The sequence below is a fragment of the Martes martes genome (assembly GCF_963455335.1).
Source record: "Martes martes genome assembly, chromosome: 4".
Taxonomy (NCBI): Eukaryota; Metazoa; Chordata; class Mammalia; order Carnivora; family Mustelidae; genus Martes; species Martes martes.
In genome coordinates, this window is record NC_137891.1 from 9,071,741 (window position 1) to 9,132,688 (window position 60,948).

The 60,948-nt window shown below is 39.7% G+C and overlaps 2 protein-coding genes across 11 annotated transcripts in view; one reads left to right on the forward strand and one right to left on the reverse strand.

The window, feature by feature from the left end:
- The window catches only part of PHF20L1 (PHD finger protein 20 like 1), a gene marked incomplete at its 3' end in the record, with an annotated part of 75,675 nt that extends 58,217 nt beyond the window's left edge, over positions 1-17,458 (reverse strand). For all 7 annotated transcript variants that reach the window (XM_080800994.1, XM_080800993.1, XM_080800992.1 and 4 more), the window contains exons 1-2: positions 17,142-17,458; positions 14,884-15,003 (exon numbers count right to left, since the gene is read on the reverse strand). In XM_080800994.1, coding sequence (XP_080657120.1) covers positions 14,884-14,966 — 83 coding nt within the window. In that variant the 5' untranslated portion in view covers positions 14,967-15,003; positions 17,142-17,458. The remainder of the gene's footprint in view (positions 1-14,883; positions 15,004-17,141) is intronic.
- A 12,047-nt stretch (positions 17,459-29,505) lies between these two features.
- Positions 29,506-60,624, forward strand: TMEM71 (transmembrane protein 71). 4 transcript variants are annotated; one of them, XM_080802147.1, is made up of 11 exons: positions 29,506-29,821; positions 30,951-31,075; positions 31,176-31,257; positions 32,470-32,530; positions 34,288-34,500; positions 36,000-36,172; positions 48,607-48,780; positions 52,656-52,731; positions 56,294-56,355; positions 56,457-56,517; positions 59,556-60,624. In XM_080802147.1, the coding sequence occupies exons 3-11, from the start codon at positions 31,212-31,214 to the stop codon at positions 59,569-59,571; spliced, it is 882 nt and encodes a 293-aa protein (XP_080658273.1). In that variant the 5' UTR covers positions 29,506-29,821; positions 30,951-31,075; positions 31,176-31,211; the 3' UTR covers positions 59,572-60,624. The 4 variants fall into 4 exon arrangements, 3 of the variants coding, with proteins under 3 accessions (XP_080658273.1, XP_080658275.1, XP_080658274.1); XR_013966741.1 differs by lacking the exon at positions 29,506-29,821 and adding an exon at positions 57,459-57,601 and having other exon boundaries at positions 31,006-31,075; positions 59,556-60,619; XM_080802149.1 differs by lacking the exon at positions 48,607-48,780 and having other exon boundaries at positions 29,508-29,821.
- Positions 60,625-60,948: the final 324 nt, after the last annotated feature.

Genomic DNA, 60,948 nt, shown 5'->3' on the forward strand with positions numbered 1-60,948 from the left:
ATCACATCTTTTTATTTTTGAACAAACATTAGGGGTTTAATCTCTAGGTTCCTTCAATTCTAAATGTAAACAATTCCAAATATTTAAAACATTTCTCCAAATAAGAATGGTCCACAGTAACAGAGTTAAACACAACTTTATTTCCATAACTTGACTGAATTTGGCAAAAAGTTAGAATCCAAGTAAGTTCAAATCATTCAAATCTGGGTTGCATTTTTAAGTGACTTAGAGTTTTCCTAAAATATTTCAAATTCCATTCACTGTCAGGATGCCTGATGTAACAACCAGACTAAAAACTGTATTTTGGGGAACTGCTTCAGGATAATTTATAGCAATTATATACTCTTTACATAAATATCTAGAGAATGACAGGTAAACTTCAGATGAAGGCCAAGAATTAAGTAACACAAATACCCAAGATTATCTCTTTTCTTACAACATTTACTAATGAAATTTTGAATCTTAAATAAAAATGCCATAAATATCACCATTATCAAGAATGACTAAGTTTCTGTTCATTCATTCCATATATATTTGGGCATCTAATAAGACTAAGGCATTTGCTAGGTACTGCTGCTGTAGAAAAGGAAACATAATTAACTCCTACCTACCTTCAAGGAGTTTAGCTTAAAGTCAGATAAGGAGAGAACAAATTCAGAACATTTACATGTATGTTAGTTCAGCTCTATGTTCTTTCCTTACTCAGTGTCAACTGCTCTTTATATACCTTATCTCCTTGGATCCTGGTAACCATCCAAGGTATAGATAACACAATCCAAGAATACACATGGTAGGGTATTCACAGCCAAAAACAACTGGCACAAAAGCCTACAGGAGAAATGGGATAATGCCTATATCAAAGTAATTATATCATATATGGTACACTGGTAAGTATATACAAAAATTTTACATAAGATGCTATTAATAATAATTCAGAGAAAATTGGCAAATTCACCGAATGCTCCTGGGAGACATTATCTATGTTGATCTTGGTTAGGGACTTCTTGGATTTAATGAACAAGGTACCAAAAAAGGTAAAGTGTACACACTTTCAGTTAGTCAATCAATGTTCATTTACTTAAAACCAATGTTAGGCAATCAGCCATATAATGAGGATTCAGACAGAAGCAGAAAGAGTTAAGAAACTCTTGATTAAAGATTGGAGGGGCAGTTCGAGGAAACCATTCTCTTTGGCTACACAATCGGCAGTAGTGTGAATAAAGGAGAACAGTGCGACATCAGACAGGACTCATTAGCTAGGTTCAAACTGAAGGGCTTTGCAATCACAAACTGATGAAATGCCCTGTCATTGTACAAATAGGAAATCCCTTACTTTGGTCTTCACTGACACCTCAGGGAAAAAAAAAAAAAAACCCTAACATCAAAATCTTTGCTATTACATGTAAAATGCACAAAATGGCAACTTTTAACTTTTAACTTTTAACATATAATCTCATTTAGTGAAAGGATTTCCCTGTTCTAGCAAATGGTCCATAGTAACAATGCCTTGATACACACAATGAATGACAATACTACTGAATGAATGTATTCACAAATGCCTCTCTATCGTGCCCTACAGCAGCATTATTTTGATGCACAATTTATATTTTATTATAATTGAGTATAAATGGAATGTAAAATTTTTCTTACTGAATTTGGAAGATGTAGCAATAATGGTTTTTTGTCATCTTTCAACCTCTTCTTTTAAGGCTTTATTTATTTATTTGAGAAAGAGAGAGAATGAGAAAGAGAGAGAGAGAGAGCATGAGAAGGGGAAGGGTCAGAGGTAGTGAAGCAGACTTCCAGCAAGCAGGAAGCCTGATGCAAGACGAGATCCCAGGACTCGATCCCAGGACTCCAGGATCATGACCTAAGCTGAGGGCAGTTGCTTAGCCAACTGAGCCACCCAGGTGCCCCATTTTTGTCATCTTTTTAAAAGCTAAATCATGGAAAACTGTTAGAGTAAAGAAGAGTGATTAGGCTGAGTCCCAGACATTATGACTGATTTGGGAAAAGATCTGAGAAGTGGGAGACTGGGGTTTCAGTTAAAACAATGAGGGGTAAGAAGAAAAGGAAACACTGTGCTTGGCATTTCATAAGGGTTCAAAAGAAAGAGATGAAAAATATGATTCCTCAGTGTGAGAATTCTGCATGGAGCTTTCTTACCTCTTATCATCTCTTACTGCAAAATATCATAGTATGTTCACTATCAACCTTCCCTACTATAACCCCCATCTGCAACGCATGCGTTCCTTAACTGACACTCACTTGTGGGGAAAACAAGGGATTGCCTTCATTGCTCTAGGTCTGCCTCAGTCTACTGTCTTTTACACTTGATTCCAAGCAAGTTTAACAAGCAAACTTAACAGAAATATGATCCACGCTAAAACTGGTTATTAGACTTAATGGAAACAAAGAGCATTCAGAAATATTGAGAAGATTTTACAATGACTTTTGCTGAATTTCACGGAATTTTCATACATGCAACTCTACCATCATGACCTGTCAATTGATTCCTCAGGGTCTTTTCTGAATTAGTGTAGTCAAAGTCCTGTAATGTCAAGTTAAACTGTGGCTGTAATTACTGAGTAGAACAAATTCAATATAACAAGAATAAAAATTATTTTCATCCTCTCTGAACTCTTAATAATGCTTTATTGCCTTACCTGAGAATACCAGCATTTTAACACTGTTATTGGTTATCTCCCACTTGTAAAAGACTGTTCAGAGTAGTAATATCTATGGATTCTGGACCAAATCCACTAACCCACTGAGAACCAAATACTGACCAAAGAGGTTGGTTATACACTGAATATACTGTATTAGTTCCCTACAGCATCAACTCTTGAGTGTTGTCAAAACACAAAGAAGATATACGAAATCTAAGGTGAGAATTACCATTACAGATGAACTGCTGTACTAGCTCATCTATTTTACATGGGCAGGTCCTAATTCTCTGACTACATCAAAAAATCACAATGCCCTGATGTTGTATGCAAAATGCTATATTTCATGTAGCTGCGAACCAGTATTCTCTTGAAGTGGGAGATCCCAATTTTAATCAGATTTTTAAAGGGGTCCATGACTAAAAACAAAAATCTTTCTGGAAAGCAAAATTATCTATTAGCACTCATAATACAGGTGCTCCACTATCCTTGGAAGGAAAAAAAATAATGGGCATGCAGCTATTAAAAAAATTATATTCAATATATTAACAGTAAAGCAATTAAACATTATTTGAACTCATTCTGATCTGTCATCTAGTTTGATATATCCAGAGCTTTACCTGTATTGATAAAGAAAGTCAACCATGAGGAAATGACAAGAGAAATTCCTTAACACAGTTATGGCCTCCTGCACTTAAGCCACCAGATGGAGTTCTTAACTACTCATTGATAGGTAACAATCCACTGAACAGGCCAGACATTATTAATGTCCTAAAGACCACTGGAATTCACTCTAAGAAATAAATGCCACATTAATCAAAAAAGCAAAATACTTTACTTTTTTTTTTTTTTAAAGATCTATTTATTTGAGAGAGAGAACAAGCGGAGGTACGGGGTAGAGGAAGAGAGAAAATTATAAACAGACTCCCCACTGAGCACAGAGCCTGATGCAGGGCTCAATCTCACAATCCTGGCATCATGACCTAAGCCAAAATCAAGAGTCTGACGCTTAACCAACTGAGCCACCTTGGTGCCCCCCACCCCAACAAAAAGGCAGTGTATTTTAAAAACATGCCCCAACAGTTATTCAAATTGTGTATTTTAAATAATAGTCATTTGTTTATACTGATAGGATAATAAAATTTCTAAGATACATAAATTTAAAAATTGACAGTTCCTCATTCGTTTCATTTAACCCAATAAACACTGAGTCTCTAATTCACTATGTGCCAAACACTGAAGTAGGAATAAAGCTACAAATAAAAATATTATTCCAATCAACAAACTCAAATTCAGGAAGGAGGGGAGGGAAAAAGAGATCAAATAAGGGAACACAATCACCACACAATGTTAGTCAAATAGTAAAGCTATGTTACACTAAAATAGCAAAGATACATAGTACAAAGAATACCTAAATTAGATGTTCTCCTAACTAAAAAAAGTGAAACACACTTGAAATCTTATTTATACATAATCCAAATGTTAAGAGAAATTTAGGGAGTCAATATTAACAACTCAAAACAGTTCTGTGTATAAGGACTTCACAAGCAAGAAACTCTAATGTATGTCATAAAAAAATGACTAAAACACATTAGAAGAACTAGAAATACAGAACTCCCTCACATACAAATGTCAGGAGGAGGATTATTTGCCAAATAATAAAATTAATGTAGAATGTAATCCAAACATAATATTCTTATAACATAGTAACCTTTTAAAATTTTAGCTTCCTGGAAGCAATTTCAATTTATAGTATGCTTTGTAATTTTTTTTTTTTACGCTTTGTAATTTTCAAAAACATTCTCTTTAACCATTCAACTCACTGATTAAACTACAAGAACAATGTCACCTAGTATTATTATAGTATTTTTAGACGAAGTGCTTTTAGGTACTGCATGCTAAGTTGTTTCACACTTGAAGAACAACACATGAAAACAACTCTTATGATTAATTCAAATCTGACATTCCGAAATGGAAGTAAAAGAATCTAGACTTTCCAGAACATTCAGATAATAGCTTATATGTCAAAAATCACATCTTCTCCAACACTGAATTCTAAGCGTCCCATGACATCATCCCTCACATCCTCTTTTCAGAGACGTCCACCCCCAGGACACATGTCCAGTATAAGCTGCCAGACCACCCCGCTGCCTATCTGTCCACAACCTTTGCAGCAAAGAACAGGTAAGATCTGAGTTAGCCACGTTGACTTCCTTTAGAACCTTGATGCCACCACCTTTCAAATAAAGGTTTCATTTCAGATCCCTGGATTCAAACTCCTACTGCTGTCTACCTCCCTAGCACCTCAATCTCCTGCCATCCCTACATTCATTCAGTCAGTTCTAACCAATCAAAGTGACTACACCTACTTTCTACTCATTACCATCTCCCACCAAAAGACTCAATTAGACTATCAAGAATTCCTTTCCTACTCTACCCCAAAAAATGCCACCAAAAATACTTCTGGCATTGTACCAGAAGTTTGTGTATTTCACATACTTTGTTCAAATCAACAGGACCAAATTCTTCATTACTGAATTTTGTCACAAAACTCAAAACTCTTAGCAGGTTGACGCCCACTTAGTTCTTATTTCTTAATATTCAGCACTTAAAAATTATTTTACTACTACAGGTAGTTATAGGTGTTTATATACCTACTGATTCAAGTTTTAAGGATTTACATTCACTCCCCTCCCAAGTAGACTCCTCTCTACATAAAATAACCAATATTCATGCTATTTTTTTCATTAAGGCTAACATTTGTTAAGTGCCTCTGATGTGGCAAAAACCATGATTAAGATTTTAATAATCACTCATCTTGCTTAATCCTCAAAGAACCTTTCTGAGTTAGGTACTATTACTGCTTCCAGTTATTAAAGAGAGGTCACAGAGGCGCTGAACAGTTAAGTAACTTGCTCAAGTAAAAACAGATATTTAAGCAGATCTCTGAACTGAGGTTTGCCTGTCTTTAAAGACTGTGCAATATATATTCGGCATCGTGCCAACTGATGATTTTCAGCTCCTATCACACTTACTGCAGTGTTTCAAATATAGGGTGCTCTTACCAAGAGGTACTAAAAACAAAAATAAGATGAAAGTCACATTATATCATGTTTATTTTTTCTTGAAAATTCAATTTTATATAAGTGTTTTTTATATAAAATGTCTAAAGTTGGTTTTTGTTAACCCAAAGAGTACAGAAAACAGATATTATTATACAGAACAAAACAAAACCTCCCTATGCATAGAAAGGCTCATCTTATTACTAGAACTTCTCAAAACAAAAGGTGTACTATATCTCAACTGTGCCTAAGTATGAAACACCGCATTAAAATATAAGAGTCTGAGAAAAGAAAGTAGCTTAACTTTTAGGGTGTTTCAAAATTGCTATAAATTTTAGATGCTTTTTTTTTTATTGTGTTGTATCAGTCACCATACAGTACATCATTAGTTTCTGAGGTAGTGTTCCATGATTCATTGTTTGCATATAACACCCGGTGCTCCATGCAATCCATGCCCTCCTTAATACCTGTCACCAGGCTCACCCATCCCCCCAACCCCCATTTCCTCTAAAACCCTCAGTTTGTTTCTGGGAGTCCACAGTCTCTCATGGTTCGTCTCCCACTCCAATTTCTCTCCCTTCATTTTTCCCTTCTCCTAATGTCCTCTGTTCCACAAATAAGTGAGACCATATGATAACTGCCTTTCTCTGTTTGACTTATTTTACTCGGCATAATCTCCTCCAGTCCCATCCACGTTGATGCAAAAGCTGGGTATCTATCCTTTCTTACATTTGATGGAGATGTAATGTTCCATTGTGTATACAGATTGTTATAATATAAACTTAAAAATTAAGATAGGAATCCAGGGGCACCTGGGTGACTCAGTTGGTTAGGCATCCAACTCTCAGTTTTGGATCAGGTCAAGATCTTGCAGTTGTGAGATCAAGCCCTGTGTGGGGTGCCATGCTGAGTGTGGAACCTGCTTAAGATTCTTTCTCTCCTCTCCCTCTGCCCCTCCAAACCCCAAATACAGGAATCTATAGAGTATGATTTGCTATAGAACTAAGAAAAACACTAAGTGACTTTAAAAATAATATTTACTAGTCTGACAAATATAATCCTATACTTAGTTTTTGCCTCCTAAGTCATAATTCACTTGCCAAAATTACAGTAACCACATCTCATGATATCCCCAAAACTTTGGGTTCATTCTTTACCAACCTGCCAAAATTCAGTAAGCTCTGCTTGGTATCTTTAGGAATAAAATCACTTCATGTAAGCAGCTTATATTTTGTTACCTTACCTAACCATAATGAACTAGAACAGATTCATTTTTAATTGAAGAGGGTTAGCTTCTTGGCAATGAAAAAACAGACTTTTAAGACACATTGAATATTAAATATCCAAATTTTCTTCAAATTCACTGCAACAATTCTCTCAAAGTTGAATTAATTATAGTTACTGAAATAACATAATACTGGCATATCAATTTCTAATTTAATAAAAAGAAAAGTTCTTTTTGCTGAATAATGATCTATGGAAGGTGATAGTAGGGATAGTCAATAGTTCTTTGAAATAAAAAGTCAAATAAAAATACTAAAAACTGGGACCCTCATGAACAATAGCAAAACTAAGCTGTCTCTTCAATATCAAGTTAATTGCTTCTAAAAATATTATACTACTGATATTTAAAACTTAGTATTTTTTTCCTCACTTAAAGTATCAATTAAAAACTTTTCAGCATCTGTAGATACCAGTTCTGTCTACCCAGCAAAACTAGAATTGCTAAACATTTTTCAGAGTTGGAAGCATGTGATACATGACAGCCGACCTTCAACCAAATGTCAGATAAGCAAATAAAACCGTCTTCTCTTCTAATCCAAACCCTGCCATTATATAAGCATGCGTGTGCATGCACACGCACACACACACAGAGCACAGCACAATAAGACCGAGGTTCCTGGACTTTACATTACTATACATTTGTGAAGGAGGCTAGGAAATGATCAGCTTGAAGGCTCAATTCAAAGGTGAGCTTGAGAAGGAGGGTTTCTAGGACAAGACAGGCCAGAAATTAACCTGCCTTGCAAAAGCTAATTCCACGGAATAAGAATGACATGGGCATGCTGGACCTCAGGGCCCTTCTAAACACCAGACAAATACATATCACTAGAGAAAGTCAGGAATTAAGATAGCCTATGAACACTGAGCCAATTTACTCCCTGAAGCTGAGGCTCAAACTTCAGGGAGTCACTATGTGTGGCAACAGGTTATTGTAACGAGATCACCAGACTCACAGTCAAAAGAACCTGGCTATAAGACAATTTTTCTGACTTTTACTCCAGATGAACTGGAATAAAACAGTTAATATCTCCAAACCTCAGATCTGTCATTTCTAAACTGGTAAAGATCATTCCATACATTACAGGCTCCTTACAAAATTCAAGTGACATACTGAGTATTTCCTATATATTCTCAATCATTATAGAAGTTACAATCTCACAATAGCAATCCATTATTAATTAAAACCAGGGACAGTCTTTTTTCCCACCCACAGCAACAAGGACCTAAATCCCAACTATCCAGCCATGTAGTGGTAATTACAGAAATTGGAAGAGCAAGAAAACTGAAGCACATGAAATTCATGTAGATCAGTATGCTCTATTTTACTGAAAAACAGCAAAAAAAAAAAAAAAAAAGTTTTGAATCAGGCATCACTTTGCCAAGTATTTACATTTTACTTCTTCCAACTAACGTAAGTAAAAATAGACCATAAATTCAAAAATAATCCTGGATCTTTCCACTGCTATCCAACTCAAAAACTTTATCTTTGGGTTAATAATTCTGTATACTCTAGGCCAGTGGTTCTCATATGCTGTTCCCAGAGCAGCAGTATCAGCATCACCCAGAAACTTTTTAGAAAGGCAAATTACTGGGCCCCACTTCACACCTACTGAATCAGAAGTTTTGGATACTAGCTTAGTGATTATGTTTAACAAACCTTCTAGGTGAATCCCAGGAAGCTAAAGTTTGAGACACTCTTCTAGACTTCACCTGAATCACTTTCAAAACTACAGCATCAGTGAACTTTGCGAAAGAATCAATAATGAATTGTTACCACATGGAAAGTTAGGGCGTTAAAGCATCCGACTAGTTAAATATACTTTTCTAAGCCAATAGTTGTGACTATATAATTTCAAAATTACACAATGGAAGTATTTAAATGAGTGGGAGAGCAGGTTGGTGAAAGGATAACCACGTGCCCCAATACCACTATACTCTAACCTTCAAAATTATTATTTTTGTTCCAAACTAGATTCACCTTTCCCTACTTTTTCAACTCATTTTTTCTCAAAGTTCTTTTAGTGCCCAGCAGTTTTGAGCAAACTATGTATGACTACTACTTTTTGTCTATCTTACTTCTGCCTCAAGTCTATGTTATTTACCCATCCAAAAGTGAGATTTAAAAAATCCATCCTCCCTCAATACATGGAAAGTAGATAAGAGAAATCTGAGTTTCTAATTCAAGGGACCTGAAAGATTACCTAAGATGTCACACCCTCATTTTAAGGACATTAAAGCAGAGAACTAACTTTCCAGAGTCACACAGTTCACAGCAGAACAGCACTGAGAACCCGTATCTTCTGACTTCCAGTTAAACTTACTTTTCCCTATATTTGTTTTCTCTCACCTTCCAAGAAAACTAGGATAACCAAAAAACTTGAGCAGAGAAGAAAAAGCTCTATAGAAAATAAATCAATATAATGAAAAGAACAACAAAGTAAGAACAAGAACCAGGTGTGTTTTATAATGAATACATGTACTCTGACCCTTGTCTAACCTTGCTTTCAACATTTTTTTGGGGGAAGAGGAGGAGAAAGAGATCTTTAAAAGTTTATAGGGCTCTTACTGGTGAAAATTTTAACAAATTAAGTTAACTACAGTCTTTGTGCACTGATGCAGACCTGCTTGATGATTAAATGGAGCTCATTTAGATCTTAAGATTCAAAATGTGTGACTTTCAGAATGTAAAGATCTCAGAATTAAAAAAACACATCATAAAGATTTCAATTTGAAATTCTCTGCTAGAAGAGTCTTAATCTGGAGTCCATGGATAAGTTTTCTATGACCACCTATAATATATAACTCAGTATTTTTGGCATATAAATATGATTGTACATTTTTCTGAGTCTATAGCTCTAATTAGGTTTTAAAGGTAGGCAGTGACTCAAAAGAATCTTTTTCAAATATACAGTTAGGAAAACCCAATATACAAGAATTTTATTCATATTAGCAAGAGTTCCTATTTTAAAAGTGTTCACCTAAGATTTCTATAAGTTTCAAACTCACCTAATGTAAAATTTAAAAATGATACTGGTTTTTAAATCAACATACTACTTTTCAGGAGTACTCTTCTACTCCATATACAGAAAACACAACTTATTTATATTAATGTTTGCCTTTGAATAGTTAAATTCAATTAGAAAAAAGCAACCCTTTTTATTCAGAAAATAATGTACTTTTACTCAAATAGGAAAGCATTTATACTTGCTATAATCTAAATTTCCTCAATTTTTCACACTATAAAAATTCTGGTCAAGAACATTTTAAGAACTCACATTTGCAAATGTTCCATACAGTTCAAAAAACTCCCATGTGTGGAAACAGCATTTGTCAATTCAAATTTTACACTGTTCTATCAAACTCTGATACTTGGAGACATTTCCACAATTTTTTAAAAATTTTTCATTTTCCTTTCCTTTAGATCTATAAGAGAATTAAATAGAAATATTACCAAAAAAGGTCAGAAGAGCCTAACTCATCTGAATGTTTTAAATTAATTGTTATTTCAAATTTCATATTACTTGATTTTTTTTGTTTTCATAACTAAATCACTTGCTATAGAGTAACTACTTGAATTTCGTTCAAAAGACAAAAGTTCAATCAGTAGTCCAAACCAGTCTGATCTGATCACTTCTCACTGAACAGTATTCAGAGTGATTAGACAAAATATTTGAAAAGGTGCTTTGTAACCATAAAGCTATGCACAAACAAAAAGATTTTATCATCACCTGAAAAAGATGATTTATAGCAGGTTGCAACGACATGATTTTCCTTCTACATTCCAGGCCATTCTCATGTCAATACTAAAGCCACGTTTAAAAACATACACTTAAGTCTTCAAATCCTCAAAGATTTTTCACCTCTCCCTCTTCCCTTGCATTTACCTTAATGCTTAATAATTATGTACTATTTTATAGAATTTGAAGCAGGTTTAAATACATTATTTGATCCTTAAAATAATCCTCTTAAGTAAAAGCCATTAACACTGCTTCCACTTTATTGATAAGCCAACTGAGGTAAAGAGGTTGCCCATATTTACAGGACCAGCGAGTGACAGTCTTTGAACCTGCCTCTTTCGTCTTTAGAATCCACTTACAGTATCTCCAACAGAACCTCAACTCTAAACTTTCTTTTTCCCCAAATACACTACTGTATCAAAAACCTGTATCCTTTTTCAATCTTATGATGTCACTGCGTTCAAGAGATTATAAATCTGATATGGCACCATTTGAACGTCAGGAGTGTGACAGAAAATATGACAGAGGTTAAGACCAAAGACGGCTGATTACGTTATCTGTAAACAGGAACATATTAAGTCTTTTGAAAGACTTTTAAAAGACTGTTGAGAAAGAAATTAATCAGTATGTTTTAAATAAAACTACAATATTTTTAAAAATTAAGCAATCTCCCAAAAAAAGTAAATTAAAAAATAAAATAAAAATTAAGCAACCTACAATACCCAGCAGGAGTTAGGTGTAGTCACTACAGGAAACCCAAAAACCACATATTAGCCCTGAAGATGACTGGCCTTTTGTTAGCTTCTTAGGCCTGCATTCTATAGTTATTGGTAAATAATCAAACCATCAATGAGCTTTCTGATGTAGCTTTAAAGTGATTTAGAAAACAAAAAGTAATAAATCACTACTTTAAAAAATGTAAAGTGTATTTTTCTGAATATCTTTCTGAACTTTGAACTAGGATATGGTTTGCTCAAGCAGTAATAATATCCTTTCCATGAGAAAAATAGATTGCACCTTCAATTAAATCAAATCTACCCCAAACTTAAAAATGGAAGCTTAAATTCAGTTTATTTCTGCCCACTTAATTTAGAATTCACAGTTTTCTTTCCAGGGCACACAGTAAAAATTCTTTTCCTTTTTTTAATATAGGAAACATCTTTTACATACAGGACAAGTTGACATTTTGGGTTCTCCACTATCACAACTTTCCCTCTGCCCGTCTCTGTAAAAGGTAACCAACCAACATGTGATGCCGTTTCCTGCACAACAGATACATGGATACTGGCAACGTCTTGAGTGCAGAGACAGTATGCACTAACTGCTCTCTTGCTTCCTCCCTGTTCACTGCCTGTAATAGTTCAAAAGATACTCATGTCAAATAAGAACTCAAAACTTTTCCAAATGTACTGAATAAATGTGGAAGGTTAAGCATTCTTTATGGATGCAACAGAAGAGAATAGTAAAGAAAATAGGGAGGGAGGGGTGGAAGAGAGGGGGAATCATTTCAGAATATTTTCAGTGATAACTATTTTGCTCCTCACAAAAATAGTAAAGTTTCTCAACACTCGAATAATCCTTCTACACTTTTATCTAATAGTAAAGCAAAAATCTGCAGCATTTATACGAAATACAAAATGGGTCTTAACAAAGGTAATGATATGAAGAATAAAGTTTATTACCTTATTTAAAAGTAAAACCTATTAAGAGTACAGTGTCTCACAGAACTTCTCTTGTGCCCATATAAAATGAAATAAATCTTAGTAACTAATTAGTTGTCCTACAGAAAAGGACTTTAATACCAAATCAAAGGGACTGCCCAAGACTAACTAGTTCTTGAAACTACCGACACTAATAAAGTCACAATAAAAAAATTATTTCTTTCAACTACCTAGAATATTTTATATACATATTCTAGGTAGTTACATTATACATATAAAATAGACGTATCTTAATTCCTTAATTCCAACTGTAGCAGAATGCTAACATCTTCATATAAATGAGTTCATAAAGATCAAGTTGCTGACATGTTTCAGTGATTACCATATGTGATTATTTTGGTTGATGTTACTTATTTTAAGGAGACCATTACTACTAGGGTCATTAAAATCAAAGCTACACTTCATTAATGAGTAGAGATGCCTGTTACCACCCTACCTAAGCACTTAGAAATTTCCTTGGTGTGAAGCATAAGACAATGAAAAACACTTCAGCTACAACTATCATTTTTTTCTCTCAAATTCCAAATAATGTAAAAGCACATTCAGGCTTGATTTTTAAAGTAGTTCTCTCTCATAATCTTTTTATTTTAACTACTGGATCATCAAGTTGACAGCTGTTGAATCAGAAAACATTTCACCATTGAAAGCAAATTTCTTACTAATACCGAAATTATGTTAATTTCCCTAAAAACCTCTAAGAAAACTAGTAAAACCATGTGCTCCTCCAACATTGGAAGCTATTTCGATTGTAACTTTGTCAATTTGGAACCCTAAGAAAATATGTTAATATGAATTAACTAGTGATTCAAAAGCTGGTAATTAAAAAAAAGATTAATTAAGATCAGCATCAAAGAAGAAGTATCATTTCTCATACCACACAGAGGTTTAACAGTGTGCCTTCTGAGTGAAAAGCTTCTTTTGGTCAAATGAGAATCAAAGATGGCCAATTACTGACTAAACTGGCATCTTTTGTTATACGGCCTAATGCAGCACTTCTCAATCAGGAGCATGTGCGCTCCCCCAGTAAATACTCCACCATGTCTGGAAATAATTTTTAGCTTCAGGACTATGAGGGATGCTACTGCCTGGTCCCAAATGCTTCCCAAGCCCCACCTGAAGTACTATGTACACTCTCCACCTGATAAGACTAACAATTAAGTCCCCTAAAAAGAACTACCCTCTGAGATGCACCTTATAGGCATGGGGCCAAAAAACTGCCTTCCCACATCAAACCATAGTTTTAAAATGTCCCAGAGCAGTGCCCGAGACAGAGCCCATTAGCCTGGCTATCAGGGACATGTGCAGAATTCTAAAGCTGCATTCTAGGAGACAAAAACCCCAGACCGGTCTAAGTCAAATATCATGACTAAACAAGATTTCTCTGCCTGCCATTGCCAACTCAGGAGGTTGACTTAATGCAAATACATCAAGAGCAAATTTGCAAAATACCCACTGTGTTTTCAAGGGAGTCATAGTGACAGAAAATGTCAAAAAGCCTAGTGGATGAAGTCCTGGAGTTGCTAAGCCACCAGATCCCTCATCAAAATAAATGGGCTTCAAGAGAGCCAAGCCAACCCCACTCCCCAGAGAGGAATTCTCAAATGCCCCTCTCGGGCAGAGAGCTGAGAATGGCAACAAGAGACTTCCTCCCAGGGACAAGAACTAAGGGGCAGCTACGGGGAATGAGGAAAGCATTCCCCAGAAGGAAGAGGGAATCCTTGTCATTCCTACTGTGGCCTAGTGACCCATGTGTTGTTTCCTCTTCTCTCCTTTCCAGGTGGTGATTTTATCCTTATACCATTTACTAAGGGTATATTAGGAGCTTAAATTCACTACTTATCACACATGGCCAGAACAGAAGGAATTTTAAAAGGTCTGAAAACACTGCCCATTTAGTATGGGAAAGTAACAACCTGTCTTTAGTTCACTATTCCCGGGAGAAAGAGGAGGTAAACTGGTTTTTTATTTTAGATGGGATAGCGAATAATGACTGTGCTAACCATCAACATACTCTGTATTTTGAAAGATCACCTCTGACACAGGCCAAGAAAAAAGATTTACATCAAGTTTTATTCAAATCTTGGGAAGCTGGTTAGCTAAATGAATTCCCTCCCTCCCACCACCACTGAGCTCATATTAAGTACACAGGAGTACTGACACCTTCTCTATACTTCATATTCTAGATAATTATTTTCAGTTCTCAAACACCTTAAAATGATTCTGAAAAAACAGCTTTGAAATGCCAAACCTACACAGTTTGCTAAAGAGCAGGAAAACTAAAAAACAATGTCCATGTGTATTCAAAATGTGAATACATTAATGTTTCTGCCACTGTCAAAAGAACAGCAACTGACCAACGTGTGTAAGACTACAAAAGGCGTGCTTTCGGTCAAGAGCTCCATATTCTCCATACCATTTTTGTAAGTAGTCCAGTGCCTCCAAACGAGCACCAATCTCAAAAGTGATTCCAGGACGATTTGGGGGCTTTTTACTCATCTTGAAATCCTATTCTTCAGTATTTTCTTTTCACTACCTCAAGAGGGGGAAAAAAAAAAAAGAGGTTAGATTCTAATGCATAAAATGTATAGGGAATAAAACAGAATTTTAAAAGCATTGCATGAGAAGTTAAAGTAACTACCAAATTTTAAAGAAATCTGAATGACGATTACCAGTATCTGTAGATAAAGTACTATATACCTTACAAGCAATCTTGATCATGAATCAAGGAAAAAGAACATGAAAAAGAACTATTTAAAAAGAACAGCCAAGCATTTAACCTTGCTAATGGCTAAAATGCTTGAAATTTTAACTTGAAAATACCCAAAAAAATTCTCCACGCGTGCTGAAAACAGTTTTCCGTCTCTGCAAAAATCAAGACACCTGAGTGGTTCTGGAATATGACTACTGAAATTCTTAAGAGTACAAATTAATGAAGTTTTTCAATCAGTATTTGAGTGCCTCATAGTATACAACACTAGATAAGACACTAAAGAGCATGAAGGGACAGCAGACACTCCTCTGCCAGTGACAACATCAACAATAATTCTTGTAATTCTTGTAATGAATTCTTTTCATTAGCTATGATTTCCTGCTTTGGTAGCAAATGATTCAATAATTTTAATTTAACATATAAAGTTGCAACAGAAATGTCTTCCTTATACTTCATATTCAATAAGCAATAATGATGTGGATTTTTTAATGCACTTAATGCCTTTTTTAATGCAAATTTATTTCACTCTATTTCAATATTGTCAGTGTCCACACTGACAAAAGGGGTCATATATTCAAACAAAAAACCACAAGGAATATCCCTCTCTACATCACTGACACGCACACTCTTTACTCTCCTTTCGGCCACACTGGACACCCGGAACACCTGAGGTAACCTTTTTCACTCACTAGTACTTGAGCAATATGAAGCACTTTGCGACAAGCTAAATCAAAGTATAACAGGTAATCAGGAATGCAAACCTACTGTTACTGGGGGGAAAGAGAGATCCCTAAAATCTTTTTTTGAGATTTAGAATTACTAATAGGACCATGCTTTCTCTCAGGTTAAAAAAGAAAATACACAACTACAGCATTTTTTAAATGATTTGCTCACAATTCAAAAGGGACCAAATGTAGCAGGAAAAATAAAAACCAACTGTCTTTTCCTCTTGCAAAAAATCTAATACGTAAGGGGCAAAAATAACACCAATACTTCCCATAAAAATATGTAAAATCAAACCTAAATACTCATGGAGGGCGGGGGGAGACTATCCTCTGGCCATGTCAAGAACAAAGATTAGTTCATTAAAGTTAACGGGAAGCTAGGCCAGAGGATATTTGGTGTAAAAGAACAAAAGCATGGCATTTTCTTTTTTTAAGTCTGGTCAGCGTATAACACATAAGGCAGTTACTTAAATATCTGTGTAGAAATTTATCCAAACTTTTCTACTGTTCTTCACGAGAAGAACTTAGTAAGAGGTGTTTACCAGTTACACTATTCTCTATAGTCAAACATCAAACCCATAAACGTGGAGTTAAGACATACAAACTCTGTGATACTTTGGGTTGAGGCACAATTTCCTTTTCCCTGGGTGGAAAAAAGAGAATGACTAGGGATTTGAAATAAGGAAAAGGCAAAGTAAGACAGTCTATGGCGGCGGGGGGGGGGGAGGGGGAGACAGGAGGGGGAGACTTGAAGCAAAAAGAGAAAAAGGGACAGAGAGAACGCGGAGGAACATAAACAGAAAAGAACGCAAACAAGAATGGCAAAAATTTATCAGGACGGTTAACGTTGCACGAGATGACAACTAGGAGGGAAAAGAAAATTAGCAAGACACAACACCGAGAAAGTGAAGAAGCAAAGGTCAGAGAATGGCCGCGGGGCCAAAGAAGGTAGGGGGTTGATGCGGGGCGGGAGGGGTTGGCAGAGACACAGGAAGGGCTCAGACCAGCCTGGCGGGGAGCGCGAGAAGCCTCCAGGTTTGACAGCCGTCCGGCCCTCGGCAGGGGGGAAGGAAGGGAGGAGGAGAGGGAGAGGCGGCGTCCAGACAATAGAGGCGGCGAGTTAAGGGGAGGGACGCGAGAGGGGAGCGGGTCGGAGAGACACCAGCGCGGGGGCGTCCCGGCAGCCAGACGGGATCCAGGCGGCCTCCAGGCCCTGCCACCGCCGCCGCCTCTTACCGACTCGGCCTCCTCTCCGCACAGCAGCCGGACCGTCTGGGGCCGAGCCGGGGCACGAGCAGGGCGGCCAGCCCGGGCCTCCGCCTCCGCCTCCGCCCAGGCAGCGGCCGGGGAGGAAGCAGGAGGGGAGCGAGCTGGGGCCGCAGAGCTGAGTCGGGCCCGAAGTCGCGCGGAAGGTAGCAGGTCCGAGCCCTCAAGCCCGCTCAGCGTCCGCAGCCATCGCCGCCTCCGCCGCCGCCGCCGCCGCCGCCGCCGCCGCCACCGCCGGCCAGCCCTGACGCGACGCCGGGCCCAGCGACGTCAGCCGCCCGCGACGCGCCGGAAGCGGGCCTGGTAGCATCACGTGACTCGCGAGGGTTGGGCCCAGGCTGCGCAGCCGATTGGAGAGCCGCCCTGGGAGGCGGGGCTTTGCCGCAGTTGGCTGACGGCTAGCGGGAGTGGTCGTGATTAGCAAAAGAGAGAAAGGGAGCGCCCGGAGCCCATTAGTAGTTGTGAAGTATTTGACCTTTGAGAGATGAGGACACAGCCCGCTGAGTATTATTACCGTCAATTTGAGAGGAAACACGTTCCCAAAACAACTCAACCCCAGCACCTTGGGCAAACTTTTGTAAATGCACTGCACTCTTTCCACTCCACAATAGGAATAGAGCAAATGGTTATTGCCACAGTCAGCAAACAGCTATTGAGTGGATGCTGTGTGGAAGTTACTATGTTGTTAGTACATTACATGAAAACCACATTAGCACAATTGTATTGCTTTCTATTATATGAGATTCGTACAGTACAAAAGGCACATACTACTAAGATCTGCGTGTGTGTGTGTGTGTGTGTGTGTGTGTGTGTGTTCTGAAGCTAAGGAACCTGTGGGAAATGGACGTGACTTCCCCAAGAATACCCAGCCAGCTAAGGATAGCAGAGTTACTCTTCTTGTATATCTACCATGTACCAAACTCTGACTTAGGCACAGGAGAAAGTGTCCCCACAGGAGGGGAAACCAACAAGTGAACACATTCAAACCAATGTTGAGATGAAAGTCTTTTTTCTCTCTCTTTCCAATGTACCACTCTGGATCTCAAGCTTTCTAAATGCAACATTGCATACAAATAACACTTATATTTATCATGCTTTACAGTGTGGAGTTAAAATAGCAAAGTATCTCTCTTTAAGCTTTAATTATAGTGAGATTTGGTAATTTAAACAACTATATCCATATCCTTTTATTTCAGAGACATTCATTCAGCACTTACTATGTTACTAATAGCTACTGAACTAGACTGAGCATGGCGATATATAGAAAAGATATAAATAGGACAGTCTCTAGTGGACATTTGCCTTGTACTGGAGTTGCCCAGCATCTGAACCCTTTCCATGTTTGGAAAATTTACCATCATGATTGTCATTAGTGTAGTATACCATATATTTCCAGGGTCTCCTGGACACATGACAGGATTATACTTTCTGCCCTCCTTAGAATTGTATGTGGCCTTTTGATTTGCTTTGGGTAGTAAAATAAAATTGGAAATGAACTTTGTCATGGCCAGCTGTTAGTTTTAAAATGCAATTCATCCAGTTTTCTGTCTCTGGCACAGTGATAAGCAATATTTGAGATGGCAGCTGCTCTAGTCACCCAGATTCTAGACAGATCATGATGAACCCAGAACTCGCTGCTGATTTACAACTGATATGTAATATAAGGAGAAAAATAAATGTTCATTCTTTTAAGCTTTTGAGAGTTTGGAAGTTCTTTGTGATGCAGAATAACCAAATACAAACTGACCGATACACCTTATGACTCTTGAAGGCAGAGTCAAACTCACACTAAATAAGATGAAAATGTCAGAAGCTCCCATTCCCTGTCTCTCTTCCAGCAAAAGTGCTCTTCTCAGCTACACTTACGAGACTCTGTCCTTGAAGACTGTATGAGAAGCTGCTGGTGATGTTGAAAATAAGGAAAATTTTCTCCGACAGCAATGGCAGTACCAGGGACCAAATTTCTGACTTTCAGCCTAGAGCCACCTACCTGAACCCTGGTAGAACCCAAGCTCACTCATAAGCCAGTGAGAAAAAAATTAATATCTGTTGTTAACATCAATGAAAATTTGAGATTGCTTGCAATTTAAAATGTATACATAAAGGATAACATAGATTCTATCTACTCTACACCATTTGTTAAGAATTCACCAATCTACCCTGAAAATATAATTCTTCTATTTTAATTGGGACTTAATAAGGGACTCTGCCAATAATACAACTTGAAAGAAAAAAAAAAAAAGAAATGAGATCTTATGTAAATGAGTCCCAGCTTGTGAATTATACAGGTATGTATTTTCAATGGACTTAATACTATCAATTGAAGGACACTTTGGAAATGGGGAGGGGAACATTTTTAGTTGTCACATGATTGAGGTAAGGTACTGCCACAATTTAGTGGGGACAGAAGAGGGCTTCTAGATATCCTAAGGCACACAGTGAAGTCCCATATCTTGAAGAATTATCCCAGGTCATGCATGACTTTGAATGTCCCTCCAAACACTCATGTAGATCAAAACCTGTTTCATAATTGTCTAAGCCTAGAACTCAGTTTTGGACCAAAGCACAAAGTATTTTGCAAGGTTTTAATACACAAAACTTTTCAAGGAGTGAAGCAACCATGCAGTATGAGGGAAGATTGTTCTTTTTTTACAAACATGTCCAAGAGTTTATCCCATTTTTTTTGTTATGTTATGTCAGTCACCATACAGTACATCATTAGATTTTGATATAGTGTTCCACAATTCATTGTTTGTGTATTACTCCATTTTTAGAAATTATGCCGCCATTGGCAAAGCCACTCATAGTATTTTTTTTAAGATTTTATTTATTTATTCGACAGAGACAGAGATCACAAGTAAGCAGAGAGGCAGGCAGAGAGAGAGAGGAGGAAGCAGGCTCCCTGCTGAGCAGAGAGCCCGATGCGGGGCTCGATCCCAGGACCCTGGGACCACGACCCGAGCCAAAGGCAGAGGCTTCAACCCACTGAACCACCCAGGCACCCCTACTCATAGTATTTGAGGCACTGATACAATGTACCTGTATCACTCTGTATCTGTAGCTGTTACATTCAAGGTAAATCTAAATTTTGATGCAAGCACTTGACGACTTCATTATGTCTCTTTGTGAGTCATGGCTGAACACTTATGTATTGAAATACATGTTCTTTTTATTATAAATTTTCTCCATAAAGTTTGTTTTTATGTTATTGTTATGTCATTATATTAATTTTTAAAATGTGTGTAGCTTGATTATACCACCTATGAATTTAATTTTAGAAAAGTCCAGAGGATATTATGTAATATTAACTCACAAAGGGGGCATTAAATTTGATAAAACTGAAGAAAACTCATATACTCTATCTTTGCCTCTTTTGACCATATAGATGCAAAGTTCAGGATTGGGGCAGGGATATAAGAAGTAGAAAAGTCTAGAGATGACTTCCTAGTCATGCAGTGAAGCTATGCATTGCTATGTCCCCTCCCCTGTCTCCCACCCAATGCACCCCTCATCCAGATGGTTAATGTTAGCCATCAGTCACTTCATTGCCAAATATAGAAAGAAAGAACTTACAGCTGTGTTTGAGTGGAACCAAACAAGCAGTGAGCAAATTATCTTGAAACAACGGTCCCCAGGCAGAAATCACTGAACTAAATTCCTCCAACATTAAAAATATAAATATGGAACCATTCTATCTCCTGGAATATTTGACAATTCTATCTACCTATTTTAAGGGAGGAAAAAGTTACTACTAAATATCACATACTCTTTGTTACATATGACACACAAGAAAGCCATTATGTGTGTATTTTTCTCTAATCTTATAATCAGTACCAAAGAAGAAAAGCAAACAATTCAAAAAAATATTTAATATACTAGTTGAATAAAGACCTGAACAGTTGGAATAGACACCTGTGGCAACTCTCTATTCCAGGTGTTTAAAAATCTTTGAAAATGGCACAAACCTCACTTCCTTCCCCTGCCTATGAACCTGCTTGTCTTGTCTGTCATTCTATCCCCTTTACAACTGACCAGAAGTGATAATTTTTCCAGAATTAATCTCTTGCCGTTGGACCTCTCGGCCATGTATGAACAGAATGGAGAGATACAATATCTCCCATATGTCCACAGAGTATCCTGCTCACATTTCTAACATAATTCCCTTTGCGATGTATGGGTTTATATGCTGCTTTCTTAGAATGAGTCAACCCTAAAGACAATCAGACGGCATAAACAACTTTGTTTTATTTATTTACTTTTACTGGAAGTTTATATGTTACTCAGAAAATATCTGGTTTTCTGAGATTTTTAAGAATTTTTGACTTGGCAGTAGTGATTTTGAAATATCTGTCTGCTAGTAAAGGCCATACAATAGGAAAACAAATATGTTTCACTCAGCAAAAGCTTAAAAATGCAGCAAGAGATCTGAATGATAAAGAAGTCCTTTTTGTGCAGACTGTCCTGAAACAATGGAGTGACCATGAGTTTGTCATCCAAGCCAGGACACTTATGAGAGTTAAAAAAAATTGCTATTATAATTCTGGCAGAATAATGAGTGGATTCATGGGCAGTCCCAGACAAATTGAGACATACAATCACGCTCCCTAAAGCAAGAAGGAATAATAAAGAGAAATAGGGTAAAGTTTCCCTATCTGCAAAAGCATTGAATATGGAATCAACTCTTGATTCCTTGGTGGATTTTCTCCTTTGCAATACCAGGACAGAGGATAGTCCTTTCTTTAACTTTCAGCTTCTGTGTTGATTCTTTTTACCTCCTCCAATTTCTGTTGTTGTTTTTGTTGACACTTCCATTAACTAAGCAGTATTTTCAAGCACTGCTCCACCAATCATTGCATTAGACCCATCTGGGCTCTTTGTTAAACTGCAAGTCCCTGTGCCCTAACCTGTGTCTTAGATTTGGAGATTAGTAATCAGTACTTTAAAAGCCATCCTAAATGATTCTTAATGTACATGACGTTTCAGAACTGTAATATGTTAGAATTCATTTGGTTGCACGTGACGGAAAATGTAACGCAAACAGGTAGAAGCATAAAGGGAATTTCTGCTTGTGGACTCAAGAGGGGATAAGTCTGCCTTCTGGGGCAGTTGGAGTAAGGTATCAAATTATAATATCTTTTACTCTGTTTCCTATGGGTTGGCTTGACTCTTAGAATCCACATCTAGACCTCCAACAGCTTCAGTCTTGTCATCACAACACCTTGATGAACAAAAAACAAGTCCTAGAAGTCATTCTTTCATTGGCTTAAATTAAGTCAGATGCCTTCCTGTGAACTAAGCATGATGGCCATAGAGATGATTTGGACTGATGTGGTGTGGATCTGGGTCTCATCCCCAATCAGGCAAGTGGGAGTAGAGACCGGCCCAAACCTCATAGACTGAGAGATGGGAATGAGTGGGTCCTTTGAAGCAAATTGGGATGCTGTTACTTGGAAGAAAGAGAGCAGAAGTTGGGCAACAAAGCAACTAATATTCCCTGCAAATGGCTTTTACTGACTGTAATTCCAAATTACAACTTACAGCCATGCAACAAAACTGAGAGCATTCTTCCTGGTTTGCAAAACTAAAAAGCAAGCCAAATGAGAGGCAAATCTAGTGAGAGATTGACATAACATTCATGTTCCTGATTCCCTGGGTAGTTCCTTTTAGAGGTGGTCTCAGCACCAAAGAAACACATTGCTGGAGATTGTTACAACTAGGGGAGAAAGCACTTGGCTAGCTCAATGGGTTAAGTGATCCACTCTTGGTGTCAGCTCAGGTCATGATCTCAGGGTCAGGATCTCAGGGTCCTGAAATCAAGGCTTGCTTAGGACTCCGCACTCTGTTCAGTCTCCTTGAGATTCTTCCCCCTCCCTCTTCCTCTCGCTGTGTCCCCCCCACCCTTTCAAATAGACAAATAAAATCTTAAGGAAAAAAAAAAAACTTGGGGAGGAGAGGGTGTGCAATAGAACATAGCAAGTATATAGATTAATAGTAACCAAACAGCAAACACTTTTAACCTCTTCCTGATCATTATTTTCCTTGAGAATGGAGCTAATTCATTGGCATCCTCAGATAAGGCATACAGCATGCATGCATTCTTTCATCACTTTCATTCTTTCATCACTCATTGGCTTGTTTAATCACTCAACAAACTTTGTTGAAATTCTCCCAAGTGCTGGACACTGGGCAATAGAGGGTGAGAGAACAGGAAGAAAAATAAAACTAGATATCCAACGCAAAGGTGACTTGCCATCATGGGGAGATGGAAACAGAAACAACCAGGTACAATAGCAATATTAATATTCAGGGACGCCTGGGTGGCTCAGTTGGTTAAGCAGCTGCCTTCGGCTCAGGTCATGATCCCAGTGTCCTGGGATCTAGTCCCGCATCGGGCTCCTTGCTTGGCGGGGAGCCTGCTTCTCCCTCTGCCTCTGCCTGTGCTCGCTCTCTCTCTCTCCCTCTCTCTCTCTGACAAATAAATAAATAAAATCTTTTTAAAAATAGCAATATTAATATTCAATTAAATATTACTGCATTTGAGATGAACATATATTCCTCTATGTATTCTGACTCAGCAAATCAAGGAAGACTGCACAGAGGAAGTGGCATTTGAAAAATGTTTTGAGGATGAGTAAGTTTCAAACAAGGGTTCTATGCAGGTTCTAAAATGATCATTGCCCTATCGTTCTTTATAGTTTTGATTCAAGCTTTGACAGATAAAAAATATCATTCTACTTCCATTTCCTTCATACAAGCATTTATTGAACATCTGCAGTGTGCCAAGTACTGTGCTAGGCCCAAGGAGCATAGTGATAAATGAACTTAATGCCTGATCTTGAGGCATTTAACAGGGCAGTCAAGTAGACCAACACACAAAAAGGTGCTTTGGGCACGATGTATATGCCAACATGCACAAATGTGCAAGGTCAGAATATGCACTCTAACTGGTCATTTGCAATTGGTCTAGGCATCTGTCCTCTTGGTTGGGACCAGAACACAAGACCAACATCTCCTCTTGACATTCCGATGAAAAGGTGCCCTTCTGGGGGAGGGAAGAGGAGGGGGTAGTGGCAGGGAATTTGCCTGCACAAACATTGCCACAGTTCACTGTTTTGCCTCAGTAAAAAAATATTGCAGCAACACAACTTTGTGGTCAGGTGTTGGATTACTTCCTCTTTTGTATTTTTGCAAAACATTCAACAGAGCCAGTTTCACCAGGATACGGGTAAACACTGTTTGATTTTCTTTCTTTTCTTTTAAACTCTGAAGATCATAGAAGACTATAAATTTAAAGGAAATAAATTCATTAACTTGTTTCTTGCTATTTTTTTTTAAAAATAGCAACTTAGGGGCCCCTGGGTTGCTCAGTTGGTTAAGTGTCTGCCTTTGGCTCAGATCATGACCCCAGGGCCCAGACTCCCTGCTCAGTGGGGTGTCTACTTCTCCCCCTCCCCACCGCTCTCTCTTGCTATCTCTTTTTCTCTCAAATAAGTACATAAAATCTTTTAAAATTAATTAATTAAGTAACAACTTCAAATAATGAAGGGCTAGGGGTTTGGAATTGTAAATTAATCCTGACACTATTACCAGAATTTGGGAACTAGACACATCTCTGATTCTCCTTTCCTCACATAGAAATGGGATGAAATCTACTTCCCAAGGTTGTAATGATGTTTAAACTCAGTGGAACAAGTCTTACATATCTTGTCAATTACAATTGATACACAAATGTCAGGTGTTTCCTGATGTTTCTTTCTCATCGGTCACAGGGACAAACATTTTTAGTCATCATAATCTCTGACGGTGGTCTCAGTTTCACTTGCTGTGATTCCATGAAAACACACATCTGAGGATTTACTTTGCATCAGCCCTGTATCTGCTGCTGTAGATTATAGAGACAAATAGAACGCCATTTTTTTAAATTCTTTTCAGTGTACCAGAATTCATTGTTTACGTACCACACCCAGTGCTCCATGCAATATGTGCCCTCCATAATTCCCACCACCAGGCTCACCCAACCTCCCAGCCCCCACCCCTCCAAAACCCTCAGATTATTTTTCAGAGTCCATAGTCTTTCATGGTTCTTCTCCCCCTCCAATCACCCCCAAATCCCTTCTCCTCTCCATCTCCCCATGTCCTCCATGTTATTCCTTATGCTCCACAAGTAAGTGAAACCATATGATAATTGACTCTCTCTGCTTGACTTATTTCACTCAGCATAATCTTTTCCGGTCCCGTCCATGTTGCTACAAAAGTTGGGTATTCATCCTTTCTGATGGAGGCATAATACTCCATAGTGTATATGGACCACATCTTCCTTATCCATTCATCCATTGAAGGGCATCTTGGTTCTTTCCACAGTTTGGCGACTGTGGCCATTGCTGCTATGAATATTGGGGTACAGATGGCCCTTCTTTTCACTACATCTGTATCTTTTGGGTAAATACCCAGTAGTGCAATTGCAGGGTCATAGGGGAGCTCTATTTTTAATTTCTTTTTTTTTAAGATTTCATTTATTTATTTGACAGAGATCACAAGTAGGCAGAGAGGCAGGCAGAGAGAGTGGAAGGGAATCAGGCTCTCTGTTGAGCAGAGGGCCCAGTTCAGGGCTCGATCCCAGGACCCTGGGATCATGACCTGAGCTGCAGGCAGAGGCTTTTACCCACTGAGCCACCCAGGAGCCCCTATTTTTAATTTCTTAAGGAATCTCCACACTGCTTTCCAAAGTGACTGTACCAACTTGCATTTCCACAACAGTGTAAGAGGGTTCCCCTTTCTCCACATCCTCTCCAACACACGTTGTTTACAGTCTTGTTAATTTTGGCCATTCTAACTGGTGTAAGGTGGTATCTCAACGTGGTTTTGATTTGAATCTCCCTGATGGCTAGTGATGATGAACATTTTTTCATGTGTCTGTTAACCATTTGTATGTCTTCATTGGAGAAGTGTCTGTTCATGTCTTCTGCCCATTTTTTGACATGATTATCTGTTTTTTGAGTGTTGAGTTTGAGGAGTTCTTTATAGATCCTGGATATCAGTCTTTTGTCTGTACTGTCATTTGTGAATATCTTCTCTCATTCCATGGGTTGCTTCTTTGTTTTGTTGACTGTTTCCTTTGCTGTGCAGAAGCTTTTGATCTTGATGAAGTCCCAAAAATTCATTTTTGCTTTTGTTTCTTTTGCCTTTGGAGACATACCTTGAAAGAAGTTGCTGTGGCCGATGTCGAAGAGGTTACTGCCTATGTTCTCCTCTATGATCCTGATGGATTCCTGGCTCATGTTGAGGTCTTTTATCAATTTTGAGTTTATCTTTGTGTATGGTATAAGAGAATGGTCAAGTTTCATTCTTCTATATATAGCTGTCCAATTTTCCCAACAACATTTATTGAAAAGACTGTCTTTGCCACCAAGAATGTGAGCTCCTACTTAGGTTTTATGATAGGGTTCTCACAAGCTAATTGGTCTCTTTCCATTTCCCTCCTTTCCTGACCTCCCATGTCTCAGTCTCTCTCTCTATGTTTCAATCTCTTAAAAAAATTATTCCCACCATCATTCAAATATGAACCCTGAGCAAACAGTAAGGACATATCTAGAGCATTTTTAAGACAGGAGTTCTAGCTGCAAGAAATCTTACATAAATCCTAAAAAAAAACCACACATTACTGAATTCATTTATGAGTTCTAACAGTTTTTTTTCTTTTTAAGAATCTTTAGGGTTTTCTATATATAAGATCATGTCATCTGCAAATGGATAATTTTACTTCTTCCTTTCTGATTTGAATACCTTTTATTTATTTGTCTTGCTAGCTGCTCTGGGTAGGACTTCCAAGTGAGAGCGGGCTTAAATTTACTGCTCACCATTTTCCCTTTCTGCACACATCTCCTCCATTAATAGTGGAGAATTGGGCCTTCTGTGGGACATCCTCTTAAAAACACTGATTTCTAGCGAGCAGAATAAAAGTGCTAAAGTCAGTTGTACCTAGACGTTAATTCAGTTATTCATTGATTCTACAGATATTAATGGATAACCTATTATATGGCAGGCAGTATTTTTCATACTGGGTCTACAGAAATGAAGAAAAGTGACCAAACTCTGCCTTCATAAAGCTTACAGTCTGGCTGAAGAATATTTTTATCAGTACAAAAAAATAAATGTTGGAGTATATGACATAGTGAGAAGTACTAAGGAGAAAAATAAAGCAGGAGGAGGAATAAGGAGATTATGTGGAGGGCAATTTAGTGAGTGACCAAAACAGTTGAGTCAAGAGCTAATGGAGGTGAGGAGGAACACTCTGTGACTATCGGGGAATGTTCTGGGCAGAGAAAAGAGTGAGCAGAGATCCTGGGGCAGACCCAAGTCTGGCATTTAAGGAATAGCAAGGAAGCAAGTGGGTCTGAGGAGAGGAGAGCAAAGAGGAAACTGCAGGGCTGGAATTCTGGCTCTGACCCTTCATAGTGCTGAGAGAATTATCTAAACTCCTAACCCTCCATCCTGCACATGGATAATATTTCCTAGGGCTGCATGAGGTTTAAACAAGGTTGCACACGCCGTAGTATTTCGTACAGTGCCTGGTTCGTAGAGAATGCTCAAACATGTTTGAGGTGATCGCTAGTGCTTACAGGCTAAAAATCCAAGATTAGAATTGTGGATTTACAAGCTCACCCTTTACTGGCTGTGTGACTTCAGGCAAAGAATTGAACTCTTCGTGCCTCAGTTTTCTCATCTGTAAAATGAAGATAATAACAGAACCTCCCACGTGGAGTGGGTATGAGAATTAAATGTGCTAATATATGTAAAGGAAGTAGAACAGTGCCTGGTAAATAGTAAGGCTCCATAAAATGAGCAATGATTATGATCATTAATGAGTTCCCAATATGTTCCAGGTCAGTAAAAGAATAGACCAAAAATTAAAGTTGTTTTGATGTCAGCCTTTCAGGAAAGGGGATTCGTGGTATTGGCTGGAGCTAGCATCATCTCAAGGCTCACATGGAGAAAGAGCCACTCCTAAGCTCACTTGTGTGGCTGTTGGCTGGATTCCCAGCTATTGGACTGAGGGTTTCAGTCCTTCCCTGGCATTTGAGACAACCCATCAGATTCTTGTTTGTGTGCTTCTCCAACACGGTCACTTGCTTCATCAAATTGGGTAAGCCTAGAAGTTAATAGAGAGGCCAACAAGACAGAAGCCATAGTCTTTTGCAACCTAATTGTGGGAGTGCAACCCATCACTTGTGTCTCATCTACACAAGAGAAGCAAGTTATTCGCTTCAACCCACACTGAAGGGGAGGGGATCACACAAGGCTCTTTGAGGGCCATCTTTGCAAACTGTCTACCACAGAATAGATGCATTCTCCCCCAACACCTTCTGCAGCTCGGGGCGTGTTCTACAGAAGATCCTGCCTTTGGCATAACATCAGAGAAAAAGGGAACCTCAAGAAAGAATGAAATTAACTTTACTGCCTGGCTGACCAACTGGGGCTTCAGAAGAAAAACTGATTTCCAGAAAGCAAATAAGGAACATATCTTGGACATTTGAGCTGATGATTCACCTATTTCTCATTTCTTTTATCTCATTTCATTCCCCAAGGCATTCTGCAAAATGTGTATTATTACTCATAATTGAAAGAATTGCAGCTCAAAAAGGTTAAGTCACAAATCCAAAGGTTACACAGCTGGTAGGTGGACAGAGTTTGAATCTCAGTCTGTGCAACTCCAAAACCCACACCTTTTCCATATCCAAAGCACCTTAGTGTTGCTAGAACATACATATATTTGTTATCATTTACAATAGTAGAGATTTTTAGGAACCCACCGATAGCAGGAAATTCTTTGGGTTCCGCTAAAATATAAATATAAAATGTAAAAGGCCACCCATAGAGGTTCCTGTAAATCTCAACCTTTGGTGAATCAACGTACTGCCACTACAGACATTTTCACAAAATCCAGTCCCTGGTATCGAATAGGATGCTGAATTTAATAGCATCAGTGTGTTATCACCGATAAGCTTAACTGATTTGGACAGAGCACAGCTATGCGCTACTCTACTGGAAAGGGTCAGAGGATGACAAGCAAGAAGCGTTGCTTCTCTGGTAGTTCTTATATTCTCACAGCGAGGGTGATGAGGTAGCTCTGAAAAGCATCCCTCGAGTGACCAGGCTACATCCAGCTGGCCTGATTCGTGGGCTACACATCCCCTGTTGCCGGTCCAGGGAACTATTTTGAGTCTTCACCATACTCCTGGGTGTGAATGCCGCTGATGAGAGCCCAACAGGAAATGTGACCTCATCCTGCCTCTCAGTCTCTGGTTACGCAGGCTGTTTTTGAAAGAAAACAAGAGCAGTTATAAAGCTGACTTTCTCAAGAACCACATGCCCCTTTATTCTAGGAAGCAGCCAAAAGAACAAGAGGCCACCAAAGACAAAACTTTCTGCAAATGCCTGCCCACGGTGATGTGCGCAGTCATCTGTTAGAAGGAGAGAATGCTCTTCATTACAGGACTTTTGTGCACCTGTTGACACTCTGACATGGTTTTCAGCTGAAGAACTGCTAAGTCCTGGATTTTTTCACCGTGGACCCGAGGAAACTTTGCGTCAGTAATTCTTCTACTTACCACGAAGAAGAAGAAAGTGGGAACTCCCTTTGGAAGGAACATGTACGGACAGATTATTTTGCAGAATGGATGTGTTACTTTGATGGAACTGGTAGACAGAATCTGTTTCTTGAAAAGATTTAGAGCTGTTACTGAAGGCTTTTTTAGTGTTACTAATACTCAATTACTGTTTGTATATTGCCTGTAGCTTGATATAAATATTTGTAAGAGATAGCAGTAAAACCTTGTTTTCTGCCACAGGACTTGTTGGTTTAAAATTAAGCGTAACACTTGGGGAAAGCTAACGTGGTATAATTTGGGCTGCACCTTTGAGATGGTATTGATCAAAAATCAAAAGGATGGTGGCAAACTATTATATTATGGTGCAAGCAATATTATTTTATATTCCAAATAAAAATCTATAAATGTATGCTTTGATTTAGAGATCTTCCAGTGAATGCCAGAAAGTTCTCCTGACTTCTCTAAAGGTCTCTATACCTAGGATCTGTATTTTTGAAAGGTGTTGTATCTAATTTATTGAAAGAATCCGTTTGGAGCTGTAGGATTATCCTGGCTTGATTTAATGTATGACAGCCACAAAAACAACCCATTACCAGTTATCACATTTTAAAAACGTGGGAAGAGGTGGTAAATTAGGAAAGAATTCAGTCCTACCTTGCAAGGCTATTAGGATAGCGATGTGTAGAAAGTGTCATAGTCTACAGCAGACAGATCTATGAGATGAGTGATATATGATCAAAGTCTACATAATTTACACACTTAGATGTATTTTAAATTTGTAATTGAGAAAGTAAATTTATATGTTCCTGAGAGCTGCATTTTGAAATCTGCCTGGTGGTAGGCTATTTTAAGTGCACTCTTGTGCTGCTTGAGAATGTCCAGGCTGACAGTGTCTATGAAAGACCGCCAGCCCTTGCTATGACTACCTGCCAGTGGTCCGAGGCATTGCACAAAAGACCAACACCAATCTCCAAGCATTGCTTGAAACTTGATAATGAGGGCGATGTGCACTGGGTGACAAAACTACAAATATACTTATTTAGAGGGCTCTACAAAACCCAACCTTTTTTCTGATTTCTTAATCAAATAATTCACTTGCATTATTTATTTTGAGGACAGATTAACTGCATAAATCTAGCTTTCTCAAATAAAATGCTGTTCTTATTTACAGAACAAGATTATTTTGGATGCACTCGGACAGACAATGGGAAATAGTACAAAACCGTAGATGCAGACACAATCTCAGTGGTCACTGGTTCCAGTCTCCTCCTTCAGTCCAAAATCTCGTGTCATTCGGTAAACAAGTCTGACTGGTGCAATTAGTAGATGCCATCTGTTTTGGCATGATTTTTCTATTTTTAATATATAATCCACCTTTTTTTCATGGCTCTTTCAGAAAATCTGTGAAGTTTGAACAAGCAGGCTTCCCAAGATGTACCGAATATCTCAACTGATGTCAACACCAGTGGCAAGTAAATGTAGGAGAACTGCTATGCGCAATTATCTTTTGAACGATTAGACTTCTTTTAGCAATTTCCTTGCTTTGATTTTGCTGATACTCATACCATTAACCATCTGTCAGTAGCTTGTGCTTCGTAAGTGCCAGTGTTCACTTTGGCAATGATTTTGACTTCATTTCTTTCCTTGAGAGAAATGTGGTATTTGTCTTTCTAGTAGAAAAAAAAAATCACTGGTTTTTTAGATGCCTGTGCATAAATGTGAAAGGAGATTGTTTATCAGCTACTATTAAGATGCAAAACTGTCTATAAAAAAATACTGAATGATTTTGATAGCTACTTGCAGGAAGTAAGGGCGTTGTTAAAATGGTAGTGGTTTCAAGTTTCTTCCTTCCTCTAGTCATTTTCTCCCCAAGCCCTGTTTCTAACCCCTCCCCCAACACACACACCTACAATTTACTCCTTACAAATCAACCAGCCCCATCTGAAAGCCTAAACTTTGTCTTAGATATTAATCATCCACAGTGGAATCAAGTTTCACTGAACCTATTAGAAGTGTTCACACGTTACTGTATAAAATCCCGCTTTAGAGTTTAGAATATTAATTAACTGCACTTTGCCCAACTGAAATCTGTTGCTATGCCTTTGGTTAAAGTGAGTTGAATGAATGGATGATTTTTTTTTTTCATTGAGAATATTCACAGGCTTCATACATTGGAAAATCATTTATATAAAACAAAACAAAACTTAATTTTTTTCCTCCACTAATGTCCTCTACTCGTTATTTTACAATGAAAGTGCCTTAAAATGCCCTAATGAGAGACAGCCTAGGCAGATGATTGAATCCCTCAAATTACTGAGTAAGCTAAAACAACCAGCGCGTTGGCTCATTGATTTGGGTTTTCTACAGCTTCACACAAGATGCTTTCTTCCTCCTTTTCATGAGTCAGTTTGATGCTAATGGTTTATTATTGCCTCATCCTCCACTCAGAAACCTCTAAAGGATGTTGAGTGAGAGAAGAAACAGAAGATAGAAGCCCTTCGATTATTTCTGGCTCCCCGTAAGGGCCTGGTGACAAGTTGTGTTAGTCTTGATTCACCGGATGCCTGCACCAGTTGGAATCTCTGCTGAGCAGGAGCTATTCATACCTTCTTTGACACCTCCGTTATTTGCAGTCAAGCATGTTGGGGAGGTGGGATAAATTTGTGCTTCTCTCCTCTTTGCCGATGCAGGTTCTTCTGGCTCTGAGAGAAGATATACTGGAGAGCTGTCTCCCACATGTGTTTTCCCAAGGTATCTTATGGGACTTTTCTCAAAACAAATCAATCATGTGTCTTCCTATGTGTCTTACTGGTTTACAAATATTAGTTTTATCTCTCATCCGGTTTTGGCATGGGCGTAAATCTTTAGTCCCATGTACATGCAAAATGAAAACTTGCCTAACCTAATAATGGATTTGGAGGAGGTGGCTGTGAGTGTGGGAGCACATGTGAATTGTTTGGAGAGTGGAGAAACTGTCGGAGGCTGATGAATAGTTGCTTTTTCTCAAATTGATGTTCTCCTATATGTGCTTTACTATCTCGGTTTATAAGAGTAACAGGCTTCTATCCCAATGCCCGAGCTGTCCAGATTCCGTTCTCTGCAAAGACATGTAGAGTCTACCATTTTGTTCAAGTTCTGTGATGAAGTCTCTTCTTTCCATCCTTCCTTGTTTCTTTCCTTCCTTCCTTCCTTTTTTTCTCTTTTTTTTTTCCTGTCTCTTCTCTCTTATTCCTTATGCAGGTCTCACTGATGTTTTCTCTAGCATTTTGTAAAATGTGCCAGTGGTATAAAGGAATCATGCCTTGGTGTTAGGACCTGCCCTTATTTGTAAATTCTAGGCCTCTTGCTACTGTCAAATGAATCAACCAAAGATGAACAGGATGGCCATGTGGAGCCAGCCCATGCTTTAGTGTTAGATAGACCAGGACTCGAATCCTAGCCCTGTCACTCACTATTAAATGTCCAAGTTATTTGTCCTTCTGTATCTCCTGTTTTTTTTTTTTTTTCTACAGTGTAATGAAGATAACAATACTTAGTTTTGGGGGAGGTTTGTGAAAAGTAGATAAAGCATGAAGTATGAGCCAGGCCCATAGTAAGTTTTCAAGAAAAAATATCCACTTAAAATAGTACGTTACTAAATTTAGTGCATGTATTAATTGTGGACAGGTTTCTACATTTAAAACTTTATCAGAGGGCTCAGTTGGTTTAGTGTCTGCCTTAGGCTGGGGTCATGATCCAGGTCTCCTCACTCAGTGGGGAGTCTGCTTCTCTTTCTCCCTCCGACCTGTCCCCACCCTGTTGGTGCTCTGTCTCTCATGCTCTCTCTCCCAAATAAATAAATAAAATCTTAAAAAAATAAAAATTAAATAAAACTTTATCAGAAATCCCATAGAGCTTGTGGCATGAGGTGGCCTTTCAATCACACAGGCATATGGTTGTTTCTCAAACCTAACACACATGGAGATTTGAATGGGAGACTTTCCTGGATATCAAATCACAACTGCATGGTCATTTGTGCAGCTGACCTAGAGGGAAATCGGCAAAGGCCAAAAAGATCTCTTTGACTGTGCCTTCACCCTGTAACTCTTCTGTGCCTGGTGGCTGCAAGGTTGAAATTTATCAATCACAGGGAAAGAGTAAACATATTGCAACTGGAAGGCTATTCAAAGAAAAGGGGTGGTGACTATAAGTTTCCAACATCCCAGATAGGCTGTTTTGCGATTTTTCCATCCAAGAAAATGGATTAATGTCAAGGGTGTAGTTGCATCATGTGGTGAAAAGACTGATTAGACAGAATGTTTTCATCAACATGTTTAAAGCAGAAAAAAGCACTAAATGCCCTGTCGTTTAATAGCCCAGAGTAGAAGTGGCATTCTTAGGGTGGCAGAGGTAACCGGTAGCCATGAATGCAAACAGGTATTTTCCTTCACAGTGGCTAGAAATGTGGTTTTTATGGGACTAGATGTGGTGGATAGAAGTGGAAAGGAATTTCCTTCTTCCCCCTTTAGTTTTGCCCGTGATTTCCTGGATGGTGACACTTCCTTCAAATGCTGCTCTGTAGATCTCCTGACAGCCTCCCACTTTGTCTGTCGCCGGAGTCCCAGACTCCTCTCCAATGGATACTACACTTGGACAGAAGACAGTTTCCTCCGTGACAAAGATGGCAACGTAACTCTGAGCCCACCCCAGACCAGTGTTCTTTACAAGGAGAATTTAGTTAGGTAAGTCGAGGATATTACATGAGAGAATCTGAAGTCTGGTCCACCCACTAGTTATTCATTTGTTCATTTGTTCATTTAGCAATGATTCCTAAGAGCTCATTATTGTGGAAGCACAAAGACTAATATGGGGCAAGGACTGCTGACGTGAAAACAAACAAATGTGCTGAAGCAGTAAGGGTGTTGGGGTAGAGGTCTGAACAGAATGCAATGGAGGAGATGAGGAAAGGAAGCCCATTTCATTTGGGGAGACAGGTTAAAACAAAATTCCTAGAGATAATGAAGATTGATTTGAGTCTTGACAGATGTAGGATGTTAGCTAAAATAAAAGTAGCAAATGAGATTTCCAGAGATGGAATGGGCACGGAGCCCTGGGAGACCCTGTACCATTTGGAAAACAGCAGGCGGTTTGGCAGAAATCAACTCGGGGTGGAGGCGCAGGAGGGAAGACTGAGCAGACACAGACTGAACAGAGAAGCTTCAAGTCCAGCTCAGGGTGTTTGTTTTTGTTCTGAAGGTAGGGAGGAGCCATTGACGAATGACTAATGACCAGATTTATTCTTACAAGGTAGAGGACAGGTTGCTGGGAGTATGGATGGGTGAGTAGTCAAAATCTTCCAGAAATGGAAATCACAAGCGTGTCATCACTACTGCCTTCCCTTGACACACCCAGTGATTTCCCTTTGCCCTAACATCAAATTGTAACTCTTTACATAATGTTACTATACTGGAGAACCATTCACGATTCTTCATTCCCTGCCCTCATGTGACCTGTCCAGCCTCATTTCTTAGCATGGCCCAATATGAGACTTACTTATTCTTCAATGACTAGATCAGATCATCCTCTGCAGCTCAGTGGTCTCCTATCCTCAGAAACCTCCCTTGACTCTGATCAGCAACAGCCTTCCTGATGCTCTCAGAGCAGCCTCCAGTTAATTCCGCCGGAGCACACATCCCCTACCTAGTATGGTAATGCAGACCAGGGACTATGGAGCCAGGCTGCCTGGGATTGCTTCCCAGTTATGCCACTTACTAGATATATGACCTCAGCCAAGTGCCTTAACCTTTTGTGCTTCAGTTTCCTGATCTGAAAAATGGGGTCACAATAGTACTTCCCTCACGGGCTGTTCCAAAGATAATGTGAGTTACTTGATGTCAACCGCAAAGAAAGACATCTGGTGTGGGATGAGCTCTATGAAGTCATTAGCTTCATCTGCATAGATCTTGTCTCTCTCCCGTACTGGTTTGTGAACTTTTTGTACCGAAGGTTTTATTTTGTATCTCAGCATCTTTGATACTGATCCAGGCACCTGGAACACACAGAAATTTAAGAAACTTCTGTGGGATTAACAGAGGGATCAAATGAAATGAGCGTCACAGATCCGAGTTACGGAGATGGGTTCTATGCATCAAACCACATTCACTACATTCTTGGTTTTGAACCAAACATGGCTGCTATTCATTATGCACCGTGCTACTTTCATTTCTTCATTTCTCTCCAGAATATTTAGAAAGAGAAAGAGAGTCCGCCGTTCCTTTTCTAATCTCTTCAGCCTCGGTGCCTCTAAATCCTGGCTGCACGGAAACATCTTTGGTGATGTTGACTCTTCCTTAAGTGAGGACACCTGGTTAGAGGAGGTCAGGAGGCTGGACATGCAGCATTGCAATGAAACTGGTGAGTCTGAATCTCCTTTTCCACAGTGAAATATCATTCGCAAATGGGCAACAGCAGCCATGTGGTCCCAGAGCAATATAAATTCCAGAGATGACCATCATTGCAAAGAAAGAATGGGCCACATTTTTAAAAAATCACCTAAAGTTCTCTCCACACCACTTACATGATCCAATTACATATGTATTCATGTCATGTATTATGCAAAGTAGCTTAATTTAAATGTGTAAATTGTTAAGCTGATAATACCTGAAATATGTGTTTATACATCTTCAGTGTATCTTCTCTATATAGGATATAGATGGAGAAAAGACACTGAAGTTGGGGTCCAAGTCCCTGGGTGAGCACATTGAGATAGTTACTTAACTCTGCTATGTCTCAGTTTCCTTATTTTAAAAACAAGATACATATGCAGAGTATAATATATATATTCATATATTCCTATTGAAATACATGCTACATGTTTGTATTATATATACATGTATATCATATATATCCATATTAAATATACATGATATTGTGTATACATATTATGTAATACACAGAATACAATATTACTATATGTAAATATGTGTATATAGATACACATATATGTATGTAAACACAATGATATGAACTCAAAGTATATCTTAAAGACTAAATGGACAATGAACGTCAAGCATATTTCAATCCCTGATACTCAGTGATTTGTAGTTACAGTTATTTTTATTACTAGAATGGGAACAGTGGTTATTTGTTGGGCACCTACCATCTGCCAGGCAATGTGCTAGGTCTGGCGACACAAGAGTAAATACAAATAACATAACCCCAGCCTCTAGTTTGCTGGGGCAGGGGGGTGAGGTTCAGACCTTTGTCAAATAATTGCACAAACAAATATAAAATAATTGTGGTAAATGCCATGAAGAAAAAGCATATGATGTAATGAGAGATTTGACCCAATCAGAAACTCAGGAAAGTCATCCCCATTGAAGTGGCCTTTGAAATGTTTTCCAGAAAATAGGAGGGGCTTCTCTGGGCAAAGGAGGAAGGTAAGAAACAAAATGGCTAGGTCTGAGGAATCCGGGGAGTAGGTTTGCTGGGTGAGGGAAGACCACATGCATGGTTTGGATCATGTTGAGGTGAAGTTCCTTTGGGACATAAGGGGCAAGTCGATCTGGAGCTCCAAGGGACAGTGTGAGTTAAAGCTACACATCTATGAATCACCTCTGAAGCCACAGAATGGCTGAGACACATTAGGAAGAAGGTAGAGTTGGCAAAGAGGGAGTCCAGAAGGGAGCATTTTGAATGGGTAAATAGGACAGGATTAGCCTGCAAAAGGGATTGAGAGGAGGCGTCCAGAGAGGTGAGAGGAAGACTAAGTGTTGTGAAATGAGAATCAAAAAAAATAAGGCTTCGGGGCACCTGGGTGGCTCAGTGGGTTAAGCCGCTTCCTTCAGCTCAGGTCATGATCCCAGAGTCCTGGGATCGAGCCCCGCATCGGGCTTTCTGCTCAGCGGGGAGCCTGCTTTCCTTCCTCTCTCTGCCTGCCTCTCTGCCTACTTGTGATCTCTGTCTGTCAGATAAATAAATAAAATCTTTAAAAAAAAAAAAATAAGGCTTCAAGAGGGATGGGGCAGTCATCAGTGACAAGTCACGTTCAGGGGTTAAACAGGATGACAACTGGATTTGTTGATCTTGAAGTTATTGGTGGTGGAAAACTAGGAAGGGCACCTGGGTGGCTCAGTCCGTTAAGCATCTGCCTTCGGCTCATGTCACGATCCCGGGGTCCTGGGATCAAGTTCCGCATCAGGTTCCCTGCGTAACCTGTTTCTCCTTCTCCATCTGCCCCTCCCCCTCTGCTCGTGTTCTCGCTCTCTCTTTCAAATAAATAAGTAAAACCTTTTTTAAAAAAGAGAAGAGAACCAAAGGGTAGAAGGCGAAGAGTGTGGGAGGTAAGGAAATGGAGGCTGGGTTTGAGGATCCTTCAAGATGCTTTCTGAGAGGGGAGGGAGAAAGACTCCCCCCCCCCACACACACACATTCTACTCCGGTAACAGTCATCCTTTTTCAATTTCCTGAATGGACCATGTTCTTCCACACTTCTGTGACTGTGCTCATGTTGTTCATTCTGCTGGAATTCATTCATTCATTCATTCACTCACTCATTCATTCATTCATTCAATTGGAAGATTTATTGAGGGCCAGCTAGCTACCAGGGACCATTTTACACACTGGGACATAATGGCAAGCAAACGTGTTCTCATGGAACTTGCATCCCTGTGCGGAGAGACAGACAATACATAAGTTACATAGCACATTAAAAGCGGTAAGCGGTGTGGGAAACAACAGAGGGGGAAGAGATGGGGATTGCAGGTTTAAGTAGGGCGATTAAGATGACCTCATAAGAATGACTTCTGAGCATTGGCTGCAAAGTGGAACTAAAGCATCTAAGAGAGGAGCAGTCCAGGCAAAGGAAATGCCAGCACAAAGGTGCTGGACTAGGAGCATCCCAGGGCTGAGTGTGAGAGGCGGGGAGAGAGGATAGGATCTCAGAGGTATGTGACTGGGTGCAAGTGGGGAAGGGCAGGGACGATGGGAAGTCTGGTCAAAAGTTTTGCCTTCTACTCTGAGTTAGGGGAGAACCCATTGGAGGATTTTAACCAGAGGAATAAGATTCTATTTATACACTGACAAGATAACTCTGGCTGCTGTGTTCAGATTAAAGGTAAGATAGGTAGTGGGGCAGAAGCAAGGAAATCAGGTAAGATGATGTTGGAGTGACTCACTGGGGTGATAATAGTAGCTGGAATGAAGTAGGTAGAGGTGAGAAGCAGGAGGATCCTGGATACATTTCAAAGATAGTGCCAACAGGAGAAAAAAAAGAGCCAACAGGATTTGCTGATGTAACCTTAGAGAAGGAAATCAAGCATGTTTATTTATAAGCTAAGTACGTTCTGTCCCGTTTAAGTATTTACCTTGTTTATATACATTATCTTGTTTAAATATCCCCAAACCCCCTAGGAAGTAGGTCATATGATCATAATTTTTTATAATTATGGTGAAAGTGAGGCTCAGGGTTAAGTGACTTGCCCAAGTTCATTTAGTTTATAAACAGCAGAACTAGAATCCAATGTGAATCTGTCTGGTTCAAAAACCCAGTCTTTGTTCTAGTGCCAGAAAGGCTTTCGCTTTTCTTTCCAAGATGAAATCCAACATATACCCCACAGCCCAGGTTCAAAGAGCAGGCAAGAGGAGACATAAAATGCAACCATATAATAATTTAATGGTATAATACTTGCATGTCTTACTATTTTCTCATTCTTCTTCCTGGGCCGAAAACACAATGCTACATTCATTTAAAAAAAAAAACAAAAAACTTTAAGTTGTGGGAATTATAGATTCATGAGAAATTGCTAAAAATAGTACAGAGAAGGCCTGCATACACTTCATCCAGATTCCCTCACTGGTTACAACTTATCCAACTATATACAGTCATTATCAAACCCAGGAAATTGACGTTGACACAATATGATTAAGATTTCACCAGTATTTAAATGCACTTGGGTGTGTGAGAGTGTATACTAGATAAATTTAAATTTAAAAACAGAGTAAGTACTTGCTAAATGAAGACATAATTCTTATACAAACAAAAGATTAATTAAACGGAGTGTATCCTAGTTCCCGCGATAACAAGGATGTATAAACAGGACGACGTGAAGAGAAGGAGGCAGGGAAGTGGGTCCTGGAAAGATAGACAGAAGATATATTTGGAGAACCTTCTGTGGCATACTGAGGAGCTCAGATTTTACCTTCCTCAATCAAAAGTATCTTAGAAGGCTCTTGAGCAGGGCGATAACATAACCAGGTTTGAATTTTCAAAGATGACCTTGACAGTAACATGAACTGAAGATTGGATGAAGGTTAACACGTGGGAGCTCAAGGGCGATCAACACCAACGGCAGACAAAGGAACATCTAGAAGTAGAGAGGAAGGAAGAGATTTAACAAATATTCTCCAAGGCCGAATGGACAGATTGGGGAATGAGTGACTATAGCAATGAGAAGTGGGAAGAATCAAAGAACACTGGGGGAAGGCAGGAAAAGTTGAGGCATCATGAACATCTGGAAGACAGGACCGGCAGAGTGATGAGGGGAATGGGCATTTGAGCGGAATGGGTCTGAATTCAAGTTCTGAAGCCATCTTTTCCAGCCTGAGTGGTCTTAGGCAAGTTAAGGAACACCCCCAACCTCTATTTCTTCACATATAAAAGAGGATACTAGTAGCACATAGAATTATTGTGAGGGTGATATGTACTAATTCGTGAAAAGTACGTACTTGCATAGGGGCTGGTTCTGCTTGGGACTTATTAGCTCTAGAGCAGCAAAAAAAGAAAAAAAGTACAGATTTGAGTCAAGAAATGAGATAACAAATTCTATTTCACATGAACTGAATTTGTGGTACTAATGGGAAGTAGTAAGATAGCCAGGGGAGGTTTGGAGACATAACAAAAGCATTGCAGAACAAGAAAGGACCTAAAGATATTGCTTTGGAAGCCAACAGAAGAAGTTGTTGTAGAGGTCTCTGGAGTAAAGGGGTTTATTTACAGAAAATGTGAATGAGCAGAAAGGGGAGTTTAAGAAACTGAGGAGGATAAACAGAAGGTCCAGTCATAATTTCCCTTAACTATAATGAGTATCCTGGGCCAACATTACGCCAACCAACCCATGTACTTTTAAAAGATTTTATTTATTTGAGAGAGAGAGAGCACCAGCAAGGGAAGGAGCAGAGAGAGGGGAAGACTTCTACTGAGCAGGGAACTCCACATGAGGGTCAGTTTCAGGACCCCAAGCTTTTGACCGGAGCTGAAGGCAGACGCTTAACTGCCTGAGCCATCTAGGTGTCCCCCAGCCACTCCATATTATGTACATCCCCTCTCTCCAGTGTCTGTGAAGGAGTATTACTCGTGTGCGCATGCGCATGTGTTAAGAACGTTCAACCTAAGACCTACCCTCTTAGCAAACTTTTGGCCACAACACAGCATTGTTAGCTATAGCCTCTGTGCTGTGCATTAGATTAGTAGGATTTAACTATCTTGCACAGATGAAACTTGGACTGATGAAATCACGTAGTATTTCTCCTCCTGTGTCTGAACTATTTCATTTAGCATAATGTCCTTTAGGCCCATCCATGTTGATGAGGATCTGAAGAAAATGGAAACCTTGTGCACTGTTGGTGGGAATGTAAATTGGTCCAGCCACTATGTAAAGGTTTCACAGAAGAAAGAAATTAAAAATAGAACTACCATATGATCCAGGAATCCCACTTCTAGGCATGTACTCAGAGGATTTGAAATCAAAAGCTCAAAGAGATATTATCCTCACTCCCAGGTTCATTGCAGCATTATTTACAGGAGCCAAGATAGAGAAACATCCCAAGTGCCCATCAGTGATGAACGAAGAAAGAAAATATGGTATATACATATCAAGGAGTGTTAATCAGCATTATTAAAAAGGAAATCCTGTCATTTGTAACAACATAGAAAGAATATTATCCTTATCTCTCTTATAGAGAGGGAAGCCAAGGCAGATTAGATACTTGCCCTGAGGCCACAAAACCAGTAAGTAGCATAGCCCGAATTCCAGCCCAAGAGTCTTGAACATATGCTCACTACACTATACCCAGAAAAGGTTCTCTGGGGAAGATTTCTCAGGCAGGAAACCAGAAGAGCGTGTCATAGAAGAGGAGAATATAAATAAGTGGCTAATGTATACAGCTTAATATAGAAGTCAATTCAAGTGTCCTGTAGCCTTGCAAAGTTTTCTCATAAATAAGTTACATGAGAAATCTTAATCAGAAGGCAACATAGAGGTCATTTTACCTCCTCCTGGCGTCCCTGGTAGATGGGCACAAATGTCTACAGTAATCAGGAGCACTAGTTACCTTTTAATTGAGATATAATTCAATATCATGATATCTATCATTTTAATGTGTACAATTCAGTGATTCTTAAAAACATATTCACATGGTAGTTTGTGCAACTTTGATCACTTTTTAAAAAATTTATATTAATTCCAGTATGGTTAACCTAAAGTGTTAAATTAGTTTCAGGTGTAGAATACAGTGATCCAACAATTCTCTTCATTACTCAGCGCTCATCATGATAAGTGTACTCTTACGCCCTTCCTCTATTTCATCCATCCCCACCACTTCCCCTCTGATCACTATCTGTTTATTCTCTACAGTCAAGAGTCTGTTTCTGGGCTTGTCTCTTCTTCTGTGTTGCTCATTTGTTTTGTTTCTTAAAATACATATATGAGTAGATACATATATGGTATTTGTCCTTCTCTGATCTCACTTTGCTTTATACCCTCTAGATCCAACCATGTTGTTGCAAATGGCAAGATTTCATTCTTTTTTGATGGCTGAGTAATAGCCCATTGTGTGTGTGTGTGTGTGTGTGTGTGTGTGTGTGTGTATCACATCTTCTTTATCCATTTATGCCTTGATGTACACTTAGGCTGCTTCCATAACTTGGCTATTGTAAATAATGCTGCAGTAAACACAGAGGTCCACGTGTCTTTTTGAAATTAATGTTTTTGTATTGTTTGGGTAAATACCCAGTGAAGTAATCATAGGGTGGTTCTATTTTTAATTTTTTGAGGAACCTCCATACTATCTCCCACAGTGACTGTTCCAGGCCACTATGACCCTTTTCTAATTCTGGAACATTTTCAAATGCAAAGAGAAACCCCACACTCATGACCAGTCATTCCCTATTCCCGATCCTTCCTTCCCACCTCAAACTCCTGTCAACCATTAGTCTGCTTGCTGTCTCCATGGATTTGCCTATCTTGGACTGCCATGAATTTTTTAAGGCTGAGTCTTCTTCTCACCGGCAATGCTGTTGTAGCAGTGGCTTGCTTGTGTTCACCCATCAGGTGCTTTTTGGAAGTTTCCATCCCTTGGTTCTAGGCTGCCTTTCCTGGATACATGCGGCAAGTCTCTTCTCAGTTCTACAGCAACATTTCCACAAGTGTGGGCTGGGGTGGCCGACCCCTCCAGGACATAGAAGTCATGAACACCAGGGCACCTGGGTGACTCAGTTGGTTAAGCATCTGCCTTTGCCTAGGGTCATGATCTCAGGGTCATGGGATCAAGCCCCATGTAAGGCTCCTTGCTCAGCAGAGAGTCTGTTTCTCCCTCTTCCTCTGCTCCTCCCCACCCCTGCTCATGCTCTCTCTCTCAAAATGAATAATAAATCTTAAAGAAAAAAAAAAAAAACAGTCATGAACACCATTTCTCCCAGTGACAGAAAAGCTGTAGTCCCTTTTCCAATTCTCTCAGCCCTTCCGACATAACCAAGGAGAAAGGCTCAGTTTAGAATCTTGGTACTTGAAGGCTCAGAGTCTTGCTAGTCTTTTGTTTTCACCAAGTTCTTTTAACAAAGAAGCTTTTTGGTATTTAGGGCAAATTAAATAAAGTCTCATTTTCATTGTACTCAGTTTTACATTTACTTTCTCTTTGTGGCATTTAAGTGATTGACATAAAGTTTCCTTCAAAGTAAAAGATTTAATGAAACAACTTAAAGAAAATATTAAAGATGGCTAAGAGTAGGCAGTCTCTGGGATACAGCAAAAATCAGGAAAATGGGGGTTGGTTGTTAGAAGTCTGGGACTCGGTGTTCTAAAGGCAATGTTACACGTATTCAGAAATTAACATCTAGTCTTCCCATAGTTTCCTCCTGGAAACATGTCCAAACAATTGTAAAGCAATTGGACCGCACGAGTGCTATACGAGTATGAGATATCTTGCTAAAATTCCCATGGTTTCCAAATATCTTCTAAATATAACAAATCAAACCACCCCCACTCCAAAATCAGTAATTAGGCAAACCGGGTGCGCGCAGGACTTTGAAATCCCTCATCTCTGCTGTCAACTGTAATCAAATCTTCCCCAGACTTCTTGTTTTCCGGATTTACCCAAGGCCCCGTGACTTTTATCAGCAATTTATTTTTCTCTGGAAATGTTGCCTCGTTAGAAGACTCAAGAAGAATTCAAAATTAAATTGTTCTGCTGTTTTCTCTCTGGGCAAGGGATGCAATCAAAACTTACTTCCCCTGACTTTCTCGTGCCTCATTTTTCAGACTAAAAAGGAATTTTCTTGGTTGCCTATTTTATCCTTAGCTCACCCCTTCTGCAGCTGTGTCTAGACACCTTCCTCATCAGCTGCAATCATTTTTTAGCCATGGCATTTTGCAGCTCCCCAGACCCCGAGACTGCAGTTCGGGAGACGTTCCCAGGGCCTGTGAGTCATAGTGAAAGAAGATAAAACATTCCTGCAGGGAGGACTGGTCAGGACTGCCCACTTCACTTCTGCCCGTCCAAGGAAAGAAAGGCAGGACAACCTCAAACAAGGCTTCCCAGCTTGAGGTCTGTGGTTTTCTCCAGAGCCAATGCCTCTCCTATAAATATCTTTGATGGCAGCCTCTGTATATGGCTTTGTGTTTCCCTCCATAGCAAACAATAATGCCCATTTTATATGCAAGGATATGGAAATACACTTAGAAGAAGCAGACTGTTTTTAAAATGGAAGTAAGCTAGATTGAATTTAAATACATCAGGAGAAACAGATTAGAATTAATATCTTCAAATGTAATACAACAGAGCTGTTTGTGGAAATGTTATCTGCATTAGGATCCTCTCATTTATTATCAAGGTTGGAGACAAAAATTAAATGTTACTTAGGGAAAGTGTACATTGGGGACAAACCATGTCTTCCCACAGATGAAAATTCTTTGATCATTCTTTAATGTTAAGATTTATTTTTTTTGCAATTTCCTTCTTTAATGCCATCTCTTCTAGAAAATTCTGTGTAAGATTCCAGTACTCTACAGGGATGCAGCTCCCAGGGCAAAGCTCTGAGTTCAACCAGGCAGCCGAGCTTGGAGACATTTTCACTGCTCTCACAGGTCTCCCATCCACAGCTCTGCAGATTTTAGTGAAGCGTCACCCTTCAAGAAATAATCAGCCATGAGAGTTCTTAGTTCTTTCTCACTTCCATGTAAATTTGACCAGATAGGCTTCTCTCTCTCTCTCTCTCTCTCTCTCTCTCTCTGACAGCTTTATTGAGATATAACTGATTTACAAAGAACTGTACATATTTAATGTGTAAATATAATGAGTTTGAACAGGTGCAAACACCTGTGGCACCATCACCACAATCAAGGCATAGGAATATCCAAGCACTCCAGAGTTTCCCTGTGTCCCTGTATGCATATGTGTGTGTGTGTGTGTGGGAGGGGGGTGTTTGTAGTAACAACAATCAACACCAGATCCATTCTCCTTACAAATGTTGCAGAGCACAATGCTGTTGTTACGTATAGCTACTATGTTACTTAGTGGATATCTAGAACCTATTCATCAAGTGTAACTGAAACTTCATACCCATTGAACAGTAATCCCCCATTCGGTGCCTCCAGCCTCTGGAAACCACCACTTTGTTCTCTGCCTCTGTGACTGAGGATTTTAGGTACCTCCTGTAAGTGGACCTGTGCAGTATTTGTCCTTCTATGACTGGCTTATTTCACTTAGCACAATGTCCTCCAGGTTCATCCATGACGTTGCAAATGGCAGGATTTTCTTTATTCCTTCATCTATAGATGAATGCTTGGGTTATTCTGGGAGCGTGGCCATTGTGAATGGTGCTGCAATGCACGTGGTCCAGGACCTCCTGGGCCGCATGGTCATTACTGGATGATCCCTGTGTTTTACTTTCTGCTGTTTCCTTTCTCTATGGCAACCAGCAGGGATGCTTCTGCAGACTGCTTTTTATCAAGCGGCTGCAGGGTGTGGGTGGGATGGTGGGAGGGAGACTGCAAGGTTGGCAGAAATTCCTGGGTCCAAAAGCACCAGCTCATTTGCTCAGTATCCAGGCTGAGTGGGAGGGGAGTGCCACATACAGAGTCAGCCCACCAGCCTGGGCTAGGAGGCCACTCTCCCTGCTTAAAGCCTCACATTCAAATCAGCTTTAGCCTCCACAAAGCTGAGCAGTGACCCCCCACCCCCGTCTCTATGGCTGCTGTGACGCTGTTACAGCGGCCCAAGTTGTTAGAATGGCTTCACAGGTCTCATCCTCCCTGCCCCCTTACCTGAACTCTCTATGTATTAGCATACCTTACTGAGTGCTAACAACATGCTCCACATCATTGCCGGGGTCTGGGGCTGGGGCAGGCGAAGTGGCCTTTTTCTCATGGTGGTTTTAGTCTTGTAAGGGAAGTAGGTATTAAACAAAAACCACACAAATTATGTATTATATAGTATGTGTTTATATAATAATTATGACATCATAAATTATGATTTGCCCTATGAAGGCAGAATGCAGGGTGTTTTGACAAGAGTAAGGGCAATCAGGAAGATATAGAAAATGTAGGAAAATACAGATGTTCTCTGCTTGTAAGCGCTTACCAGAGCTGCTGAAAGAGCACTAATGATCAAGATTCATTCTACACTTGGGTCTGCTCTCTCTGACAGGGTTTCACAACCTCAGCAGTGCTGACACTTGGGACTGGATGATCCTTCACTGTGAGGCCTGCCCTGTGCCTTATAGGATGCTAACCACATCCCTGGGCTCTAGTCACTGGATGACAGTAGCAACTCCCTCCCCTGCCCCCCCTACCCCCCCTCCCCCAAATCTGTGACGGCCAAAAAGGTCTTCAGACGTTGTCAGATGTCCCTGGGGGCAAAAATCTCCTCCAGTTAAGGAGCACCATTATATGAAGACCTCATGTATTTGGGGGGGGGGGGTCCACAATCTCTCCCAGCTCCTGGAATGGGGATGGGAGTCTCTTATTGCTGAGTGAGCACTTCAACACAGAGCAGTCCTCACGTTACACTCATGTTCCAAATTCCCTGGGAATATATCTTAGCAACAGAGTGTGACCCATGAGGCCCTTCGTGATCGGATCCCTGCTTAGCAGTCCGGCCAAGATCATCTCCTAAGAGTCCCCACACTCACTTGCTGTCCTGTCTAAGCTCATAGGAGCACTCGCTATTCAGGGAACACCCTCCCCCATGTTCTCTCACAGGTTAATGTCTTTTCATTTCCTCTTCTTCTTTCCCTTTCCCCTTGCTCCTTCCCCTACTCCCTTCCTGTTTATTCTGTCTGTCCTCCCCTCTTCCTGCTGTCTCCCTGGAAGAACTGCTACTCATCCACTTTTCATGTAAGCACCATCTCATCTGTGAAGCATGCCTGGATTCCCCCGATGGACTCAGACACTGCTTCCTAGACTCTCCCTGGATGCCTTCTGCTGCCCTTCATGGTAGCAATGACCCCACAGCATCTTCATTGTTGGTGTGTATACCTGTCCCTCTCCAAACCACAGCCTCCTTGAATGAAAAAAAAAAAAAGTTAAGATCTTTATTATATTTTATCCAGCATCTCAAGGTATTTTACAGAGGGAGAATGCCCTTCACAGCTATTCTCTTTCTCCTCAACCAGAACATGAGGTGCATGAGGACAGAGACATCGTCTTCACCATTGTATCCTTGCAGCTGGGTCAGTTCCTCATATAGAATCACATCCAGTAAATGTTTGCTGAACGAATGAATAAGAAATTGAAGGAGTTGGCTCTGCTATCGTTTGGTGCCATAAAGATGAGAGACTGGGGTGCCTGGGTGGGTCAGTCCATTGATTATTAGACTCTTGATTTCAACTCAGGTCATGATCTCAGGGTCCAGAGATCAAGCCCTGAGTCATGCTCCTTGCTCAGCAGGGAGTCTGCTTGAAATTCTCCCTCTCTCCCTCTCCCTCTACCCCTGATGAGTATATGAGAGAGGCTCATGGCTCATGAGCCTCTCTCATATACTCATCACACATCTCTCAAATCCATCTGTACAACTCCCACCGCACTCAGGGATTAAGGGTGAGATATTCTATAAACAAGTCTTCTTCTGTACATGAGTCTTAGGCTACTAGCTCATGATTTCTTGCAAGGCCACCTGGATATTACCATATACTAAAACCACATGATACTTTATCTACCTGAAAATGCCACAGAAGTGTGAATGTCCCGTGACACCCTCACTCAGAGCCACTCCAGCTCTCCACTGCTTGCAGCACAAATTCCAGACTCCTCTACCAGGAAGTCAGTGCCTTGTGTGACCCGCCCTCACTCTTGCTTTCCAGCCTTATGTCCCAGTGGGTCCCTTTGCTCTAATCGTATTGGAATGGTCCTCCTTCACGAGGCTTTCATGCTTCTGGCCTTTGCTGTCTCTGCACTGAAGAGCCGTTTCCTTTGGGGCCTTCAAACATGAGGACAAATTGAAATGCCACCCCAGTCAGAGACTCATCCCCCATCAGACTCCCAAAGCATTGATATGGGGATGACCATTCGCTACTGTACCTGTAGAGTCACTGACCACATAGCAGCACTGCACACTGAGCCCTTCTTCTTTTCCAGGAGGGGATTCTGACTGTTCCCTGACTGATGCCTGGGAGTCGGAACAGCCGAATGTAGCCCCCTCCTCTAGCCATGCCATGTCTCAGATTCCACGACAAAACTCCCACGATGGGGCTCTTCAGTCTCATGTGATGGCTTCTGAACATTTCCCAGGGAACATTTTGGATCGTGCAAGTGAGTTTTGTTTTTTTTTTTTTTTAAATCTATACCACACCCAAAGAATTTCTCCTTTCAGGGCCAGAGAATGAGTTAGAGATGACTAAGGTGCACTTAGGAACGGGATCTGCCTGTGGGCGCAGGGGAGGACCGAGGCACTGCAGCTGCAGGTGACACACGCACAGAGGAGGTCCCTGCTTTCATGGTGTCATCTTAGAGGCACCAGAAGAACTGGATTTGCAGCGTTTTATTTCTTCTCTTAAAAATCCTGAAGACATTTGGCAAAATGTGAAGCTTTGCTGAAGCTGGGTGATGCGTACACAGGTGTCTGTGACTTTATGTTTCATACTTAGCTGTATCTGTGACATATTCTATAAGAAGAAAAAGAAAGGAAGGAAGACAGAAGCACCCTTTAGTGCAATGCCTCCGGCAAGGAAAAGTCAAAAGATATAAAGGTATTGGTATTTCCTGTCAGGAGTAAATCTGAAATAAATTCAACAAGCATGTTCTTCAACCTCCAGTTTGCCAACATCAGATTAATCATGTCTGCGTACAGCGCAGCATCAAGGCTCCGTCCCTCAGTTTGCCAAGGTTTAAAGCCCAGCCCCCACTTGTTAGCTGTAACTCAGAAGCAGTTCCCCGAACTCTCTAAAACAGCATTTTCCTCTGTACATGGAGATATCATAGTTCCTACCTTGTCACGACTAAAATAATTCATGGAAAGCACTTAGCATCACGTGTCCTGTATCCTAAGTACTCAAAATGTATGTGAGATTATGATTACATAAGACTGAAGTTGAACAGAAAAAAAAAAATCTCTTTATTTGTCTTCACAAAACCATGAATATGTATCTCACTGACCATTCCATTTTGTTCCCAGGTCAGCTGCTAGGTGAGTGTTCAAGGTTTTTGTGGTTCCCTTCCAGGTGCTTGGATGACAGAGAGAGCAACTTTCATTGTTTAGACGGTTTCCAGATGGTCCACAGTCCCCTCCTCCAGAGGTCTCACCTTGTTTTCTGGGGGGTGGGGGGACGGTTAAGTGACCCTTCTTGGCACTCATCTAGTTTTCAAGAGTTCCTTCTCTCATGCCCATTTCCTACACTGCTCTTGCATATGTACTACGCTTGTATATTTACTTTTGCGTCTTGTCCACCAGGCTGTGAGCTACTTGAGGATGGACAGTATGTCTCAGTCATCTGGATACCAACCGGCCCACATAGCCCCTGGTACAGAGCAGGTGCTCCAAAACTGGTGGACTAACTAAGTGTGCTATCTCCATTTCATAGATAGGGATACTCACGTTTAGACAGGTCAAGTAAGGCTTTGTACATGTGCTTTGCTGTGTCATGTCCAGAATGTGTCTCCAGATTGCTGTACCTGGAAGGCCCCTACCCCTTCCAGGCCCAGATTTAGGAACACCTCTGTGGGCCCTTGTCTGCCCCCTTCTGGCTGGTGGAGGTAACACTTCCCTCCCATTCTCTAGCCCTCTGAACTTACTCTATTGAAAACATTTTCCTCCTCTTCTCCCACTATGAAGTCCCTGGGCAGACAAGGTCTCGATCCAATTCTATTTGCTTTCCTTCACATGTAGGTTGTGAGTATGCAGTCCAGGTGATCTTCTACCCACTAAGGATAGAGGCATGCCTGACATCATCTCTGTCCGTCAGGATGTTTTGAGTTGCAGTGGGTGGAAACCCAACTCAAGTTGGATTAATCAATAATGGAATTTATTGGTTCATTAATGAAAATTCTGGGCATAGATTTCAGATTACTGTCAGTCTCTACTCCTGTTGTTTCTTGTCTTCTATGTCAGCTTTACTCTTTAAAAAGTCTATTACTGGGGCGCCTGGGTGGCTCAGTTGGTTAAGCGACCGCTTCGGCTCAGGTCATGATCCTGGAGTCCTAGGATTGAGTCCCACATCAGGCTCCCTGCTTGACAGGGAGTCTGCTTCTCCTGCTGACCTCTCTCCTCTCATGCTCTGTCTCTCATTCTCTCTCTCTCTCTCAAATAAACAAATAAAATCTTTTTTAAAAGGCTATTATTACTCTATGATGCTTCTTGATGGCATTGCGCCTGCAACTTCCCAGATTCCAGTCTAGCGGAAAGAGATCATAGCCTTCTTGAGTTATAATAAGAGGCCCAGTTTCACTGGTTCTGGAAGGGTCCTCTACATGGCACAACGAATCACTTTGTCGATAGGTCTGTGAAGCTCCAGATGGCTGGAAGTGGATTGAATGCTGGGAGGGAACTCAGTCTCCAAGTGAACCACGCACTAAGAGCAGGGAGAGGTGGCTCCCCATGGGCACCACCCCCTGCCACCAAAGAATAGCAGTTAGATACTTACTATTCTCAGTGACTTTGCAAGCTAGTGGGGAAATCTAGAGAAAGCAATTCTAATTCAGTATGTTAAGGTTGCTGATGCAAATGCATGAGGGATAATGGGGGTATAGAAAAGGAGTAGCTGAGAGCCATAGAGGAATTGAAGGAATCAAGGAGGGCTTCCTGAAGGAAGTGACGGTTGAATTAAGCCAAACTAGATACTAAGTAAATGGCTACTGATACAATGAACTAGTGAATACCTTGTATCAAATCACATAATTGTATCTTTGTAGAATTTGAATTTAAACCAGTCTCTGCTCACTGTTCAAGTCTAATGATTTTAGTGGTTTGTCAAGCTGGACTTGTTTCTGTAAAGAAATGTTTTCCAAATTCCATATCAAATCAGAGTCAGCTAAGAATACAAACACACTTTAGAAGAATGGTTAAGTGTTCAGCTGAACCCACAATAACTTATTGAATTCACAGTATACATGAAATACCGTACATTCGCAGTGACATCATTCACAACTGCTATATTTTGCACTGCCAATCTGCAGTACGCCACCCACATTATGGACTAAGTAGGTTTTGTTAGCTGACTCAATCTTCATTCATAGCAGAAATAGCAGAAATAAATACATTCACAGCATAGAGTCATTCCAAGTTTTAAACAACTGTTGCAAAATTAAGCTTTTGAAGCATTTGGCAGAAATTAAGCTGAGGTCTCTTTATCCTTTCCTTTAGATCTTTATGTGATTCTTCTTAAGCCAGCTCTGATTTCTTTTAGATCACTTGAGTAATATTCAGGTTCATGATTGGTTTAACTTCAATGATTATAATTCCTGGGGGATTTCCTGTCATTTCCAATGTGGCTCTATAGCACTGAAATATTTTATTCATAGCAGAGTTTTTCAAGGACTAATAGTTCTTAATATATATTCTCTCTTTTTTGCCCTCTAGAGACTTGCAGTATGCAAAGTTGCAATTCTCTTTCCCTGCCCCATTTCAGGCAAAACATTGTGTTCTGGCTAGACATGGTTTTTAAACCTTGGCTCTGACACCTCAGAGCTGTGTCACCTTGGGGAGATTTCATCATCTCTCAGTCTTGGTCTTCTCACGTAAGAGCAATGACAGTGGTTCCTACTTTACAGTTTGTTGTGTTGATTCAAGGAGGTATGAAAACGCTTTGTGAATTATAAGGCAGTCTATAAATTTTAGGCTTGATTGTCATCATCATCAGAATTAGATTTCTGACATTAGCTTATATTCCACAAAATGTTTCCCCAGTAAAAATTTTATAGTAAAAGGTAAGCCCCAAACTGTTTGCGTAGCATAATCATTTCTTAAATACAGAAAAAATTTATTCTTTGCTAAAATTATCTAACGAATGAATCTGTGTGACATTGATAATTTTATCTTGCTACTTATGGCAAATTGCTTGAGCTGACATACATTTGAAAATGTGTTTTGTGGGGGTTTTTTGGAGTATAAAAAAGAAATTTTATTGTAATTTTGTTGTTCTAAGATTGTCAGCAATCGTTTCTAATTCATTTATTTTTATTTTTTCTATTAGAAGCCAGTCTGTGGCAAGAGGTCTCCTTTCCAGCAATTCTGCTGGCTGTGTGCTTCATCATCTGTGCATGTGCAAGGTAATTCAGATTTTATTTTCATGCAGCAGTGTTTCATAATTAATAAAGCTGTAATTGATTGATAATTTCCTCACCCGATTCCACAATGCATTTTCAGTAGCTCCGTGGTTAAGATTGGTTCATTTGCCTGTGCCCCTTAAGTGACTCTTTTTCTATCACTTCCCCCATCTCATTATCTCACAGAGTGTACAAAAGCCAGTGGATCTTGCTAGGAATTTGGATTTTATTATGTATGATCTTTCGTTTAAATCCTAGTAACTCTCTGCTACAGTTAAAACCCGAGTAACCCCACTTGGAGTTCAAAAGCATTTGAAGTCCCAGTAAGGTCATGTGAAGTCCCTGCTGGGACTCCATGTTTCTTATTACATTGTTATATCCTCACATAAATTCTCTGTTCCAGGGAAGCCCACTCAGAATCTCCGATCTCATAATGCTCTTGCCTGATTATAGGCACATTTTTGTTCTACCCTCTGTCCAGCATGCCATTCTTGTTCTTTTCTTGCCCAAGTCTCTCGGGCAGTGGTCAAGTCCCTTCTATGCTAAGTGCACTCATGCTTCAGGGCCTTTGCACTTGCTATTTATTCTGCCCAGTACAGCCTTCTCTAGAAAGCCCCATAACATGTGTCCTTACTTCTTTCTGGAATCTGTTCAAATGTCACATCATCAGAGAGACCTTCTCTGACAACCCTGTATAAATAGCATACCACTCTCTACCACACATGCCTCACTTTACTTTTCTTAGAGCACTTATCACCATGTGACCTATTATATGTTCACCTGTTTAAATGTTAATGACCTATCTATCCCTGAAGGAATGTGAGCTCCATGAGAGTGGAGACATTGTGTGTCTCCTTCTGTATCCCCAGTGCCAGGGGCTCATCGGTGTTTGATGAATCAATGAAACAGGGGTAAATGGTCTAGACCTGGGGTCTTTGGGTGTTTGCACTCTGGTAAGCAAGTGTTGCTTGCTCTCAAGTCCCACCTCTTGAGGGTCAAATACCTCACGAAGAGTTGTGTTTTTAAATACAAAGTCCTGGATCCCAGCCCTTGAGATACTAATTCAGATCTAGTGAAAATCTGTATTTTAAAACAAGCGTCCCAGATAATTAAGAGGTTTAAGTAGTATTAAATATTTTTAGATTACAATGGGACCAAAAGAACAAAAATTGTGGGAGGTCTTGTGGTTAAAAATAAGTTTGCAAAATTCTGCATTGTGTATCCCAAGTCAGAGAATCATATGTGCATTAGCATAATATAGACCCAGTGAAATAACATAGGGAAGAAACATGATTAGCTTTATTTAACTTAATGTTAAGATGTTATCTATGAATGTTTCCCAACCTTAGTTGATCATGGAAACTTTTATTTTATTTCATGGAACTACTAATGAAATGTTCCTCTTAGGTTAATTCCTCTAGATATGAACCTCCCCAACACCCCCCTCCCCCGCCAGTTAATAAGAGGCTTAACTCACCATCCATTGAGTGGGAGCTGCATTTAGAAACTTGCCTGCAAAAATGCAGAGCATGGAAAGGGGGAAAAAAGGAAATTTACAGCCAAGAAACCTGTCAAATATGACTTCAGATGCTCAGATGGTCAAGGTGAACATCAACAGAGATAAGCTATACTGATAACATGTACCCTTGATATGATGTGATGAGAATGGCACTTTGTCTCTGTGGTCTTCCAGACCTCAGTCTAATCAGAGAATAACTTCAATTGAGAACATTCTACATATTATCTGACCAGGACTCCTCAAAACTGCCAAGGTCATCAAAACCAAGGAGAGTCTGAGAAGTTGTCACAGCCCAGAGGAACATAAGGAGACATGACTGAATGTCATGAGGCATCCTGGATGGCTTCATGGAATGTGGATAAATTAGGGAAAAACTGTAAAGTCCAAAAGTCGTGTGGAGTTGAATGTGAAGTACCAATATTGGTTCTTTCTTTATGACAGTATGCCATAGTAGTATAAGATACTGATCGCTGGGAAAGCTCAGTGAGGGGTAAATGAAAACTCTCTGTGCTATTTTTGCAACTTCTCTGTATATCTAAAGTTATTCAAAAAATTTAAAAAGATTATTTAAGTAAGAGATTGGTTAAAAGAAAAATTATTGATATGTGTGACAGCATGGATAAATCTCAGACAAAAGAGTGTATGATTGCAGATACATGTAAAATTCAAGAAAAGGCAAAATGAATCCATTATTACAACTATAAGAAAGTAGTCAATGGGGTGCCTGTGTGGCTTAGTCAGTTAAGCATCTGATTCTTGATTTAGCTCAGGTCGTGATCTTGGGGTTGTGAATTGAGCCCCATGTGGGGCTCTGCACTAGGCATGAAGCCTACTTAAGATTCTGTCTCTCCATCTTCCTCTGTCCCTCCTAACCTTCTCTCCTTCTCTTAAAAAAAAAAAAAAAGTGGTTAACTCTGGGGAAAAGAGTAGGCAAAGGAAATGTTAGAGGCTGCTGGAAATATTCCATATCTTCATCTGGGTAGGGAATACAGGAGTTCAGGACTAAAAAAAAGAAAGAAAGAAAGAAAGAAAGAAAACCAAGATGTGCACTTTAAATGCTTTATTGTACATTGGTTAAGTTTCAATTAAATAACTTCAATGCATACAAAGAGAGGTCTAAAAGGGTATTCATCAACATTTATTAATGGCTGCTTTAGGCCAGTGGAGTTTTTGGTGATTTTTTCCTTTCCCTTCCATATTTATTTATAATTTCTTTCAGTGATTCATTTTTTGAAAATAAAAACAATAAAGAAATGATTCTTTTAAAGAGATCCACCCTGTGGACACCTAGGTGGCTCAGTTGCTTAAGTGTCTGCCTTTGGCTCAGGTCATGATCCCAGGGTTCTAGAATTGGGCCCCCATGTCAGGCTCCCTGCTCACTGCCTGCCACCCCTCCTGCCACTCCCCATGCTTGTGGATGCCTTCTCAATCTCTCTGACAAATAAATAAATTAAATCTTCCAAAAAAAATTTCACCCTGTGAAACAATACCCATCAGATCGGTAAAAACCCAAAACTTTAACAATGAATCTCAGAACACTGAAAAAATAAAATTTAATTAAAAAAAAAAAACCACAAAATTTTAACATACTTTTTGGGCAAGGTTGTAAAGCAGTTGGCCTATGGATTTTCTCCTTTGTTTCTTCTAAATAGTTGATACTTTTGTGGTTACATTTCGGACTACGGCTCATTTTGAGTTACATAGTTAAATTTTGTGTTGAGGTGTGATGTGTATGTGGACGTTCATCTTTTGCATGTGGATATACAATTGTTCCAACACCATTGCTGAGAAGGCTATCCTTCTCCACCAAACTGCTTTTTCTCCTCTGATAAGACTCAGTTAACTGTATCCATATGGGTTCACTTCTGGTCTCTCCATTCTCTGCCATTGACCTCCATGTCTATCCTTCGCTAATGCCACAATACTGTTATTACTGTAGTCATTGTAATTCTTAAAGTAAATCATAAGCCTTTAGTCTACAAGAACATTGCATGTGTTGGAAAGGCATAATCAGTTTGCTAAACTTGAGAAATCCTGTTGTTTCAGATGGTTTCTGGAAGGAATACTAGTCAGTGTCTTCACATGTTCACTGGTGGTGATTATTGCCTGTAAGTAGCCATTTCTCAAATTATTCCCCTGATCCTTGTATTTTATTCCAATTTGGGTCATATAAAAATAATTCTTAACTATTTTCTCTTTCTTGTCCAAGATACTGTCAAGCCATTATTTCTTGGCCTTGCCAGCTATGTCAAAACCACCACCTATGCTCAGTAAGTATTGACTTATCACCGTCTGGTCAGAGATGACTAGAATCTGCTCTCTGAGAATGCTTCTTGCTGAGTAATAGATAACAATGACTACACACACGGAAAGGTCCTGATCATTTGTCCTTAAGAATACTTCCTGTTCATGCTGAAATCTAATGGCATTATCATCCTGTCTCTTAAATTCTTACAAATTCCTCAAAATAGACAATTAAGCTTTAAGGAGGTAGGACTTAATAAATAACATGAACTTAGAAATTTTTAGTAATTTCAAAGTGCTTTTATAGATGCATAGCACTGTCCTTTATAAATACCTCTTACTGAGAGGACTTTATCTTATAGTTTCCCAAATAACTGGCAAACTGCCCATGAAGTGGTCTCAGTTACAAAGTGTGGTTTCTCTGCCATCTCTCACTCACGTAATGATCCCCCTGTGTGCTAACTGCCGTGGCTCATCATATTTCAAAGGGTTACTGGGGTCTGGGTGAGATGCTCACAGAATTTCAAACAGTCTGCAAAACACCATCCCATTAAAGATGGATTGTGCTAATTACCTTCTCTTCAATATGGCTGACAGAGGCCAGCTCCCGTAGACTGGAGACGGATGGATGTCTATAATTCAAATTAGTTTACTGGCCTTTGCTCTTGACACAATGTTGCCCTATGTATGAAATCATCGTGTTAATTCTGAAATCACAATGGGACTTAATGAAGATTTATTTTGTTTAGGACTCTAGCCAGTATTGATTTCCTGACACTCTGACTGATGTTTCCCTTCGTTTCCTGGCAATACAGGGTTTCTAGGGGGCAGGCATTGATATAGCTAAGATTTGTTTAACCTCATAGTTAGGAAAGTGGGTCCTGGGACCACCCAAGAAATTCTTATTCATTAGCCCTTGTATATTAACGACATAAATTCCTCTAAGATACTCACTCCTTCCCTCCAGCTACGGGTCGCTCTCTAGGTCTGCAGAAACTTAGGAGTGAACTTCACTCGGCATTAACGACAAATTTGCATGCACACTCAACTTTCTGGGCTGAGATGTCACACCATTCAGGACTGGACTAACCAACAATGTCTAAACGACAGGTATTCACACAAAGAGCCATTTTGTACCTCCACTTTCAGAAGTAAAAACATTGTCGTTGCTTGTCAGATGGTGTGACTTGTTCAAATCCCTTCTCTTTGGGTTTTAAGGTGAACTTGTACAATTAATCACAAAGATAGGTATCATCTGGTTAAGAATTCTGTAATGAGAGCAGAGTTTCTCAATGCATGGCATGGGGACATCTGCTCTAGAACCAACTGGAGAGCTTCTATCCTGATTCCAGCTCTTCTGAATCCAAGAATTTCCAAGGGGCCTTCTTTTTTAACAACCTCTCTAGGTAATTCTTTGCACATTAACTGTGTGAACCTTGGAAAAATGGTTTTTAAAATCTTTACCCCTTGATTTCTAAAGTGACATCACTTAGCCTCCTAAATCTTTGTTGAGAACTTATGATGCATTCTGTGCTGTGCTGAATGTCCAGTGGCACTCAGGAGAAAAGTGTGGAGTCTTTCCTAACTGTCAGACACGGCCTCTAGGTGCCAAGGTTGCTATGCCAAGGCCTTGAGATTTCAGAGTCTAAAGAGACATGTAAAGGGCAAGGTGAAGTCACATTTAATATGGTTAGTGCAAGTACAGAATTAGCACAGAGGCTGGGGGAACATCAGGAGAGTAGTTTTGCCAATCTGGGAGGGATGGTGGTATGGAGGAAGGGGAGGCTTCTTGGAATGCCAAAGTCTGACCTGTAGGGCATAGTGTCACCTGTTGCTTTCAGAGCACTTGCCCCTGTTTTGAGCTCCTTGTTTGTTCTCTCCTAAAAGAAATTAGATCAGGATGATGATGATATTTCTATCCTACATACACTCATCTACAGCCTCAGTAAGATCCCTCCTTTGGTTATTTGTGTCTGTACTTACCTTGTTCTTCTCTTGTTCCCTCTCTATTTTTGTCCCATTTGCTGCCCTCTCCCCAGCCTCTTGTACACACACTGTTGCATTTAAGACCTATGAAAACAAGGACTATTGATTTTATTCTTGTATGCATCTCAGTGTCTTGAGAATAGTAGATATACCATGAATATTCATCAATTTGTATGTATTTGCTGCATCATTTCTTCAAATACTTCCTTTGCAACCAAGAGCTCTGTGTCTGTATATTAAACATCTTGTAACCCTCTCCCTCACACATGAACATATCCAGAAGCTAATAAACCCAAGACTTGGTTATTAAAATCGAGAGGTAAGGATGACTCATAAGGCTCCTCTAGCAATCAAGGATGAAAATCTAAGGGGGTGGAGTGCAAGCACTTTATTCAGCTCCACAAACATTAGTGGTGCAGCCATCCCACGCCTGTTCTGCACTGTGCGTAGTAGATTAGATTAGGGCTCTATTCTTCCACACTTCGTACTTCTCAAGTCCATCTCCTTTCATCCCATAACGCGATTTTCATTCAACCACTTTATTTGTTCAATTTAAAGTCTGTGAGTCTGCAGACTATCTATATGGCTCATCATTGGCCCAAGTGTCCCTTTCAAAGGAAGGTCATCACAGGTATCCCTTGTTACCAATGATGTGTTGGCATCGGCAGGGTGCCTTTTGCACATTTATGACGTCATAGTAAGGTGATGGGTAACATCTGTTCCCTCCACTCTTACATGTCGGAATGTGTGTTTCTACAGTTGGTAAATGAATGAATAAACTTTAGCGAGTAGAAATATTAGGAAAACCCTGTAAGGATTTCTGTTCTAGAGGAAGCGATGCAGATGGAGAAAGAAAACAATATGAAAGGGTGGTTAACTAAGTACCAAGCTGGGATAAAAATAAGTTACTCCAAGTTGAGGCTCCACTCTTCCTAGTTATGATTACTTAAGCTAGTGTGTGTGTGTGTGTGTGTGTGTGCACGCGTGTGCACCCATGCACAAAGTGATTGCAGTAGTTATCACATTTCCTGTCTATGTGGATGAATCATGCATTTCTTTTCTCTCTTCTCTGATCTAGGTTTGCCAAAATTTGACAACCACTTAGGAATGTCTCTGATGAATGCCTTCAATCTGAATATCCAGAGATTGTCTGATTTGCAGTCTGCTTGGAATCAACTGTTTTATTGGAAGAGAATGAGGAGCTGGATAATTGAGAAAAAAAAACATTTTAATTTGGTTATGTGTTTTTTTTAAAAAATCTCATTTTTGTCCTCATCATTGTAATATGCTCATGAAAATAATATTAATTTGTCTTTCCTTTGCAACACTAGCAGTTGAAAAGGAACAGACTAGGAACTGTGATAGAGAAACAACCACCTGGGTAGATATTCCTCTCTTATTCCCTGAGGCATGGTTTTCAAACATTCATTTCCATTTAGAGAATTCTATGAGGCGCTTGTAACAATGCAGCTTCTTGGGCCTGCCTGCAAACACCTCTTCCTTGCTGAACTGCTTTAATTGAATAATGTAAGCAAGTCTCTATCATCAATACCAACTTGAAAATAAATAAATCGCAGTTTGAGCATAAAATACAATGTAGAAAAAAAATCATCATTCTTCCCGAAGAGTGGCTGGGTGGGGATCAGTGTCAGCAGATGCAGGTTAATGGAAAATGGGCAGGAAAGAGGTTTTCTTTGGGAAAGCACATTCCTCTTTTTAGCCACTTTCTTACAAAGTTTTCAGCCTTCTTAGAGCTCATGATTACCTTTCACTTAAGAGCAATTAAAATGAAGATATAAGAGAAAAAAATCGTTAAGGGAAAAAAAAAAGGCAAAACATCAGAGTGCCTTGAAATGCATAAAAATGAAATGCATAAAAAATGCAGTCGCCCAGCCAGCTGAAGGGATATAGAAGTATAGAAGATGCTCCCTATCATCGCTCTTGCTTGAAATATGTTCTTGAGGCAAAAGTAGCCTGCAATTCAAAGTTGTTCTGTATGATATTCTCCAGCTCGACACCTGTGTGGAGAAAATTGTCTTTGCTTAAAATGGTAATATCAAAATGTCACTCTTTATATTATTTGTATTTAGTGAATTTGATTTCTAAAAAGTACTGTACTGGTAAATAAATGAGGTCATCAGCAAAGTATATCTATGTGTCTATCTATCTATCTATCTATCTATCATAAAGAGCAGTCATGGCTGCAATTCATTCATTGGACACTGTATTCGTTTGCTATAGCTGCCATAACAAATGACCACAAACGGGTGGCTTTAAACGACACGAATGTATTGTCTCCTGTCTCTGGAGTGTATAATCAAGGTGTTGGCAGCACTGTTTTCCTTCGGAGGGGTTCAGGAAAGCATCTCTTTCCTTGCCCGTTTTGGCTTCTGTTGGCAAGGTGGCTCCTTCCTCCAGCTTCCAGGCACACAGCTTGCTTCCAGCATCATATCACCTTCTCCTCTTCTGCA

Excerpts from the sequence above, each read along its gene's own strand:
- TMEM71 (XM_080802147.1), top strand. The coding sequence starts at position 31,212 with ATGTACCGAATATCTCAACTGATGTCAACACCAGTGGCAAGTAAAT. Across the intron at positions 36,173-48,606 it reads GCAGCATTGCAATGAAACTG|GAGGGGATTCTGACTGTTCC; the intron begins GTGAGTCTGAAT and ends CTTCTTTTCCAG. Across the intron at positions 56,356-56,456 it reads ACTGGTGGTGATTATTGCCT|ATACTGTCAAGCCATTATTT; the intron begins GTAAGTAGCCAT and ends TTCTTGTCCAAG.